At 41.7% G+C, this 70,794-nt stretch overlaps 4 protein-coding genes and 1 long non-coding RNA gene across 6 annotated transcripts; 3 read left to right on the top strand and 2 right to left on the bottom strand.

The window, feature by feature from the left end:
• The first annotated feature begins 15,707 nt into the window (after positions 1-15,707).
• Positions 15,708-16,100, top strand: LOC143418478 (uncharacterized). Its single transcript, XR_013098470.1, has 2 exons — positions 15,708-15,850; positions 15,932-16,100. It is a non-coding gene; the product is annotated as an uncharacterized LOC143418478 (long non-coding RNA).
• A 3,091-nt stretch (positions 16,101-19,191) lies between these two features.
• On the bottom strand, positions 19,192-24,429 carry litafd (LITAF domain containing). 2 transcript variants are annotated; one of them, XM_012916292.2, is made up of 5 exons: positions 24,299-24,429; positions 20,815-20,864; positions 20,625-20,714; positions 20,329-20,530; positions 19,192-20,073 (listed from the first exon to the last, which is right to left on the bottom strand). In XM_012916292.2, the coding sequence occupies exons 2-5, from the start codon at positions 20,858-20,860 to the stop codon at positions 19,956-19,958; spliced, it is 456 nt and encodes a 151-aa protein (XP_012771746.1). In that variant the 5' UTR covers positions 20,861-20,864; positions 24,299-24,429; the 3' UTR covers positions 19,192-19,955. The 2 variants fall into 2 exon arrangements, with proteins under 2 accessions (XP_012771746.1, XP_004576084.1); XM_004576027.3 differs by having other exon boundaries at positions 20,625-20,711; positions 24,299-24,428.
• Positions 24,430-37,700: 13,271 nt separating this feature from the next.
• Positions 37,701-45,460, bottom strand: slc2a6 (solute carrier family 2 member 6). The gene is made up of 8 exons (XM_004576028.2): positions 45,080-45,460; positions 43,409-43,680; positions 41,083-41,179; positions 40,150-40,249; positions 39,761-39,954; positions 39,467-39,642; positions 38,995-39,290; positions 37,701-38,105 (listed from the first exon to the last, which is right to left on the bottom strand). Exons 1-8 carry the CDS (start codon positions 45,122-45,124, stop codon positions 37,795-37,797), a joined length of 1,491 nt encoding a protein of 496 aa, XP_004576085.1. The 5' UTR covers positions 45,125-45,460; the 3' UTR covers positions 37,701-37,794.
• Positions 45,461-46,362: 902 nt separating this feature from the next.
• ptx4 (pentraxin 4, long) lies at positions 46,363-50,637 on the top strand. Its single transcript, XM_012916293.2, has 4 exons — positions 46,363-46,488; positions 47,488-47,666; positions 47,889-48,892; positions 49,185-50,637. The coding sequence occupies exons 1-4, from the start codon at positions 46,363-46,365 to the stop codon at positions 49,865-49,867; spliced, it is 1,992 nt and encodes a 663-aa protein (XP_012771747.2). The 3' UTR covers positions 49,868-50,637.
• Positions 50,638-52,109: 1,472 nt separating this feature from the next.
• On the top strand, positions 52,110-69,646 carry clcn7 (chloride channel 7). Its single transcript, XM_004576031.4, has 25 exons — positions 52,110-52,368; positions 53,519-53,596; positions 57,753-57,818; positions 58,225-58,290; positions 58,432-58,564; positions 58,710-58,819; positions 59,216-59,296; positions 59,383-59,445; positions 59,570-59,653; positions 59,826-59,919; positions 60,791-60,855; positions 61,074-61,190; positions 61,285-61,339; positions 61,837-61,897; positions 63,156-63,297; positions 64,040-64,133; positions 64,214-64,386; positions 64,738-64,789; positions 64,895-65,022; positions 65,673-65,758; positions 65,875-66,007; positions 66,301-66,360; positions 66,446-66,622; positions 67,915-67,995; positions 68,136-69,646. Exons 1-25 carry the CDS (start codon positions 52,255-52,257, stop codon positions 68,220-68,222), a joined length of 2,400 nt encoding a protein of 799 aa, XP_004576088.1. The 5' UTR covers positions 52,110-52,254; the 3' UTR covers positions 68,223-69,646.
• Positions 69,647-70,794: the final 1,148 nt, after the last annotated feature.

Genomic DNA, 70,794 nt, shown 5'->3' with positions numbered 1-70,794 from the left:
GTCTTACTTTCGAACAATTATATTATCTAACTGCCTCACCACACAAACTGTAAAAGAAAATTCAGTAAAAATACAGTACAATCTACTGTATAAACGTGAAGGAATTTTCCATATTAGTCAATTACAGGTATTTTTCTGTATTTCTCAACTACTGCAATGCATTGTGGGGAAAAGAACCTGAAAAGGAGGGAAAAGTAAGCGCAAGAGCAGCCATTAGGCTTCTTTCAGGCTTCATCTGGATTTTGGACTCTGAAGTTGGAGAAACTGCCTTCACATTTCTGTGGTAAGTATTAAAACTCATGTTTCCTTTTATTAAAATGTTTTTCAAAAGACTCCGCGTTTTTATTTAGAAAGAATCGTTAATTCTTTCTAAATTGTTAATTAATGCCACTATCGCAAAAGAATTGCGATCGTGGCTCAAGAGTTGGGTGTTCCTCTTGTAATCGGAAGGTTGCCTGTTCGATGTGAGTGAAGTTGGCCCCCCCACCTTCTTCAAATCAAACAAAATTGATATCAAACGTTTGTGCTACGTTTGTGCTGGTTTGTGCTGCAAAAATTTTCGTTTGTGCTACTATCATTTTAAAGATATTAATAGAAATTTCTAGAGGTCATCAAAGGTCAACCAGCCCCCCCATATTAATGGAATCAAACAAAATTGATGTCAAACGTTTGTGCTGGTTTGTGCTGCAAAAATTTTTGTTTGTGCTGCTAACATTTTAAAATTTTTAGGCAAGGCAAGGCAAATTTATTTGTATAGCAAAATTCAACATTTACAGAGACATTAGAAACAAAAACAAATAAAAAGCATGATTTAAAATTGATTAAAACAAGCAAACAAACAAACTAACTAAACACACACATTCACATTCACACCTGTTCGCGCGATCTGAACCCTTATCGTAAGGGGAGCTACCAGTCCTTCTGTGGACGAGCTATTTTAATAAAATAACGTCTTGATGCGTGCTTAATCATCCAGGTAAGTAAATCCCAAAAGGTTGATTCTGTTCATCTGGACATTTTCAGTTGGAGAAACGTTTCGTCACTCATCCAAGTGACTTCTTCAGTCTCAGCTGACTGCAGGTTTCCCCAACCTTACAAACACACGTGAGTGAAGTTGCCCCCCCTACCTTCTTCAAATCGAACAAAATTGATGTCAAACATTTGTCCAGCAAATTATTTTGTTTGTGCAGGTTATGTTTCCCTAATTTTATAAACAGTACATGTACAGTGAGAGAGAGATGTTACATCTGTCTTCACTTGCATCCCAGTCATAGAAGCGTCGGAGGTCGTTCATAAGAGATTACAGGATCATCCCAAGCTCAGCAACAGGACCACTCTCAGCACTGATCAGTTGTGTTTGCTTTTGGAACTGTGTCTTAATTCCACCTATTTTGCATAAGGGTCAGTACAGGCAGAAATCTAGGTGTGCCATGGGTTCCCACAGGCCCCTGCTCAAAGTCACCAAACCAGTTCGTAAGCAGGTACAGGTGTGGCCAGAAGGGTCCTCAGAGGCACTGCTTTTCCACCACAGGCCGCCACACACGACAACACCACAGACTTTCAGGAATATACAGAAACATCGATGATGTCACAGAGACCAGGACTATCACTGTCCGGGCCAATCAGAAACCATGGCTCACAGGTCAGGTTTAAATGCTCCTAAGGTTGAAAAATGCAGCCTTCGGAGCCGGGAATTAGGTGAGTCTAAGAACAGCAAGGGCAAACCTGTCACGTGGCATCAGCTACAGCAAAGCTTCAGCGACAGCAGAAATACTTGGAGGCAGTGGCAAGGAATACAAACCATCCCCAGACAGTGTGTGGAGATCCCTTGCCAAAATCAGTACACGCAAAGCTCCAGGTCCTGATAACATCCTTGAACAAGCACTGACGGACTATGCTGTGGAACTCACAAATGTCTTCACAGACATCTTTAACACGTCACTAGGGTCAGGCCGTCGTTCCCACATGCCTCAAAGCCTCCACCATCATTACTGTACCCAAGAAGTCATCTATCTCCTGCTTTAAGGACTACCGTCCTGTCAAACTCACCTCCATCATTATTAAGTTAAGTGCTTTGAACGGTTAGTCATGCATCAAATCAAATTATCGCTTTCCCCCAACCTGGATCCATTTCAGTTCGCATACCGGTCGGTCAAAACGCTCAACCGATGATGGAATTTCAACTGCCCCTCACTCAGCCCTCACACATCTGAACACGAGAGACTCATATGTCAGAGTGCTGTTCATAGACTTCAGTTCAGCATTCAACACTGTCGTGGTTTTCGGTAGGGAAAGAGACGACACCTTGTAGAGCAAACAACTTCGACCTTTATTTGTCACTTCCGGTACCCAACACCTTTTCACCATAAAACCGGATATACTTAAACAGATAACACCACATCCTCCTTTCTCAGAAAACAACAACTTATTGAAACATTTACTGCGTAAGGGAAACTGTACTTTCGTTACTTCTTAGAACCTATTGCAGAAACATACAGTTGTGGTCAAAAGTTTACATACACTTGTAAAGAATATAATATAATGTCTCTACCGAGTGTCCCGTTATTTCTAAAACTCTGATTTTTCTCTGATAGAGTGATTGGAACAGATACTTCTTTGTCACAAAAAACATTCATGAAGTTTGGTTCTTTAATGACTTTATTATGGGTTAACAGAAAAAAGTGATCACATCTGCTGGGTCAGAAATATACATACAGCAGTGCTAATATTTGGTTACATGTCCCTTAGCCATTTTCACTTCAATTAGGTGCTTTTGGTAGCCATCCACAAGCTTCTGGTTGAATCTTTGACCACTCCTCTTGACAGAATTGGTGCAGTTCAGTTAAATTTGATGGCTTTCTGACATGGACTTGTTTCTTCAGCATTGTCCACGTTTTCAATGGGGTTTAAGTCAGGACTTTGAGAAGGCCATTCTAAAACCCTTATTCTAGCCTGATTTAGCAATTCCTTTACCACTTTTGATGTGTGTTTGGGGTCATTGTCCTGTTGGAACACCCAACTGCGCCCAAGACCCAACCTTCATGCTGATGATTTTAGGTTATGTTGAAGAATGTGAAGGTAATCCTCCTTCTTCATTGTCCCATTTACTCTCTGTAAATCACCAGTTCCATTGGCAGCAAAACAGCCCCACAGCATAATACTCCCACCACCATGCTTGATTGTAGGCATGGTGTTCTTGGGGTCAAAGGCCTCACCTTTTCTCCTCCAAACATATCGCTGGGCATTATGGCCAAAAAGCTCGATTTTTGTTTAGTCTGACCACAGAACTTTCCTCCAGAAGGTCTTATCTTTGTCCACATGATCAGCAGCAAACTTCAGTCGAGCCTTAAGGTGCCGCTTTTGGAGCAAGGGCTTCCTTCTTGCACGGCAGCCTCTCAGTCCATGGAGATGCAAAACACGTTTAACTGTGGACAATGACACCTGTGTTCCAGCAGCTTCTAATTCTTGGCAGATCTGCCTTTTGGTGATTCTTGGTTGACTCTTCATCCTCCTGACCAATTTTCTCTCAGCAGCAGGTGATAGCTTGCATTCTCTTCCTGATCTTGGCAGTGATGAAACAGTGCCATGCACTTTATACTTACAAACAATTGTTTGCACTGTTGCTCTTGGGACATGCAGCTGCTTTGAAATGGCCCCAAGTGACTTTCCTGACTTGTTCAAGTCAATAATTCGCTTTTTCAGATCCATGCTGAGCTCCTTTGACTTTCCCATTGTAGCATTTGTGGGCGTTTGTATCCAATGAGCCCTATTTAACCTGTCTAAGAGAAGTCACCAGCTGTAGTCACTCATAATCACTCACAAGAAGTTAAGAGGCCATGCTATGAAGCTCAGTTCACTGACAACTTTCTAAGTCACCAAAATTGCTAATTCATGTTGCTGTATGTATAATTTTGACCCAGCAGATGTGATCACTTTTTTCTGTTAACCCATAATAAAGTCATTAAAGAACCAAACTTCATGAATGTTTTTTGTGACAAAGAAGTATCTGTTCCAATCACTCTATCAGAGAAAAATCAGAGTTTTAGAAATAACGGGACACTCAGTAGATCCATTATGTTATATTCTTTACAAGTGTATGTAAACTTTTGACCACAACTGTAGCTACTCTATTTTTAACTCAAGAAGCTTTGCTTTATTTAATCTCACAAGTTCAATCTTTGTGGTTTTACGACAACTCTGCCAGCTCTAGTTCTGACAAGACCTGGGACTTCTGTCTTGGGAGTCAGAGTTGTAGACGTCGATAGGTTGGGAGCTGGCAGGGTATTTTCTCTGGGACTGACGGGGGTAGATGGGGTCTGTAACTTTGGTGTGGACTCTGGCAATGGCTGGAGGTGACGTCTATTTCTCCTGATGGCTCCTGAAGGAGTCTCAACCATATAAGAACGGGGTGTGGAGTGAGAGGAGATGACAGTCCCTTCACGCCTAGTGTCTGTAATCCACACTGGTTGCCCCGGTGCGAGTGGAGGAAGTTCAGTCGCCCGATGTCTCCTGTTGTACGCATCACTGTCCCTCGCCCTTCTCTCTCTCGCTTTTGCCAACACTGTATTCTTATTGGGCAGGCTGGGATTGAGTAGGGAAGGAAGCTGGGGAACTGGCGTGCGCAGTCTCCGTCCCATCAGTAGTTGCGCCGGGCTATATCCGTTAGCCAATGGTGTTGCTCTGTAAGCTAGAAGTGCAAGATATGGGTCTTTTGCCTTCTTTAGCAGGTTTTTCATAGTTTGGACATGACGCTCAGCCTCGCCATTGCTCTGTGCAAATCTAGGACTGCTTGTTACATGTCTGAACCCATAGGTTGCTGCAAAGTCTTTGAACTGTTGTCCTGAAAACTGAGGTCCGTTGTCAGTGTAGAAAAGCTCTGGAATTCCATGTCTGGAAAAGACAGATTTTAGGTGTACTATAACATCTTCCGATCTGGTGGGGGTAAGTTTGGCTATTTCCACGAATTTCGAGTAGTAGTCCACCAAAAGCACATAGTTGCTGTCATTGAGTGTAAAAAGGTCTGCACCAACTTTTTGCCATGGCCTCTCCGGGAGTTGGCTTGGCATTAAAGGTTGTACTGGGTTAGTACGCTCTTTGATGCAAATGGTGCAGTTTTTCACAAGTTCATTTATTTGCCCACTCAGACCAGGCCACCACACTGCCTCTCTGGCTCTCTCTCTGCATCTAGACATTCCCTGGTGCCCCTCATGTAGGGCACTTAGGACAGAGTGGCGCATAGCAGTGGGGATTACTAGTCTGGTGCCTTTCAGTAGCAGATTGTCATGTACAGTTAAGGTCTCTCTGTGTGGCCAATATGCTTTAATTGGGCCTATGAGATGGCTATATTCTGGCCAGCAGCTCTGACAAAAAGTCATGACCTCTGAACATATGCTGTCGGTTTTTAACTGTTCTTTTACCTGTGTGATGTATGTCGAGGTAGCAGGCATGCATTTGACAATTTCATCCACATAAATATTTGTGTCTTCCAGAAATTCGGCTGTAGCTTTTGAATCAGGGTCTTGGTTAATGGGTGCACGTGACAGTGCATCTGCTGTGAGGAGTGCTTTACCAGGAGTGTGTGAGATGGTGTAGCTGTACCTCATAAGCCTTAGGCGGAATCGTTGGATCCTGGGTGGAAGCTCGGTTAGGGCTTGCTGGCCTAACAGGCTGATGAGTGGCTTGTGGTCAGTCTCTAAGGAGAAGTGTCTCCCGATGAGGAAATCTTTGAATCTTTCACACCCCCATGTTAATCCAAGCGCCTCCTTCTCCACCTGTGCATACCTCTGTTCTGTTTCCGTTAAAGAACGAGACGCATATGCAACAGGTCTCCATTGCTCTCCCTCTTTTTGAAATAGGACTGCTCCCAGTCCATAGGAGGAAGCATCTGCAGACAGTTTTAACTCTTTGTTTGGGTCATAGAGTGCAAGAATGGGAGTTGACGTCAGATCGCCTTTCAGCTGCTTGAATGCTTTTTGCTGTGCGCAGCTCCAAACCCACTGATTTGGTTTACCTAATTGGTTTACCATCCCAAGAAAGCTGCGCATTTCACTGACGTTTGATGGCTCTTTCATTTCTGAGATTGCTCTAATTTTGTCTGGGTCAGGCTGCACTCCTTCCGCAGACAAGATGTGTCCAAGAAACTTCACTTCCTGTTTGCTCAGCTCACATTTCTGCATGTTTAGTGTGACGCCGGCCTCTTGAAGTTTACTGAGCACTGTGTGCAGTCTGGCATTGTGCTCCTGCTGATCCTGTCCCCAAATGAGAATATCATCCATGTGACAGACCACGCCTGGCAGCCCATTAAGGATTACTGACATTCTACGCTGAAAATGTTCTGGGGCAGACGCTATTCCAAAAGGAAGTCTGTTGAAGTAGAAGCGCCCAAAGGGTGTAATGAATGTCGTGTAGTGTGCTGACTGTGGTGACAATGGAACCTGCCAGAAGCCTCTGTTTGCGTCCAACTTGCTGAAGACTTTAGCTCCCGCCAGAGAACCTAGAGTCTGCTCAACCGAAGGCAGGATGTACTTTTCTCTGCACACTGCTTCGTTGAGGTGGGTGAGGTCAACACAAATACGTACTGAGTCGTTTTTTGCTGGCACCGGGACCATTCCTGCGCACCACTCCGTTGGTTCTTCTACTCTGCTGATTACTCCCATGGACTCCATTCTTTCCAGTTCCTGTTTCACTTTTCCTAACAGTGGAATGGGGACCCGTCTCGGTGTGGCCAGGGAAAAAGGCACAGCCTCAGGCTTCAACTTAATTGAATAAGGTTGTTGCATTAAGCCTAAACCCTGACACAGTTTCGGGTATTTTTCGTGCAGCACATTCATGTCAATACTGTCGGCTCTACACACTAGGTTCAGCTTGACACTCGCCGGCCTGCTTAACAGTGCTACGTGCAAATCTTTGATAATGTACACATTTTCCTGTATTCCCTGTTCACCTTTGCAAAGTGTTTCTCTGCTCATACCCAACACGTCAAGTGGGGAACCACTCGGACCAAACAACGGTCTATCTGGTTTGCATAACCCTGTCTCGTTCTGGTTTATGCTGTAAAACGTCTGGGCAGGGATAACAGATACGTCAGCTCCTGTGTCTATCTTAAATCTGACCTTGTGGTTTCTGATAGTGAGATCTGCATACCAAGGATCTGAGCCTACGTCTACAGAACCAAGAAACACGGGTGTAACATCGCTTTCTTCGGCTTCTATCACATGCACAGATTTAACAGATTTACACACTTTACTGAAATGACCTCTTTTACCACATGAGTGACAAAATACATCTTTCGCTCGGCATTGATCTTTACCATGTGCAGGGGTTTTCCCACACCTGTAGCATGATCTCCCATTAGATGTTTTGTCCTTTGATGTGTATTTGCGATCTCCACGCGGTTTGAACGTTGAATGCCTTTGTTCCTTGTGCTTAGCTGACACAGCGTCTATTTCCATTTTATTTTCCCCTCTGATGTCCGACTGCTGCTTCTTGATGGCTTCCGACTGCCTGGCTTGGTTAACCGCTTTCTCTAACGTCAAATCTTTGTCCATTTGAAGTCTCTCCGCTAGGCTGATGTCCTTCAGACCCACGACGAGGCGATCTCTTATTAACTCATCGTGCAGCGCACCATAACTGCAGTTTTCCGCTAAAGCGTAAAGTGCAGTGACAAACGAGTCTACAGTTTCATTAGCTTGCTGTGTTCTCTGATTAAAGCGGGCTCTCTCGTAGATAATGTTTTTTCTGGGAACAAAGTACATCTCCAAAGTGTCTCTTACTGCTTGATACTGCTGTCTCTGTATGTCAGATAACGCTTGTCCTCGGAGGATATCATCTGCTTCATCCCCCATGCAGTAGATGAGAGTGTTCACCTGGTTAGCCTCGGAGCTAAGGTGTAGGTTGCTTGCGAGTCGAAATCTTTCAAACATCCTTATCCATTTTTCCCAATGCTGTGGCTTCGAGAAATCGAACAGCTCGGGGGGCTGGATGGTGAAAGTGGCATTCGGGGGTAGGTTGGCGTTAGCATTGTAGCCGCCGTTAGCTCGCTGGTGGGGCAGTGGCGTGCGAGGCCGCGTAACTGTTGCGCTAGCTCCCGCTTCTCCGTCCGACATCTTTCGTCTCGAGAAAACTCTTTATCACTCCCAAAGTCGCTTGCTGTCACTCCCCGATGATAAGGCACTTACATCCATCCCACTTCTGACACCATGTCGTGGTTTTCGGTAGGGAAAGAGACGACACCTTGTAGAGCAAACAACTTCGACCTTTATTTGTCACTTCCGGTACCCAACACCTTTTCACCATAAAACCGGATATACTTAAACAGATAACACCACAAACACCATCATTCCCCAGCAACTCATTCACAAACTGGATCTGCTGGGGATCAGCACCTTGCTGTATAACGGGCTGCTAGATTTCTTGACAGGAAGACAGCAGACAGTACGGGTCGACAGCAACACCTCCAGCCCAAGAACACGGAATACGGGGGCTCCCCAAGGATGTGTGTTGAGCTCTGCTGACCCACGACGAGATCTACTACAGGGGTGAAGTTAACCATCTGGCAGAGTGGTACAGCAACAACAACCTGTCCCTGAATGTGGAGAAGACCAACAGCGACTCTACGTCCTCTGCAAACTGAGAAGCACAAGAGATTCAACCCCCATTATGAGCACCTTTTACAGAGGCACAGTTGAGAGTATCCTCACCAGCTGCATCACTGTGTGGTATGACTCCTGCATTGGGTTCTGCAGGAAAAAATGACGACGGCTAGTGAGAACAGCCGAGAGCATTGTGGGGACCTCTCTTGCCTCCCTCCCCAGGAGATCTACTGCACCTGCCTCATCTGGAAGGTCCTCTCCATTACAGGTGACTCCACTGGGGCTGGTTGACCTCTAGAAATTTTTATTAATATCTTTAAAATGATAGCAGCACAAATGAAAATTTTTGCAGCACAAACCAGCACAAACGTAGCACAAACGTTTGATACCACTTTTGTTTGATTTGGGTAATGTGGGGGGGCTGGTTGACCGCTGATGACCTCTAGAAATTTTTATTAATATCTTTTTTTTTTTTTTTTTTTTTTTTTTTATTAATATCTTTAAAATGATAGCAGCACAAACGAAAATTTTTGCAGCACAAACCAGCACAAACGTAGCACAAACGTTTGGCATCAATTTTGTTTAATTTGGGTAATGTGGGGGGGGGGGGGGTTGACCTTTTGACCTTTACATTTTCATTAATATCTTTAAAATGATATTAGCACAAACGAAAATTTTTGCAGCACAAACCAGCACAAACGTAGCATAAACGTTTGATACCACTTTTGTTGGATTTGAAGAAGGTGGGGGGGCCAACTTCACTCACATGCCGGTTCGAGCTCTGGCTCGGACAGTCTCGGTCGTTGTGTCCTTGGGCAAGACACTCCGCCTACTGGTGATGGCCAGAGGGGCCGATGGCGCAATATGGCTGCCTCGCTTCTGTCTGCCCCAGGGTAGCTGTGGCTACAACTGTAGCTTGCCTTCAGTGTATGAATGTGAGAGTGAATGAATAGTGGCTTTGTAAAGTGCTTTGAGGGGTCCCGAAAAGCGCTATATAAATGCAATCCATTATTATTATTAATTTATTTGTTAACTGGTTTTGGCTGTCTCCAGACAAGTCAAGAATATTTTGCTGACTCATTTTTTAAAATAATTGTTATTTAGGTTTAACATGACTTAAGCTTTCCATTTTAGTTAATGTTAAAATAATCTTTACTGTGATACCACCAGTTTTGCCCTTCAGTGGCTGAACCAGTTTTCATAAATATTATAGTTAGCTGTCTGAGTCTCTCTGGGTATCCGGTTGTTCAGTGATGACGCGACGAATCCTACTTCTAAAGTAGTCTGCGTTTAATATGGCTTTTGTGTTGTTAACATGTTTAATATACTGCAACAACATGGGAATAGAGCAGCTGCCAGAGAATTCAACATTAATGAATCAATGGTACAGAAGTGGAGGAAGCAAGAAGAATGAGTTTAATAAAGTTTGATTTATCTGACTGCTTTGTTTCGCTTAATGTGCCTTATAATCCCGTGCACCTTATGGTCCGAAAAATACGTACTGCACACTGTAGCTTAATGTTGCAAAGCACCTCTTTTTAACTTCAGTGGATATTATACATGGTTATGCTCAGGATATGTCAGCCCATTTCTACTGGAAATGCCTTTTGGTTAAACTTTCAGCAAGGAATTTGCATTTGCACTGTTAAATTTTTATATAGCTTTAATGTACATAAAAACCAGCTTCTTGTTTAAGTGAAAATAAATGCAAGGTTGTCTTTTTGTGCTAGTAATGTTGTGGAGTTGTATTTTGTCTCGCATCAATTATATCGTCAGTTATATCGTTATCGCAAATTTTCAAATATATATCGTGATAAATATTTTTGGCCATATCGCCCTGCTCTACTAGTAACTACACTCAGGTAGTAAACGGTTGTTTTTAAACTATGCTCAGTTGGTGGAAAGCGTGCCAAGAAAATATTCCCTACACCAGACCTTCCCAAAGTGTGGGGCCCGCCCCCTACGGGGGGCACAGAGCCATTGCAGGGGGGGCGCGGCATGAAAAGGGAAAAAAACAAAAAAAACAAAGCTTGGACACTGCTAGCACGGGGCGCCTACACAAACGCAAAGCAGGAGATGAAGCATATGTTTCCAAACCAATTTCATTCTAAGCCAAAGACTAGAAAATATGGTGAAGTATATCTTCCCTTCGGTTTCACCTGCACAAGTGCCGAGGTAGGTCTCTCCTGCAGAATTGGTTTTCCCTTTGTCGGGAGCAGCGCTGGGCTGTTCAAATCACGGACAAACAGTATCCCACATTCTTGATTTTTAGTTCACAAACACTTGTTGTAATGACTAACTACTCCTGACATTTTGGAGATGTTAGCTCTTTATACAGTAAAGTTACAGTGGGATACAAATAATATCAGGCCATACCTGCCACGATTTGTTCCCCGTATCTAAATCACGGACAAACAGTATCCCACAGCTGTTTATATTTTTAAACCCATTTTGCGCAGAGAGGCATTTTTTTGAAAAATTTATTGATAGCAATGTTGAATATTATTACACAGGAAAAAAAACAATTACATGTAAAATAATTACACCGTGACGCCTCTGCCTTTGTAAATGGAGGGACAGTAACTGCGTGTTTATATGTAAGCGTGTAAAACCTGAAGATAGTCAGAGACAAAATACTGTTAATCTATCTGCCATTCTGCAATTCATCTCATGTAAACAATAACATGGCGCACAGCTGATGTGAAAAAAGGCACATACCTTTGACCTTGCGTGACGAACTCTGTATTCCTCGTCCACACGTAAATGAAAAAAATGAGTTATAAAAAATCTCAGTTTTCGGTGATTCGAAACGCCGTTTACATGTGGACAAAACAGCTGCGTTTTCAAAAATACCAGTGTAGGTGTGGACGTAGCGTAAAAGAGTTAGTAGTTTATTTTCTTACTACCTGCAGATTACTTGTATTTGCTTAATTGTTTACTAAATGTTTGAGGTGTGAAATAAACCACAATTGAGCAAAATATGTGTGTGTGTGGTTGGAGGATGTGTTAGTGCGTGCGTGTGGGTGTGTGTGTGTGCGGGGGGGGGGGGGACATTTTTCTTGTAAAACAAAGGGGGACCCAGCAAAAACAATTTGGGAACCACTGACCTAGAGAATCTGATAGCACTTCACCTTTGAACGTCATCGTGTGAAAACATATTCATCAGAGCCTCAAAAAGAAAACCTACAAACTTCAATTTTAAACAAGATTTAACAACAAAACAACTGAAACTACACTGAACATTTTTGGTGAGTACTTATATAGGTAGTTTTAAGGTCATTTGGTTCATACATCTTAATAATACACTAGACTCTTTCAAATCCCACAATTAGTTTTTCTTCAAAAATGTGCCTGAATCTTGTGTTTTACTGGGTCCTTCAACTTGAACACAAAGGAAAAAAAGGTCTGTTTAAGTTATTGAGATGTTGTTTAATGGAGCAGTAAAGTCAGGAATTCACAGGAAAAACCCAAGAATTTAATTAAAATTCAAAACAGATGATGCAGTGGCATTATGAGAAAGATTTACTTTAAAATATGCAGTATTTGAAAAAATCTGTAAGCAGTAACTTCCTTCACACAGCACACAGTTAGAGATGATTTAATCTCTTTCAGTGCATCATACCAACATCAGGTTATCACAGGAATGCAAGTAAAACTTGTACGTGCAGTGTACCTTTTTACTACTGCTGTTAAATAGTTCTCTCTGCATTATAGTTCAGCATAATCAGGTATTAAATCCCACAAGTCAGTATTTTAAATTTGTAACAGTTTGACTTAAATCTGAACTAAAAGGTTAAAAAAATGCTTTGAATCAGATGAAACTGTCATATAACTTGTTAGTGTTGTTAAATATTATATCTCTGATAATTAATGTAGATTCTTGACTATATATATATATATGAACTATTTCAATGTTTCTAATGAACAACTGCAACCCGTTCACTATATTATGTACTTTTTGGTATTTGACTTCTTCATAAAATACATATCATATTTTAATTACTAACTGACTTTAACTGATAAGTCCTGTTTGCACATAATACTTGTCCTTAGTTTAGTTCTGTATGATATAAAATGTCAGTCCCAGTCTAAGAAGTTCAAATTCCTATGAATGTGTGCCACAGGATCCCAGAAAGAGAACAATTCTGTCCCAAAAATGGCACAGCTAGCCAAAGACAGGTGAGACACTCAGACAGTTGTCGTTAGATTTTTATTGATAAAGGTGCTTGAACCTGTTGGATGCTTCAGGCTAATGAAAGAAAAACAGTTTCGTTTGCATTTCTCTGTGCTGTTTATCATTATTAGTCTTTGAAATGCTGGACTAAGTGTCAGTATTATGGATTTTTGTCCTTCTCCATCTCTCCACACAATCTACTGTATCAGTTGCCTGTAAACAACATCCCATCGGCAAAAACAGCAGCTGTTCTTCCAGCTCCTCCACCCCACAGCTGCGCTCCAAAGTAAGTTTCTCTGCTGCGTTTTCTCACTGATCTGCAGGTATCTGTCATTTATCTGCAGATGTGTGTGTGAATTATTAAAATCAGCCTCCTTTAATGATGTCGCCTTACATTCAGTTTCACAGCGTTACTCACGTTTTTAAAGTACTTTCCTCACAGTTGTACACGGTGGTAACACATGCTCTCACTCTGGGTTTTATTCCTGTTGAAGCAGCAAGCATCAAACCAAACAGGGTACAGACCAGGCTTACATTAAGAAGCCCCCAAATGCCTTCATGCTGTACCTTAAAGAGCAGAGGCCAAAGGTCAAAGCAGAGCTAAATATCAGTAACAGTGCAGCTGTGAATGCAGCTGTGGGAGAGAGAGTAAGTGTGTAACTCTGAATATATTTATGCATCTCTTAATGTTCTGTGCTCTTGTTTGTGCATGTGTACCAGCTGTCCTGTAGTTATTTGTAGTAGCAGTGTTTCTGTGTATTTATACAAGCTGACAGTGTGTTCTTGTGATCTTCTATCCACAGTGGAAGTCGCTCTCAAAGAAGGAGCAGAAAAAATATTTTGACGAGGCTGAAACACAAAGATGTCATCACGCCACAGAACATCCGAATTGGTCAACCAAAGAGAACTATGTATGTCCAAAGTGCCAACATACAGTTCATGCATGTGCCTTTCACTGCACTGAATGATGAAACAGTCACTGCAGAGAGTTTGTATCAGCTCAGGAAAATTCTGATGTGTTTGTTTTTAGGGCAAAAAGAGGAAGAGAGTCAGAGATCGCAACTGCAGCAAAGGTGAGAGAATATTTCGGGGGAAAAAGTCAAAAATCTATTAAAAAAGAACCACTGTGTTTTTGTTTGTGTCTTCTGAACCTTAAGAGGACGCTCAGCAGGCCAAAAAACCTTGTATGAGACCAAGTCAAACAGAGCCATCTTCTAATTCAGCGATGAAGGAACCACATCAGCTGGATAGAGTCTGGGTGTGCCAGCCACAGACACAGCCAGGTGTTAACACCCTAATCAATCAGAACACAGTACTGGTGCAAATGCCAAACACACTGAACCCGGTCAGTGTGCCTGTGTGAAAATGTATTAGTCCCTCCTGTAATAAAGTGAATTATTGTTTGCAAGATGATTTGTTCCACAATGGATTGTGTTGCTGCACGGACGTTTTAGAGTGGAACACAAGTAAGTCGGGGTTGGGCCAGATTGTTAGGCTGTATGTTATTGTTGTACATGGCAGAGGGTCAATCTGAGTGGCATGACTTCTTAATAAACCTTACTACCCCGTTGGGTAGGAAATAGATATTCTGGAGTCAGTCGTGAATGAGACCAGAATATAACACCTCCTGCCTCTCACCCGGAGTCCCCTCCATTCACACCACTGATCTCCTCTACCGCACCAAGTTCCTCAAACAGAATCACCCTGAGCCCGTCTCCTTCCCTACACAGTCTCAGCATCACTCCTCTCAGTGGGAAATTCCCTAGACTGGTCCTCAAGAAAATCAAACCAACCCTCATGGATTCATTTCCATCATAGGCCTCCTCTGCTCCAATCATTCCACTCCAGACCGAGGCCTCCTCATTTTGTTAATGCAACACACGTGCATTAACAAAATAAAGGCACCGGGGCAGAGATGAAAGTCACTACTGAGCCTTTTAGGCGTCCTTCTGTTTTTATGTTTCTGTTTTTATGTGTCTTTATTATTTACATGTGTTTTTGCTGCTTTGACATATTAAAATGTAATCTGTAAAACTGTCCACTGAAATGTTACCTTAATGTCATTAAAGATTCTCTGTATTTAACATTAAAAAGTATGTTAGATTATGTACTGATAGAAATTCACAGTCTCCAGATTTGTCCAGAGTGCAGCAGACTGATCTACTCATTACGTTGAAAGCATACCTCTGATTGATCTCCCATTATGAGACTCTACTGTTTGCTGGCTGTTCCTGTAGTAAGGATATAAACTATAAACACAACTTTTAATGGTAGAGCCTCTTATATACAACTACTTCAGCCGTTACAAAAATTGTTGTTAGGAAGACACTGATTTAACTTCACAGTAATTGGAAAGGCTTAAGTTTGCAGTGCTGTTGAACTGCTGAAGTAAGATATTTTCCTCAAGGCACTTACACCAGTCACCCATTAACAATGAAACTATGGATGGGTGACATTTCTAAAATTGATAAACTTGTTCAAATACAATGTTAAAATGCTGGAACATAACAAACGAGCTCATAGCATTGAGACAGGGTCCAAACATTAAAGTTATAAACTGATCCCCATGTCACTGAGTGAAATAAGGATTTGATCCCCTACAACCCAACAAGAATTCTGGCTGCCACAGATGTGTTTTGTGCCTGTGGTTTTATTTATATATAAATATATACGGTGGCCCCTAGAGACAAAGCACGTACAAACTCCAAAGCACATACAAACTGTATCCCAATTGGGTCTGCATGTCACGGACCCGGCTCTGGGGACTCGGGGTCCGTGGGCAGTGGGGACTGTGACTATTATTGTTGTTGTTGTTGTTATTATTATTATTATTATTATTTGGTGTGTTGTCTGCACTGCCCCTATGCACATCTGTATGTAGGCAGGTATGTGTGTGTGTGTGTTTTGCCTTTCTGCTGTGGCCAAATTACAGGCACCTTCAGCCCTGGGGGCGTGGTCTAACTTGAGGGCTGGCCACACCCGAAGTCCTGGCCGCACACCTGCTCCTCATCTGGGCTCGTCGGGGGAGCTATTTAGATGAGCGATGGAGCTTCCACCGACGCTGGATTATTGCGTTTGACTACACGTCAGTCTTCAAACAAGTCAAGTGTGAGTGTATGCCTGCTGGGATAAGTGTTAACGGCTGCCTCTATTGTTTTCCCCTCAGGAGGAGTGTGGGACGAGAAGGAGCAGTGAGCACGGGGAGTGCAGGGACACTGGGGCAGAGAGCACTACACGGGGACTTTTGGGAAGAAGACACTACACGGGAGTCTGGGAAACTGGGGATTTATTGTTGTTTACTTCACCACCTTGTAAATAAACACTGTTGCACTGAAGAGTCCGGCGTTTGGGTCCTATTTCCCCATCTCCCCACGGTCTGCCAGCCAGACCGTGACACTGCAGCCTTAAAAGCTGCATTTTAAGGCCGATTACGATTATTACGTAATCGTTACGATTATTTATTTCGGTGTTCTTTTTTCCCCTGAGATGTCATACACTTTGGATTCTAGCCAATCATTTTACCTTTGCAAGCGTAGTAGGCGGGCCCAGGTACGTACTTTCTTTTAGAGCAGAGCTACAGATTAAAAATGCCCAAGGCGAAGCGGTCAAAAGTCTGGCTGTACTTCACAGCAAAAGATGCAAACTCTGCAACAAGTTCTTTAAGGTGATACTGTGCAAATGAGGTAACACCTCGAATCTGATAAAATGCCTGGCGACACATAGCGGGGGTTTTTTAAGCCGAGAAATGCACCGTATTTGATAGCTTGCTGCAAGACCGAGCACATCTTCTGCGGGTGTGGTGCCTGTTATCGGAACCGGAGTTAGCAACATCCCCCAAGAACCCGAAGAGGAGAGTCAGTGTAGCAGAAATGATGACGGATGATGATGGCAGCAGCAGCCGTTCTTCTCTGGGTGAGTCGCTTAATGTTGTTCGTGTGTAATTTACGTTGAGTAGGCTAACCACGTGATTAAATTAATGCATGTAAGGTGAACTAGCAAACACCATCATAAGCACCGGTTCAAGCACCGGCACCGTTTCAAAAGTACCAGTTTGGTACTGTGGGATTATAATATTATTTTATGCCATGTTAGACCCCTAATTAAAGATTGTGAATTATTATGTAGTTTTAGTTTGCATTATTCTCCTGAATTAGAAGAAGGTGATAACTATTGCATTTGTTAAACTGATTTGCATTACATTAGACTGCTGATTTATTGTGGATGAATGATATTGTTTTATGATGCATTATACTGCTGAGTTATAAGAAATACTGTTCGCAGAAAGTCATCGCCTTATTTGTCTGATTAGAAGAGAACAGAACATACTGGAGTTTTCTGCCCCATCTCAGCAGGAGCAGATAAACAGGGAGCCAAGGTCGTAGCTTAGGCGCCGTGTGAGAGAAAGAATGTGAATGTTTAGGCTTTTATGATTAGGTGGGGGCCACTAAAGGCTATAAGAGTTTGATCAATGCTCCACCATTTTGAGATCTGATGCTGTCTGCGTATGGTGTCCATCTCCCACGCGTGTGATCATTAAAATCATTGTTTGACTCAACCCGGCCGGACCAGTGTTGTTATTGTGGTTTTTCCTCTTGTATCCATCCCCAATATTTGAATCCGTAACAGTACTGGTATCGGATAAAACTTAAACGATACCCATCCCAAGTCATGAGCAGTGTTGGTCAAGTTACTTGAAAAAAGTAATCAGTAACTAATTACTGATTACTCCCCCAAAAAGTAATCCCATTACTTTACTGATTACTTATTTTCAAAAGTAATTAATTACTTAGTTACTTAGTTACTTAGTTACTTTTTAAAAACACGATTTACAACCTGAAGAGGTGATAAAGTGATAGATCTTTCAGCCCAATTCTACTTTTTCTACATAATCCATCATACAAAATGTAATCAAATGGAAAAGTCTCTTTTTTTAACTTGTTTTATCAGTTTTAATCTTTTAACTTTATGCATCAAGCAAAACATTTAATTATATGCAACATTCTCTGACTTGAATAAATTAGTTTAACATTTAAACCTATTTTCTACACATTCCAGCACATAAAATAAAATATTTTTTGTGTTTTCACTCACTCTTTCAAACAGATGCAAGTAAAACACAGCAGAAAATAAATAAAGTCAAAGACTCAGCGGTCCTTTTGCTCTATTTTCACCTGTAAAGCAGGAGCAGGGTAGGCGGAGGGTTACCCTGGTGTAGGTGTGCTGCGGTCAGTTGAAGAATCCGCGCGAGTGTCTCTGTGAGTTTCCCATCACGTCGTAGCTACTCGGTGCTTGCTCGGAAGTTTAGGGTTTTTTTTCGCTGTAAAAAGAAGTTTTCTTCCCACGCACGATGGACGCTAATGTTTTTGTCACTTTTTATGGAATCAAACTCAAAGTAAGGTCAGTACTTCCACACTTTAAACGCTCCACGCTCATACTCTCTCCCGCACTCGATATATTATCCATTGTTGATCTGCACACAGCTGCTGTCACCAACGTCGCACTTGCTTACGTCACTGTCATGAGACATTCTCGCAAAAAAATCACGGTTTTAGTAACGCAGTAACGCAGCGTTCCTACGGGAAAGTAACGGTAATCTAATTACCGATTTTGCAATAGTAATCCCTTACTTTACTCGTTACTTGAAAAAAGTAATCAGATTACAGTAACGCGTTACTTGTAACGCGTTACTGCCCATCTCTGGTCATGAGTGATATCAAGTCATTTTTGAAACAGAAAGAAGATTCCTGTTACAAGGTTGAAGCTGCAATCCGTTTTTCTGACTTTATACATTGTTTATTGATTCAGGTAAAGCGTGTCCTTTTTTAGAGAGATCTGACCAAGAGAGCAGGAGACATGGTAGAAAATAAATCATAATAGAATTTTTTAAAAGGATTGACTATAATGTAGAACACAAGAGTAGGTAAAATCACGCAGTTATAAGTTGCAAAACAGTTAATTTCTTTATGTTATCTGTACTTACTTATTGGTAACTACAGTTCTGCTCCACCCCAGCAACCACATCCTAGTTTTAACAGGTAACAAAGCCGTTTCTACTGCGTTTATACAGTAGAATGACTGTGTCGATTGCTTTGAAGTGTCTTTGGTCTGGTTTTCAGCTGCTCTGTGTCAACACTAAAAAGAAAAGATTGTATGTCTGTCCTAAACAGGAAAGGGATTCATGTAAGTGTGTGGGACTAATGTTTTCATTGTTAACTGTTAACTGCGTGACAGTGCATTTCAGGGCATGTTACGAAGTAATGCAAAAGTAATAAAACAAGCACAGTAACAAATGACTTTCTCTGGCAGTATCATACTGCATTATGTTCAAGATGGGCAATGAGTAAATGCATTACTTTTTTTGAGTACTCCATCAATGTAGATGTGACATTTCTAGAGAGAAGAAGAACCAACACAAACACAGCAGAGTTCTGTAATATCTGTTTTTATTAGAGAAATAATGTTATCATAGAGCTAATAGTAGTAAATAATAGAGCAATAGAGCATGCTCATCCTCCAGGGGTGGGGGGGTTTACTTTTGCATTGTAATTTGCAATATAATGAATGAATACATTCAAATAGTCTGAACAAAAGGCTTAACTATATTTACAGCACTCCAATATAACAAACTGTAAGCTTGTTTTTGCCTTGCCTGAGTGACACATATGCAAATATGACATTAACCCAGTATGCTTTGTGTATCAGTTTACTGAGCAATGACTCATGAAACTGGAGATGAGCAAATATATTTATTTCTGCACCCTTTTATCGTTCAATGTGTAATTTACTGCCGCTGTGATTTATTCAGAAATTGTGCAATCCCGTTATGCATAAAACATGCAATATATTCTATGTACAAACCTTCATTTTAACATTACGCATCCAAAATTTTCTGAGTATAATGATAACAGTTTCAAAGTGCATGGGGTGTTCTGTAACTTGCCAGAGCAAAAAACAAAAACAAACAAAAGCTCGGACAACACAATCACTCCCAGTCTGTTTCCTAATAATCTGATAGAAGTCATTCATGTTTGGCTTTGTCATCCATAGAAACAAGCTGCATTTACCCCTGTCACCTTTCTCTGCCAGTTTGAGAAAATGCCATTTTTTTTACCGGTTGACCATAAGACACAGACAAAGGTAACAGGAGGCTATTTCTTATTTCTACGGTGCCATATCAGCCCTGGTGCTCATCATTTACAGCATTTCCTCTTCTCAACGTGCAGCACTCTGTTGCAGCGTGGGCAGGTGTGGTAAGCATCCTTGAATCTCTTCATGAAGAACGGAATCAGGCAGCAGCAAAGGACTAACCTGCAACACACACACACAGAAGGTTAGAGTCGTGCTGTCATACAGCAGATGAGATCATTCTTTATTACATTTTTACATGCATATACAGACATGAAAAGAAAGAATGTTTCCACTTCATCCTTTGAAGTGTGCTGTATGCAGTGTATTTACAAGAGATAAAATTGATAAAAATCAAGTAACAGAGTTGAACAAAGAAGATCTGTGTTCAAAAGCCTTGGGGTGCTAAAAAGAAGCTAACTGATTAAAACCACTCACCCACAGCAAATGAAGAGTAAACACATGAGCCAGGCGTACGTTCCTGCCTTGTAGGTGACATTGGTCATAACCTGTTGCTGGCAGGAAGCGCAGGTCGTCATGCCGGACTCAGTCCCCAGTCCCATGTCGTAGCTTACAAACTTTTTTTTGCCTTCTCCAGAGTCCAAACCTTGACCTGCGCCTCCCCCTCCGCCGGTGTACACTGAGAGAAGACAGGAAACATGCAAAACAATGAACAACAGTATGTTTACCTTAAATCTTCTAAAAAGTGTGAGACTCAGGTGTGAGAAGAATACCTGGCGTGACAGATTGCTGTGTCTGCGTGGAGGGTGGGGTGAAAGGAGTGTGGGGGTGGTAAACTCTCACGCCATCACCTTGACTTTCTACTGGACCATATGAAGAGGAAAAGGGAAAGAATCAAGCTGGTGAGGAGATGACGATAATGATCATGAATATTGACTGAGCATGTGTGAGCTGTGGGCTTACCCGGTATGATGTAGGGAGGGGGTTCCTTTTTTCCGTCTGCACTCATTTTGCTGCAAAGAAACAAAAAGGACTGTAATGAAGGGTGCGGTCAGGGCCAAATACCTGAGATCTCTCCTGTGATTCTGCTTTCCCTTTTTCTTTCCAATGCTCAAGACAAATGCAATGCTGCTTTGTGCCACCAGAGGGAACCAAAGCCTTGGCGATTGAACTGAAACATTGCCGGTTCGATCACCATGAAAATGTCTCTCATTCCTGTCTGACACATATCTAGCCCTTCATTGTAGGGACCTTTCATGTGAGCAGCTTTTGGGAAACGCCTAGGAGCGTCTGAGTGCCAGTTGGACTGTTTCAGGTGTGGCTGCTCACAGAAACTTCTTTCTGACCTCCTTCTAAAAGAAAATCCTTGGAATTGCATTAGTGCTTTGTTTTCCCATTTCATGTATAATATCAGGCTACCAGAGAAATTACATTACTGACTGATGCAACATAAACCCAAAGATATTTGTTGAATTAATTAATGTTTCATTCGTTTGTACGGCTGAAATGTTACTCGTAAGGCATTTCGTGTGCACAGCTTTCTATATGTACTTGATAAAAGTATATGTATCATATGTGACAATCTTATATATGTAGTAGCAGTAGGAAATAAATAACAGTGGAATCTACTGCTTGGATAATTTGATTGTATACTCTGAGATGATACTGAAATTCAGACTTTAATACTTTAAAAACAGATGTTGAGACTAACAAACTTTGAGTGAAGTCTTTCTAATTATATTATAACAAAACGCTTCCACGTGTGAAGCAGGTGCCATCCCCCAAGGTACATGCCAAAAGGTAAAGAAATCCAACGCTGGCTCTGATATTTAAAGTATTAGATTGTATGAGTTACATGGATGCTGTGTGCCAGGTGTAACACAACCTTATTGTGATTATTTATATATTTCATGAGCGTGTAGAGCACGTGCGACATAATCATCTCCAATACACACTGCTGGTATCCAAAAAGTGCTCCTGGTGTCTCCGACCAGTGACCAGTGTCGGCTGCGATGATAAGACGAGCCAGAGGAAGTGGAGATAAATGATAAGATAAGCTAAGAGAATGTGAACATAGATTGAGTAAAAGTCAAAATCAGAGCTGAAATATCTGCCAAAAAGCATCACTGTCCAATCAGTCGTTATATCAATATCAATCTAAAGCTCAGAGATAGGATGTGAAAAATCATTTGATGTTACATCATTTAAACATAATCTGTATTCTTATGATAGAAGGCACAAATGTGATGCCGCATGGCTCACAGTATAAAAAATGTCTGTTTGTTTCCGGTGTTATCTGGACACCTCTCCCTCTGGAAGAGCATGCTGTAATTTAAATGTGTCCATATACAGCTGCCAGACGTATTTTATAGATTTGGATGTTTGCCTGTAAAATTTAATCCACTCTACAGAGTCATTCCCAAACTGAACACATTCATTTATTCACTCTATTACATCCTCACTGTGCTTCTGAAGCTCCAGCAGTGTGAGAAAGGCCCTTTGACAGTCAGAAGTCATGTGACTGGTTTGATGGAGGATCACAGAGCTTAAAGTATACTCGCGCGTTCCTCTCTGCGTTCAGCTTGTTTCCTTTTGTCTCACTTTTCTCGTTTCTCTCTTTCCACACAGACATGCACAATAACTGGGCGCTACCTTGATCAACCATTCATTCTCTGAATGGTTTTCTGTTTCTCTTACACAAACAGCCTTGTTTCCCTCACTACATTTGCAGCACACTAGCCTAACCTTAACCAAGATACGTCACCCTAAAATGTATTATTTACATTATTGGGTCTTGCTTAATGTCTCCACCTGCTACACCAGCCTAGGTAAGTCCGATTCAGAACAGAAGCTGATCGACCGCTTTATCGTTGTGTCACACATAGACATTGAGAACTTGTATACACCCATATGATGGCGCAGGAATGCGACTGAGCTGCATGCTTCCCTCTGGGTGTGCAAGCCAAAACTGTTACAACACCCTCTGAATTTGGTCGTGAGAGAGCAGGATTTTTATTGTGGTTTTTTTTTATGCAGAAATACAATATGTTTGATGACTGTTAACAAGGAGCAGTAACGTTATCTAATGTGCTGCTTTTTCTCTTGCTGGATCTCTGTGCTCGGAATAGCCGGTGGCACATTAATTGGATAAAGTTCTTCCCAGAAGCTTCCCAGAGTTCTTTCCCTTCACATAAGGACCATTTAGCATGGGATGTACGTATGCTTTTGGGGGGGAAAGGAAATTCATGGAAATTAAGCAGGTAGGTTTTAGGTAAATATGCAGTGCAGTCTTGGGCTTATGATGAGTTCAGTGAAACTGAATGAGATGCAGAGTAGAACTTTTTGTTACATATGAGTTAACACCCTGCTGTAGGCGTGGCTTCACCGAGACTCTGGTGCTGGTCAAACCTGTGTCTCCATGTGAGAGAGGGAGGGAACTTTGTTTTTCATTTTTTTCCATGATGAATTTCAGTATTCAGCTGATGAATCAGTGGGCAGTTTAAATCTGGAAATTCCCTGATTAAACAATCATCACATTATCTGACCTTGATTTTCAGTTCACCTTTGATAATCAGCCAAAACAATCACAGAAATCCCCTAAAAGCAATTTGAAAATGAAATACTTGGATACAGAACAAATGTATATATTTATTTACAACAACATGAAGGAACTTTTTCACTATGTGCACATGCATGTCCTTTCACTGCATTCAAAATGCAATCTTTTACATTGTTTACATGTCAGCCATAGCAACTGCTGCAAAGACCGTCCTCACTCTCACTCTGGATCAGTTACTTATGATGGTTTTTCAAGACCCAGCTGAAGTACGTCAAGAAATCTAAAACGTAACACCTGAAATTTTACCCATGAAGATGATTTGAATCCTACACCAGGCCCCGTCTCTGTCAAATGCGCTAAGTTATAGTCTAATTCAATGTCCCTGCAGGTCCAGAATGTAAGTCAGTCAGACAGTAATGTTCATGGTAAATCCTGAATTAAAGCGTTTAGAGTGAACCCTTTTTTTGTAAAGGTGCAGTGTAACACACCTTTATAGCTGCATTATGCTGCACAACCTCAGTCTTTGAAGTAACAACATAAAAGTCAAGAAAACGTTGGCAGATTAGCAGAAACATGCGCATAAATAAAAATCAATATTGGCTCCTGTGTATTTCTGTTCCCTTGTGTGATTTATGCAATGTTTGAATTTTAATCATGTGATATTTGATTTCCAATTGGTCTCTTTTGTGCGATATAACTCACTTTAAATTCACTTGTCAGAAAATCCCAAACCTGGCTTTCTTATTCTTGTCGTGTCCTTTTATGTCTTCAGTTTTAAATTCTTTGAATCCTTCCCATTAAAATAACCAAACCCGATTCTCCACTCCGTCAGCCTGAACACAGTTCGTTGTTCTCTTCCTATAACACACAAACGTCTGGCAGACTTACCTTGGCTGGGTTGTTGTCAAAATGCAGAGATGAGCTTGTTGCTGATGCAGAGTCCAGACAGATTCTGGTTAAGATCTCCACCTGTCCCTCTACCTGTAGGTGAACCTCTCCCAACACACCCAAAGCTCCACCTCCACCATTTTAACCACGAACATGCTGTGGTGATGAGTCACTCCATGGTTTTGATTGTAGCTTTCAAAGGCTGAACCGGTCGTCATCTTTGAAATGTTCTTTGTTTCTGTGAGATTATTGAGGGTGTGTGTGTGTGTGTGTTACTTTAGTCAGAATAACCTGTTTCCCTGTAAGGCAGACTGAGCTGTAGAATTGTTTTTGTCCTGGAATTTGATCTGTTGGCCATCAACAAACTCTAAGTGACACATATTACAAGAATTTAGAGAATGCTAAAAAACACAGAAAAGATGAAGATGAGGATCAAAAGAAACCTTAAGAGGTTTAACAGACTTCATTTCATCAATCAATAACACTGAATCGGTTATTATCTGACAGCCAAAAAGACTCATAGGGTTGGCTGGAGCCCCTTCGCTCTCATGGAGCAAGAGGCAGGGTTCTTATGCTGGACTAACGTTTTAATTCAGCTTTTTATCTCATGTGCCTTTTATCATTCATTCACACTGATGGGTGTATAGAAGGCAATTCCAGGCTCTTGTCCAAGGATATTTTAACATACAGACTCAAACAGTCTTACACCAGTGACCTCCCCTTGGTACTCACTCTGCATCCAGGAGGATTGTGACCATAAAGAAATCTAACCAGGCCTGAGGCTGTAGTAAGGAGCATTTCTAGGAGTCTTTTGAAAGGACCAGTCAGTAGGCCTAACAGGAAATAAAAAAAATAAAATGCCTGTAAAAGCAGAAGATTTGGTTGATTTGGTTGGTTGAGCCGCGCATGACCGGCCGCGTCCTCAAGTCATGCGCGGCTCAGCTGGCTGGAGTGTTCACACACATCTTCAACCTTTCCCTCTCTCTGTCTGTAGTCCCAGCCTGCTTCAAAATGGCCACCGTCATCCCTGTACCCAAATCCTCCACCATCTCCTCATTGAACGACTGGCGACCTGTAGCCCTGACCCCCATCGTAAGCAAATGCTTCGAGAAGCTGGTCAGGGACTTCATCTGCTCTGCACTACCCGACTCACTGGACCCTCTACAGTTCGCATACCGCCACAACAGGTCCACTGATGATGCCATAGCCCTGACACTACACACTGCCCTGTCACACCTGGAGAAGAGAGACACGTATGTGAGAATGCTGTTTGTAGATTACAGCTCAGCATTCAATACCATCGTTCCCTCGAAGCTGGACAGGAAACTGCAGGATCTAGGACTGAGCAGCTCCCTCTGCAGCTGGATCCTTAGCTTCCTGTCTGACAGACGCCAGGTGGTCAGCATCACCTCATCCCCCATCACACTGAACACTGGTGCTCCACAGGGGTGTGTACTGAGCCCTCTCCTGTACTCACTCTACACCTACGACTGCACAGCCACTAACAGCTCCAACATCATTGTGAAGTTTGCGGACGACACTACAGTGGTGGGTCTTATCACCAACAGTGATGAGACGGCTTACAGGGAGGAGGTCAGTGCCCTGACCCACTGGTGTCAAGACAACCATCTCACCCTCAACATCGCAAAGACAAAGGAGTTGATAGTGGACTTCCGGAGGTGCAGAGAAGTACACACCCCCATCACCATCAACGGCGCTGCTGTGGAGAGAGTGAGCAGCTTCCGGTTCCTTGGTGTACACCTGGCTGAGGATCTTACGTGGTCAGTACACACAAACAAAACAGTGAAGAAGGCGCAGCAGCGCCTCTTCTTTCTCAGGAGACTGAAAAGATTCGGCATGAGCCCCCGCATCCTCAGGACCTTCTATCACTGTGCCATTGAGAGCATCCTCACTGGATGCATCACCACCTGGTATGGCAACAGCACCGCCTACAACTGCAAAGCTCTCCAGCGAGTAGTGCGGTGCTCTGAACGGATAATTGGAGGTGAGCTTCCCTCCCTCCAAGACATCTACAGGAAGCGGTGCCTGAGGAAAGCAGGGAGGATCATCAAGGACTCCAGTCACCCCAGCCATAAACTGTTCAGACTACTTCCATCAGGAAGGAGGTTCCGCAGCATCTGGTCCCGTACCAGCAGACTGAGAGACAGCTTTTTCCATCAGGCCATCAGACTGCTGAACACGTCATAGACACCTCAGCTTCACTACTGGAACTTTAACATTATGCACTCCATACTGTACAGTAATGCCACTGTTTTGCACATGTCTCACTCTGTATATTTTATTTTATTTATTTTATATATTCTATTCATTGTTTACTCTATTTAATTTGTAAAATATGTGTACACACACACACACACACACACACACGTAGAAAAATATTTAGTATACACATCCAGAAATGCATATACTATTATATATTGTACATATATTTATTAGTTTCAGATGTAGCCATTCTTGTATTTTGCTTGTTTACATTATTGTATTTTGCACAACTCTGTTGCTTGTGAAGCTCGCACACAAGAATTTCACTCACATGTGCTGTACCAATGTACCTGCACATGTGATGTGACAATAAAAGTGATTTGATTTGATTTGATTTGATTTGAAGGATTCAGGTGTATGGGAACATGATATCACAATCTTCACAGGAGAAAGCAACCCAGCAAGTTCCCCAAAATTTCAGACTGTGCATTGCTCAGAGAAAAAGCCCTAGAGCTACTTATCAGACATGTTAAAAATGTTCCTGACAGTACATTTAGAAAGACTGAAAAAACTGAACAAGTATGACTTGTTTGGAAGAGTTCCCAGAAGAAAGCATCTGCTTTCTAAAAAGAACATGACAAACTATGAGGCACGGTGGTGGAGGTTAAAGATTACAGGACCTGGGCACCTTGCACTCATTGAGTCGACCATAAACTCCTCCGTATGCCAACTTACTCTAGAGTCAAATATGGGACCTTCTGTCCAACAGCTACAGGTTGGCTGAAACTGGTTCATGCCACAGGTCAGTGATCCCAAGCACAGCAGCAAATCTACAACAGAATGGCTGAAAAACAAAAAAGTGTCAAGAAGTTGCAATTACCTGGTCAGCCCAGACCTCAACCCGACTGAAAAGCTGTGGGATAAACTGATAGTGACGTCACAGTAGATCATATGGTGTATAAATGAAGCTTGAGACTGGGAGACACTGGAACAAAGAGGATACAGTCTAGTTACTGTTGCAAATATGTTTAATGGTATTGAGTGGTAGAAGTTAAGTCACCTCAGACCCTGCTTTTATCCATGCACTTGGGCTGGAGGCCTCGGAGCTCGGTGAAAGTTTTGTAGTGATGTCAGTGTGATTGTGGTCTTGTTGGCTTACTAGTTTGAGTAGATTCAGGTATTTCAAACAACAAAAAATATTCTTTAAATTAAAAGTTAAAAACAAATACACCAGTCTCAAATAAATACATTAAATACAAGGCTACAACTGTATGTAAATATGATCTGCTTTGATATTATCTTCCAACTCTTCGCACACGTGTAGTGTTACAAGTGTTACTCTTTAGATAAAAATGGAATTTTGTTGTTTTTTTAATATAAAAACCTGAAAAGATTAAAGAAAAACTCAAACCCTCCAGCTCAGCTGCTTGTTGTTTTTAGCAGGCAACATAAGGGGATGAATGATGGGGTGTTGGGTTTGCCAATAAAAATAAATAAAAAAGTGCCCTCACTTCAGTGACTCACAGCAAATGTAGTACTTTTTTCTCCCCCTGCGGGCCTTTTGTGTAATGCGGGTGAAAACCTGAGAACTTACGGAGCCCCCCCAGGGGACATGGGAGAAAAAAAAATTAGGGAGGAAAAAAAAAAAATTAGGGAGGAAAAAAAAAATTAGGGAGGAAAAAACAAATTAAGACGGACTTTTGCGAGATCTCGCAAAAGTATTGCGAGATCTCGCAATAAGTATTGCGAGCGCTCGCAAAAGTCCGTCTTAATTTTTTTTTTCTCCCTAATTTTTTTTTTCCTCCCTAATTTTTTTTTTCCTCCGTAATTTTTTTTCTCCCATGTCCCCTGGGGGGCTCGGTAAGAACTGCCTCTTTTTCTTTTTCTTGTTTTTTTTTCATGTTGGCGTCATTTCAGCTTACAAGATGTTCTTAAAGATTTGATTTTTTTTTTTCCAAAGCACCTTAGAGCAGTTTAACCACATTTTTATGTTCGTCACTGGGTTGCAGAGTACACCTGGGGGTTCAGTGACATGCCTGAGTGCACCTTACATGTCTGTGGTGTGAGATTTACAGCTTGTTTCCCAACACAGAAACCCATTTCGACAGGGTCGACCCCGCTGACCTTTCATCGCTGTAGACTAATGAAGCACATATTCTAAATGCTACAAGTAGGTCAAGGAAATTTTAATGAAACAGGCTGAAAATATAGAAAATGTAAAGGTAGAACATGGTGAAATGTTTCAGTTTTGAAGCATGGGAAAATGAATTATAAGGGGAACACTGATAACACCTGGGATTGAGAGGAATCTGAGGAAAATCTGCACTATAAAGGAAATCCTGGGTTGCAATGCAATATCAGAGTTTTCATTAAAACTATTACATATATTTATTTGGGTTTGTTTATCCCATCCTCATCCCAAAACAGTCATTTGGAACGTCAGTCGTACAGGTATGGGTGAGAGTGCTGGGTGTGTCTGAATTATGACAAGTGGGTGAGGTAATTGTACGTGAATGAGAGTGTGTATGTTTCGATGGGCCAGATGAGCAACATTCCAGCGATTGACCAATCCCCAAAGAGTGTGACATTCCTTAGAAAGAATGGGTTTCCAATATAATTTGTGTTTGTGTTTATTGCCCTGTTTTATATAAACTGAGAGCAGGAAATGCCCGGGCAGGGGTTCATCCAATTTGATCCTTTCTTTTAGCCAGGCACAATGTTAAAGATGATAATAATGACAATGATAATGGTAACAGCCCATTTTGCAATTCCAGTTTTATAACTGAAGACTGCAGGGAACAAAGGAAAGTAAACTCTGTCAGTTAGAGCTGATTAAAATTTGTATGACCTAGTATTATAGTATTACTCACAAAACTGGTCATTTAAAGTGAGAATAATCTAAAGTGGGTTTGAGATGTAAATCTGCTAGTACCAGAAAGTTTAGATCTGCTGATAAAGAAAACAAGGCTATCAAGGTTTTAGCCTTTAGTCTTTTGTTTTCAGTCTTAAGTAGACGGCCTAATAATCAGGGATCTAACTAATGGGAAATTCAGAACAGGTTATGAATCACAGTGTAGGAAATAACTATTTGAACCCCTGCTGAATTTGTAAGTTTGCTCACTTATAGAAAAATAATTACAGTATCTTATATTTATTGTTTATTTGTTGTTTAATTTTAATGGAGGGAGACACAATTTTAGCCAAAAATTAAGAAAAAAAAAACATTACACAAAAGTTAAACTGATTTTCATATGAATGAGTGAAATAAGTATTTGATCTCTTATAACCCAGACAGAATTTTGCCTCCCACAGAGGGGCTGTCTGCCCATGAGGCACAACGATTACAATCTCCATCCATCCATCCATCCATCCATCCATCCATCCAACACCAAGGTGTTTCCAGGCCAGCCAAGAGATATAATCTCTCCAGCGAGGAGATCCAAGACAAAGATGTGCCTTCCTCCCAGTGGCATATGCCTGGAACACCTCACCCAGGAAGAATCAATCAATCAATCAATCAATCAATCAATCAATCATAAAGTACATCTGTCCACAGAATCGGTTTCTTCCATTCCACCTCTCCTCCACCACCAGCAAGACCAAAAAGTTTCAAAGGACATCAGGGATAAAACTGTACAACTACTCAAGGCTAGAATACAAGACCATCAGCAAGAAGATTGGTGTGATTATTTGGAAATGGAATGAATCTAAAATGACCACCAATTGCACTCTCAATCGAACTTCATCCAAGATCTTTTTCATGAGATAAGAATGACCATGAGAAAGGTGGTGGATGATCCCAAACCTTTCAAAACTGCACAGGAGGAGCCTGTTAATGATCTGAAGGCAGTTGGGACCATAGTCACCGAGAGCACCACTGGTAACATACTGGGCCATAGTGGACAGAAATCTTGCAAGCTCCCAAGGATCCCCTGCTCAAGACAGCACGTGTACAGGCCTGACTTATGTTTGCCAATAAACATATATATGAATGAAAGAAGGTTGGGAGAAAGTACTGTGGTGAGATGAAAGCAAAATCAAACTCTCTGACAGCAACTTGACCTGGCATGTTTGGAAGAACAAAAGGGCTGCGTATTACTCCAAGTAAAGTCCCTCAACACTGAAGATGGATACCATGACAAAACCCAAAAGATACTGCCAAGGCAACAAGAGTGTCTAAAGAAAAATTACATTAAGGTTTTGGTCTTCAGACCTCAATCTGAAACAGCATCTGCAACTGTGGAGCGAGATGAAAGTTCAAGTTGTCAAGTGGCAGCCAAGTAAAAAAAATGTGTGCGAACTTGACCAACTATAAGAAACGTCTTACCACCCCCAACCAAAAAGGTTATTTGAGGATCAAGTCTTAATTTCACTCAGTGACATGCAAATGAATTCTTAATGTTTATACAATGAGTGTTTTCTTTATTTTATTTTTGGTTGATATTCTTTCTCTCCCCAGAAATATGAAACTATCAGAAAATGTAGAGACTGTTGATTTCTTTGTAAGTGAGCAAACTTAAAAATTCAGCTGGGGATCAAATAAATATTTTACCAAATGTACAATCATAGAATTGTAGTTTGTCTAAATCATAGTTTGTTAAAGCAACAGATACCATTACATATATATATTTTCATATGATAGCAAAAACCTAAAATAATATTACTGCCGCCAGTGTACAGCAAGTCTTAAAAGAAAGTGAGACACATTTAAACTTCCCTGCGATTGCTGTGGTTGCTAGCAGATTGTCATAGTTTGCATGAAAGACGCAAAGTTGTCTACTAACGACTTGCAGAGTGGTAATGAAAGGTGAAAAAGTGTGACGCAAACTAGAAACAGGAAAAAAGTTGTGCCACAGCGCTGCTGGCAACATGTTTGAGAAGGTGCAGCTTTTACTTTAAAGGTTAATGATCCCTGTTTCCAGTTTGCGTTGCATGTTTTACAGCTGGTGAATATTTGCAGTAAAGTCACTACAACCAAATACAACCGTGGCAATCTGCTAGCAACCAAAGCAATCCCAACGAAGCCTTCTCCAATTGATTGGGGAATACATGTTCTTCCCTAGTGACTGGTGGTTGCCAGGAAAGTCTCTGACTGGTTTCTAGACCTGTGTAACCGAGGCTTGTCCATCAACCTCTAATAACCACTCGCCAACCAGACAGGGAATATAAATTGCTCCGTTGTTACTGGTGGTTCACAGTGCCTAAGGTGACTGGAGCAAATAAATGTAACCCTACACCGTCACCATTATTCTTACACATGTTTCAGACCTACAGTACACACTGGTGCAAAAAGAAAGCATGAGATACTTTTGCAGGGCTACAAAAATGTTTATTTTGTTGTTCATTTTGTGTATATTTGTCCAAAAAACAGTTCATAAAATGCAAAATATGGATAATAAAGAAATCTATTATAGAATTGCTTTACGTTAAACAATGTGATAGAAACGCCTCAGCTGCAGGCAAGAAAAGGCCGTCGAAGAGGACATTCATCTTGAGGAACTTGTACCTTTTTGTGGTTTGTGTGTGTTAAGACTTTAGTGTTGCTGTAACTATTTCTTCCAGGAATGCTCATCTAACAAGCTCATGTGTTGGTTCTGGTGTTGAATCAGGGTCAACGGGTTGGTCCTTGGAAATCCTTCTGTGTGCCATCTCTTATAAATCTGTCTATAAGTGATTTAATTCCAATCTATACGTAAAAAATGAGATCAATAGATTCGCACCATTCAACACAGCAGCTTCCACAAAGCTTTTCTTTGATTTTATAAGGAGCAAACCGCATGTGTCACCTAATTGGACTCATTCGCATTGGAAAAAACAATACCTCAGTTATTAAACACACCTGTAACCTTCCTCGCAAATGTGGGTGTTTAACGTCTCTAAACATCCCTACACAATCGCACACTGTGTCACACACGTGTGTCGAGGTGTCCCTACCGCTCCCAAGCATTCTTTGATCGCTTGTCACTCAAGTTAGGCAGTTAAGATGCTTTGACAACCTTCATGGAAGCATCCGGTTGCTCCCATTTCACCCTGCAGCATGACAAGAAGAACAAGAAGCCCTGTGACCTACGGTGTCCCACTCTTAGAGTTTGGGTCCTAACACAGTGAGGTCAATGTGAGATTTCATGAGGAGACACTGAGACAGCTTCCACAGAAGAGGTTCACACTTAACTCAGAGCGCCTTAAACTTTTGCAAAGCATCGTGTGTGTTCGTTTCTGTGATGTTACTAAACAACTGGGAGGATGTGGTGACACTGGACGGTGAGTCAGACCCAAACCTTGAACACTGACTGCGCCCTGCGGCATGTGACTCGGCCTGCTGAGTCACATCCAGCCTGATGCCAACGTTTTCTGCCCTTAGCTGACAGCCCACTTTTTCAATGCATTGATTAATAAGTTTTCATGCACATGCTCCCACTTATTATTATTACTTTAAGCCTTTGCCGGAGCTCTATAAGTGCCAACAGACCGTGTGTGTGATTTCAAGAATGATTCTTCCACGAACAAAATAATTTTTTAAGGTGGAGTCCCTGCCCTATGTTTCCCTATGTCTCTGCACCACACCTGCCACTGCTGCACTAAACCAGGTGGCAGTGTGCTCTTCTTCTTTGCCAGACATTCTGCCGGTCAACACTTTTTTAGCCAAAGTGTGTTCTTTTTTTTTTTTTCTTTTCTTTCTGCCTGTCCCGTTTGGTTCTTTTGCCATCAGAATTATTGTCTAAAGGCAAAGAAAGATGCCCAACAGATTTACTTTACCAAATTGACTATCCCAGCCTTGCCGTAATGGTCCATTTGATTCATCTTTTATTGTTTATTTTATTTATTTCTTTATTTCTTTATTTTATTTTCACTTGCTAGATACGGGACAGACTTGAATGAGGAAAAGAAAAGGGAGAAAGGAAGAGGGGGGGAAACAGTGGAGAAGAGGGACGGGGATAAAGGGCAAAAAAACCTCAAAAACCAACTAAATAAGCAGACAAAAAAAACCAAAAAACCAAAAAAGAATACATATATCAATCACCTGGATCACCTGTTGAGAAAGAAAAAAGAAAACAAGCAGAAGAAAACGAGAGCAATACAATAAACAACATCACAATGATATATGGGAATATAACAGTAAATACTAAATGTTAAACATTATTGTGCGGCACATAAGATCGACAGCACACAGTGTGCTTTGAGGTAGGAGCCAAAAAGGGTGTCGTGTGCACCCGTGTGTACACCTGTGAGCATGGACGCGTTTGTTTTTAAAAGGTTCCTTCATGTAATGATCTGCTAGAGGGTGTGTGTGTGTGTGGGGGGGGGGGGGGGGGGGGGCACAGCTCCGTCCTCCAGGGCATGAAGCAGGTATGGAGGAGATCAAGACTCCAGACATCCAGAGGCCCCCAGAACGCAAGAGACCAAGGAAGACCAACAGAGGGGCAGCCGCGCCACTGTCCCAGAAAGAGCTGAGGAGAGTCCCAGATGAGGGGTCACTCAGCAGCCGCGGAGCAGAAGCCAGGGGGAGTTGCAGTGACGTGCCCGTGAGCTCCGCCGGCAGCCAGCTGTGCCTGAGTGACTGAGCCCCAGGCCGAGAGGCCGGGGGCACCCCACCTCCGAAGTGGCCCGAGCGATCCCCAAGATCCAGGCCCCGATAAGCGGCCGCCAAGGAGTGAGCCGGTGTGTACCTGGACGCCCATCCCCAGACACTAAGAACCACCAATGCACCGATGTCTGAGGGAGTCCATCATTGGCAGGGGAAGTGGTGGTGGGTGGAGATAGGCCTCCAAACCTTGGAGGGCCTGAGATGTCCCCAGAGAGGTGGTGTCTGATACCCAACCTGACATATAGACACAGACAAACAGGCACACACAGATACAAACATCCATTCCCACCCTCATGCTCTCATATGCACTTACTCCACACTCAACCAACGTGGAGACAGACATAAAGAGACGCTGTATACACAATCACACTCCCCAAGCGTACTCTAAGAACTGGGTCTAGGTACCCTTGCCCCTGGAGGGGGAAAATGCACCCAGACCCAGGTGGTGTTACCCTTTTTCCCTGCGGTGGGGGGAGGCAGACCACCCCGACTCCGCAGCAGCAGGGAGGCCCCACATTCCGGACCCCAGTCGGATGGCCAACTCCTCCTCCTGCCCCCCCGCTCCAGCAGGTCGCAGAGAATGGGGGTGAGAGAAGACTCCAAAACCTCCCTCTGCCCGCTCATATGTAGTGTTGATGCATGTGTGTTCTAAGGTGCATTTAAAACCCAGGAGGGCATGGAGCTACCTGCCAGAGAGCAGCAGGTAAGCGCATAGTCCCTCCTGATAGCCCTAAATTCTCTACGTGTATTTAAAATTGAGAGGTGGGCAACGACGCCAGGGGTGAGGTGCACACCCTGATGGTCTTTTGGAGTCCGTCTAGCGTGCCCACCCCCAAGATCCTATATGTATGTGTTATGAGAGTGTGAGTAATGTGAATGTCTAAGTTGTTAGATAAAATTGTGGCACAAGAAGCCAGAAGGGGACAGAGGGGGGGATGCCTCCCCTGCACCAAGGTGATACACCTTTACCCCAAGGCCCTGCATGTGTGGGTGATTGTGGTGGAGCAGGAAGAGGGAGGCAGCCGGAGATGGGGAGGGAAGGAAGGTGTTAAGGAATATATTCTAAAACACTTCTTCAGTAAAGACTCAGAGAAAAGAAACACACAGAACGTCTCTGAGACTCGCACCTGAGAAACTGCCCCGGTCTTCATTGGGTGTGCGTGTGTGTGTGTGTGTGTGTGTGTGTGTGTGTGTGTGTGTGTGTGTGTGTGTGTGTGGGGTCAGAGTGTGGCCCCATAAAATCTTCCCTAAACCTGCTGGTCTCAAAGTCCAGCCAAAAGGCACTTGGACTAAAACAAACATAGCTACGTTAATCCTACCGTAAAACAATAAGACAAGGTACGAACTCTCCCATGCTCCCAGGATGTGGGGGTGAACCAAGCCTGCTAAAAATCACACATCCTGTCACTACACAATTGATTATATGCCTCTAAGTATACATGGTTGAATATTTTCTAATACAAATAACTACATGCAGTATTCTACCATATGCAAACTTATATCACTAAAAGATTATACTGACTACTAAATACAATTTTCCCTTGACAGAAGGGAGGGGCAAAATGTGTTCAAATAAATAAAATGCATGGTTTACATCAGGAATGTCAAATTCATTTTACATCGCAGGCCAGCTTTGATCTCAAGTGGGCTGCACCTCTTAAACTCGCTGTTCATGCCAATGTAAAGAAGTTTAAATGCACATTTAATCCCTCAGATATTTTTAATAAGAAAACAGAAGGGCATCTTCAACAGTATGTCTAAATTATTCCAGTGATAAGACAAACATTGCCGTCAACATTACTCTTTGGGCTGAAATTGTAAGAAATACATTTGTAAAATGACAGAAAAAGCACATCAGACTGTCCCGCAATTAAAAACAGAAGGGTTTTTTTTTTTCATTTGTAGAAAATTGTCTTTTTTTCTACTAAATGTTTCTGTGGACCTACTGCTGTGCTCTCCCTCTGGCCACTTCCTCTGGGAAGTTTAGTTTAGAGCTTTGTTTGTTAGTAGTTTCGTCTCTGTGTATCATACAGTAGTGCTTCCAAGCTGTGCTGGAAGTCTGACATATATAAATCTACAAAATAACAATCAGAGGTATATTATTTGTAATTTGTAATTATTCTAGACTAGTGTATAAAAATTATTACCACAATTAGATGAAAAATAGATGATTAGATGATAAAGTAATCATATGATAAAATGTAGCTGTTAAAATTGTCAGTTATGTGTATTTGCTCTGACCTTTAATGAAGGTGCTAAATGGGAACCTACTTGAGCTGGTGATAACTATTTTTAGCTAGTTGAAATCAGTCTTTAATGATGGTTAAGTTTGATTGATTGGAATCTCTCAAGCTCTCAGATCATTTTTCTAAGACCCCCCATGCCTGCTTTATAAGTATGGGGCGCCGTTTGTAAAGTGAAACATGCTGAAATTAACGGCAACATTTTTCCACATTTAGCTCAAAACAAGTCATTTTTTACAACATTTAGTAAAATATTAGTAACTTTTCATATTTAAAACAGAATTTTAAATGTTAAATCTAAATGTTAAATGTTAAATGTAAATATTATATTAACATCTAAATGTTAAATGGTAAATCTAAATATTATATTTAAATCTATATCTAAATGTTAAATCTAAATGCTAAATGTTAAATGTTAAATGTAAATGTTTAGGCTAACATGCAAATTTATTGCACTGATCAGCGGAAATACCAAAATAAAAGCTTTCCGAAAACCTCCGGTGCAAAAGTGTGCCGGTAGTGGTCAGACACGTTCTCACTCCCAAAGCGTAATAATTTTCGCTAGGTGACAAATTGTCAACATTTTATGCTTTCGGGTACCCAACACGTTCCTAAATTACAGCATCAGAAAAAGGAGAGCACATGAGAACCGTTTGGACTCAATCTACACATGTTCGTTCATTTTCTAAAAATCGCTTTGGAAAACACTATTTTACGTCATTTAACTGCTAGTAAAGTTATAGTTAGGGATAAGTTTGGTTTAGGGCTGGAACACATGACTGGAACGTCTATTATGGCGGGACCGTCATTCCACTGGAATTCAGCCATAACCAGACCATGAGAAAGCACGTCCGGCGATTTAGCTGAAAACATCGGAAGATCCGTTTTGTCGGCCATCCAAAGGTTCAGCAGTAGTGCACTCTTAGCAGCTGCAGTCTCCACTTCACAATCGCTGCAGCGCATGTCCAGCAAAATCGCTGGACATGTTCGTAGGCAAGAAGTGAAGCAGCTCATGGCGGGGAGAAGTGAGGGGGGGAGCAGACACAATTTTGCACCGGAGGTTTTCGGGAAGCTTTTATTTCGGTATTTCCGTTGATCCGTACAATAAATTTGCATATTAGCCTAAACATTTAGGTTTAACATTTAACATTTAGCATTTAGATTTAACATTTAGATTTAGATTTAGATTTAACATTTAACATTTAGATTTAAATATAATATTTAGATTTAACATTTAACATTTAGATTGAATATTTAACATTTAGATTTAACATTTCAAATTCTGTTTTAAATATGAAAAGTTACTAATATTTTACTAAATGTTGTAAAAAATGACTTGTTTTGAGCTAAATGTGGAAAAATGTTGCCGTTAATTTCAGCATGTTTCACTTTACAAACGGCACCCCATATATAAGTACATCATGTGAATGAGACTGATGCAGGCCTCAACTGGACTGGTTGATGGTGAACGTGCGTCCCGTCCTGAAGTAGTTCTCTATTTCCTCCAGCGAGCGCTTGCGAGTCTCTGGGATGCACACAGCATTGAAGAGCAGAGAGACGACGCACACCACCGTGAAAAGCAGGTAGGGCGCATACAGGCCATACGTGTCCACTAAGTGTGTGAAGCCGTGCGTGAGCCCGAAGGCCGTCAGCCAGCTGATGGTGACACACACACCAGAAGCTTTACCCCTGGCAGCCAGTGGAAGCACCTCTGACATTAGCAGCCATGTGATTGGGCCCCATCCCATGGCGTATCCTAGGAGACAACCAACAATGTGATAATAAAGCTAACAGCCCACATTAAAGAAGATGACATCATGAGACAATGAAAGCAGCAGGCGCCCTTTGTCAGGCACAGTCACAGCACAGAGACAGCATATTTTAGGATGTTCAGACTGGGACATTTCTTTAAGGTGTGATTAACGACGTCTGAAAACAAAACCCCTGAAGGGAAGAAGCACGCTAATGTTGCAGCATGCTAATGCTACAACATGTAAATCATTGGGGGTTTTCTCAGCTGAGCAGGTGTGACAACATATTTGTCCATCATATTTTTATGAGGATATAATGTTGACACGTCATAGTCTGTTAATGAGGCTCCAACAGCGAAATATAACAGAGCTGATGATTTAACACCTCTGATGTAATTTACACAAAGCACATGCCTGACAGGTTACTAAGTTTCTCCTCTACAACCCATAAAAGTATACATGTATTTGTTTAAATGCTAACTTAATTGTTTATGGCGTTTGTTACCAAACAGTAATCTCTGCTGCTGAAAAATAAAGCTGATGCTTAAGTGTCAAAACCTGCAGTTCCTCAAATGACCACTTGAGGCTGACACTAGAAAAACAACGACCTAAAAACCCCAAACTGCTCAAGTCCATCTTTGATATACAGTCATTGGCGCCGCCATAGCAAATTCAACCATATTGGCAGAACAGATTTTCAGGTACTTTCACTGTATAATCTTACAGATAATATGACTTTCTGCATGGTCGAGTTTTTAACACTGATAAGCAGTCTACGTCTGTGTGACGCACTCAAATACTTTATGGATGCAGCTTCCCCCTTGGCACCTCTCACTACCACGTCACTGACTGCCAGAAACAAATAATTAAATATCTGTTGCTTTCAGAACTCACCAAATATAAACACCACGGTACAAATGATCGGCAAGACGCTCCCTGCAGTTTGGGCATTGCTCATAAAAGTGCTTCCAAAGTCATTGTGGGAGGTGTAGTCCGGAGCGGTGTGGTTTGGAGGAGCAGGGCCAGGAGGGCAAGGTGTGGTGTGAGAAACCATGGTGAGAGTCAGAGAGGACAAAAACATCAGCATGCTCGATGTGTACAGCAGAGCCTTGCGTCCTGCTTTGTCCATCAGAAAAGCTGCCACGGCAATAGAGCCGAGGCGCACCAAACCCACGATGGCAGCATCATACCTGGCAGATACAGAAACACAGATATGGAGTTTAAAGACGAACTCGACGTGTTTCGTGATTATTCTTGAGTTTCAAAGTCAATTTAAATGATTAATTAGATGTATCATTTGTGTTATTATCATTAAAGCACAAAAGGCTAAAAACAATAAAATCCACATGGGAAATAAACCACCAACCTGGGTGGCAGGGGGACATTGCTCTTTTTAAAGATGGGCTCCAGGTAAACCAGGATTGGTGTGATGCCTGTCATCTGCTGCAGGAAACGCATCCCCACTGAGATCAGGATTGGCTTGTAGTAGGTTGGTGTTCCCAGCTGAGACCATGTGATTTTGGGCTGTGTGTCGATGCTGTGCTGCATTAATGGAGTTACAACAAATGTGTTAATGTCTATGAACCCTGTAGGATGTATACTGAGGTGTCTCATATTCATCTCCAATGAAACCCAGTAAATCAACTGCTTGCCTATTTACCTGTATGGCAAGGAGCTCAGTCTGGACGTCATACTGATTTCCCCTGAGCCAGCGGAGCACCCTCTCAGCATGCTGCTGCCGGCCCATTGAGAGGAGCCTTCTGGGGGAGGAGGGCATGAACGCCAGCAGCACAACCATCAACACAGCTGGCACCTCGCCTGCCACAGCCAGCCACCTCCATGGCACCACCAGACCTGTCCATTGTATACAAAAAAAAGAGAGGCAGTTTCTTTTTTAAGATACACCACTTAAAACATCACAACACGGTTTTATATGAGAATACCATTAAAAGCAAGAAAAGTAAGATGCACAACCAATTTTAGCAAAGACAGCTAACTATGTATAAAGCTGGCATAACTAGGTATGCACCAGCACTGGTTTGTTCCTACCAAGAGCGTAGAGCGCCAGGGCCCCAATTACAGCTGTGATCTGAGGGCAGGAGCCAAGAGCTCCTCTCACTTTTTGGTGGGAGATCTCTGAGATGTAAACCTGCAAACACACATAATATCACAGTTGCATAAAGTCAACTAGTACAAATTCAGAGAGTAAGTCAAAAGATGCCAGTAGTGTCTCCAAAAAGCAACTCAACTACACTGAGATGACTCACAAAGACGGTACAAGCACACCTGCTAAATAAGTTATTCAGCATAAAAGGAATTCTGGAATTCATGTAAAGTTCACATGTAATTTGTGTTACGTAAAATGTAAAATATTCAGTGAAATTTACTTGACTGATATACATTCAGTTTATATCAAGTGCATAAAGTTTAAGTGTTTAATTAAATATGTAAGAGAAGAGAAGAGGCGCTTACCATTATAATAGTTACATCTAGTTTCTTTAGCATGTGGAAATTCTCAAAGTTGTTTTAGCTCATGCATCCATGCTCTGTGGGTCTAGGTGAGATTCAGTACTCCATTTTTTTTAACTTAACAATATTTCCAGCTTTACAGGACACTAGATTTTTCCTTCCTGACAAACCTGTTTGCTCTGATGATGCAAATTTACTTTAAGCTCACTTGTCTTTTCAGTTCTGCACTTGTCATAAAAGTAACCAATGGTGTAGCTTATCCCATTAATGAGGGACATGTTAGACAAACTATGTTCATGCTTTCTCACACATGATTTATTCATTTTAGTGACTGTCTATCTAGTTTTAATGCAGTGTTTTTAAAACTGGATGAATTAACTGCAATCTCTTAATACTTTTCTGGGAACACTGAACACTTTTGTCAACATTTTTATAGGATGCTGTAGTCAGGTATCCATATACGTATTAGGGACTCAGAGAATACAAAAAATTATAATAACCATGGTTACCTACAGGAATGGATGCTGCAGTCATCCCTGCGGCAACGCCAGTTAGGAAACGGCCGACCTGGAGCATGGACAAGTTTATAGCTCCTCCCATCAGCATGTACCTGAGACACACATACACAGTTTATTCATTCAAAATAAATAATCTAGGGATATAGAGTATGTTTGGGGAGTGCGACTGTCTGTGCAGTGTCTATTTGTGTCTGTCTACACGTTGGGTGAGTGCCGAGTATTTGGTTGTGCATATGGGGTGGGAATGCACGTCTGTGTCCGCGTGTGCCTGTTCGTCTGTGTCTATATGTCAGGTTGGGTCTTAGACTCAACCTCTCTGGGTACATCTCAGGCCCTCTAAAGTACGGAGGCCTATCTCCCCTCACCACACTCCCTGCCGGTGGCTGATGCCCTCAGACGTTGGTGTGTTGGTGGTCCTTGTCGTCTGGGGCTGGGCGCTCATGTATGTACCGGCTCACTCCTGGTGGCCGATTGGCGGGGCCGGGCGCCTGTGGCCCGGCTGGGCTCCTTCCGGGGGTGGGATGCCCTCAGGCCTCTGGCCTCTGGGCCTGAAGCTCGGTCCTCTCTGGCACAGCTGGCTGCCGGCAGAGCCCGCGGGCACGCCACTGCAACCCCCTCTGGCCTCTGCTCCGTAGCTGCGGGGTGACCTCTCCTTTGGGGCTCTACTCAGCTCTTCCCAGGAGGGTGGCGCGGTTCCCCCCCCCTTTGGTGGTCCTCCTCGGGTCCTTGTACTCTGGGGCCTCTGGATATCTGGGGCCTGAATCTCCTCCATACCTGCTTCATACTCTGGTGGACGGGGCTGTGGCTCCCCACACTCCCTAGCAGACCGTTACATGGAGAAACCTTTGGAATACAAGCATGCTGATCCACACAGGTGTGCACACAGGTGTACACACGGGTGTTCACAGACTCGGACTACACCTTTCTGGGCTGCTGCTTCAAAGGACATTGTGCGCTGTCTATCTTGCGTGCTGCACAATATCATTTATTATTTAGTATCTACTGTTATCTACTGCTAGCTAGTTTATTGTGATGGTGCTGTTTTTTTTATGTTGCTCTTTGTTGTTTGCTTTCTCTTCTGTTTTTTTTCTCCATACAGGTGATCCAGGTGTTTTGTTTTGTTTTGTTTTGTTTTGTTTTTTTTTTCTTTCTTCCCCCCTTTCTCACCGTCTCTTCTCCCCTTTGGTTTTCTTTCTCTCCCTCTCTTTCTTTCATTCTTTCTCCCTGTCCTATCCCCCAGTCATGTCTGTCCCGTTTGTAGCAACTGAAAAAATAAATAAATTCATACTTATAATAAAAGTCAATCAAATGGACCAATATGGCAAGGCCATGATGATCCACTTGGTAAAATAAATCCGCTTGGCATCTTTCTTGGCCTTAAGACAACAATTCTGATGGCTAAAGATCCAAACAGGACACAAATAAATAAATAAATAAATAAATAAATAAATAAATAAATAGTCTACAGTGTAATATTCATGAAACACATCACCAGGTGCAACTTTGCAGACCTAAGCAGTGCTGCCAAGACAAGAAGATTACTCCTGGCAATCCTTCCAAATAAGCCATCATTTTTCAGCCCTGCTCATTTAACATGCTGACTGAGGCCTGTCTGAGGTTTAGCTCTTGGGTTTTTTGCAGTTTCTCTGAGCAGTGGAGTTAATCTGCTGAGACATTCACTCCTGGGATGGTTGTGGCATTGTGTTCTTCTTCTTCTGCTTTCATAGAGGTGTTCCAATCTTTCATCTCCGTAATATTAACCATCTTCGTCCCTCACTCACACCACACAGTACCACCGTACTTGTCAATGCTCTTGTCACATCTCGTCTGGGTTACTGTAATTCTCTTCTCTATGGTCTACCTCATAAATCCCTCCATAAATTGCAGTTAGTTCAAAATACAGCTGCTCGTATTATTTTCAGAACTAGATCCACTGAACATATAACACCTGTTCTTAAACAGCTCCATTGGCTCCCAGTTCATCCCAGTTTAGTGCATTATGTGCTTTCAGTGGTATTTTAGGTTTTTAAATGTTTATTAAAGTTTGGATGTCATAGCATCAAAGTACAGAATTTAGAAATAAATGATCTACGTACACAATATTACCAATGTTATAATATATGCTATAATCTTCCTCTTGTTCTGCTGTCATACTATTTATATTTTATTCCTGCACAGTTTGTGTGGAGCACTCACAATTTTGTTGTATGTGTACTATGATAACAGAGCATTTCTATTTTTTCTATTCTGTTCTATGCAAATCTGTCTGTTAAAAGTGTTAAAGAGGGCTTCATGTTGTGTATGCTGTGACTGAGACCAACCCGAGAGTTGTGGGCAACGCCGACATCATAATACTCAGCTTTCGTCCAATCATGTCATTGAGCAGTATGGCCCCTAGCCCCCCGGCTGCAGCACCTAGGGAGTAGATAGATCCGAACCAGGCGGCCTGCTCGGTGTTCATCCTGAGCCGAGGGTCGGCGTCGGGACTCTGGAAATATGGCAGCACGGGAGATGGGTAGACAAGGGAGTAACCAGAGTTGAAGTTCCCCAGGACCGCTGCAAATGCGGCCAGGTACAGTCCAGAGTTTTTAATCTAAGACAAAGAGGTGTGGACACGTTCAAACACAAGATCAACTGCACATATATAGTTGAAACTGATCTGGATGTTCAGTGAATCAATGATAGGTGTGGAAGTGTCTGAGAGGTTTGTCATCCCAAATAAATTAAAAATCAGCATGTTGTCCAGAGAGTAGATATAAAGGGGGGGGATTATATATAATAATAAAAATAATATAATATTAATATTAATATGTGGTGACATCCGGTTTTAAACAGACAGACTGGCGCTCCCCCTCTCTTTCTGTCCTTTTATGGAAAATCTCTGCATTTCTATACATACTACCTCCTTTGTCAACAGGCAAGCTAACGGTCTCTTTCTCCTTTTATGGAAATGTTTTTGCCAATCCTACTTCCTTGAAAACTTGCTTAAGTATAAATAAAGAATGTTTTGGATGCCCTGGGCGGTCTTTTTCCTCTGGCTCATATCTGTCCTGCACACGTTGCTGCAGGATGGATCGGGCGATGAGGGGGAGTCGTCCATGTGTGCACATGTATAAGATATCTTGAGTCTGAGTTCTTTTGCCTTCAACAATTCTCTCTTCACAGACCATGACAGAAAAGGGAGGTGGGAAGTGATGAGTTAACTTACAGAAGAGAAGTCACGCACAGATTTGTGTATTTTCTGTATTTAAATGTGCAAAAATAGCAAAAAGTAATCAAACCAGTTGAACTTAGTTAACGAAAGTTCTGTGGTGTTTTCCAGAAGTGGAGGAAAAAAATTCAAAACAAGAAACTCTGGATTCACCTTGAAATATTCTCGAGTAATCAGTTAAGAAAGTGACATAAAGCAAGTTGTCTGGAGTTCACAAGCTTCTTGACTTCTGTTTCATTTTCCTGTTGAGGTCATCCTAAAATGCAACACTGCAGTCAGACAAACAAAGCTATGAGCGGTTTGCTTGGAATGGAGAAATCAACATTTCGGCAATGAGCAAATCAAAGTCAGAGGATGGGATGTTTGTGTTGCATTGAAAGTTAAATCAGTATAGTAACAGGTGGGATTTCTTTCACTCAGGCCAAGTTTTCATTTATCATCAGAGTTTTGAATCACACTGTAAAATAAATCATGCTTTTTATTTTTCACACATGTCAACTTTACCGTCAAACAAAGAAAGATTTGGACTGTTAACCGTCAGGCTGCAGATAGACATCTCCATTCAGCTGCTGCACTGAACGGTTAGTTTATTCACATAATTTGCATAAACTCAGAGTTTAAAACAGCTCGACACCCACACTATAAACACAGCTTAAAAATACTGTCTGTCTGAAATGAGAAATGAGTTAGACCATAAACAAAGTGATGTAGACATGATCTTATTTCTGCATTAAATCTTTTAAGCTTATAGGATTTCAAATGACAATCAGTGAGCTCAGACCTGGGATGTTGATTGTCTTGGCAGCAGTGGAGTCACTTCATCCATCTTTGCTTTATGGGAGGTTTTTATAACTGGACTCAAGATTCTGACCGTTGATGATCCTCCACACGAAAGAAACTGAAGTTGTTGTTTAAAAGAAAAAAAAAACAGATACAAAAATCCGCAAAAGCACCGTGTGATAAAACGTTATCACAGTGTGCCTAAATACACTGCCCAGCTTTCAACAAAGGACTTAAAAAAACAACAAAACAAACCTAAAAGGAGACGAAAAGGGCTGAATAAAAGTACAGCCAAGTCTGTTTAAAAAAGAGTACGGCACAGCATCTAGTCTGATCAAAGCATTATCTCGATCTTCTGGTGGCCAATGAGCCCGTGTAGGGCTTTCCAGGGTGAGACAATGAAATGACAAAGGCACTGACGCTGCATGTGGGACTTGTGGGAGGTCAGAATGAAAGCGAAAGTAAAACCTCTGTTTGCACTAGACTTTCACATGTGGAAAACAGTGTAACTTTTGATGGAACACTTCACTTTAACATGAGCGTGTATTTAAAGTAGCATATTGGCATCAATGCAATGAGATTCTCCATGTTTAGCACTGCGGATTAAAGCTGCAGTGTTGCAACTGAGTCATAAGAATTAAAGCAGAAGGGAGGGCTCTGCAAAGGGATTCCTGGATTGGGTCATTTGCACAAAAAGCAGAAGATGAAGAGAGCCAGATCCCCCCAGGCAGAATCAAGGGGAAGAAGAAAGTACAAGCTGCTTCTCCCTCAGCCCACACATCATGAGTTTTACAGCCACATACACAGACAAGTTCACACATAAAAGCCTGTGAACTTACTTCAGTTAACCAAAATATGTTTTTATGAGAATATATTTTGAGATTGCTGTGTTTTGAGGAAGTTCATGAAAGCTTTTAATAAATCTAAACTTCATATCCAAAGCTGAATGACCATTTCCAGCACTTTAAATAAAAATAAATGTGCTTTTATAATAACACACTTAATAAATATTGTGTATCCGATTATTGCGGGCACTTCATTTCTCTTTTGTGTTTATTAATTTGTATTTGACAGTGAAAGAGGGAGAAAGACAGAAGCAGAGCACCCGCTGAAGCCATCTGCATTTCCTCCCAGCTCCCCAGTGATTTTGTGGAAAGTGTTGTTTTCACATAGTGTGTTTCAAGACCAACCCTTTTCAGCTATGTCGTTCTCTTCTCCTTCAACTACACATTCCCAGACAAAGACCGACAGCTTGCATCTATCCTTGCTCCACTGCCCAGCACCATGCGCAGCTTCGTGGTGGGCATCTGGATGCAGGTCCTGGTTTACACGCTTCTGCTGCAGCTTCAGACTGTAAAGGTGCAGGGATTTGATCCAGTTTCCCAGAAACTCCAACGACTTAATGAGCAGGTCAGTCCCTTATTACCTATATTGCAAATAATATACAGTAGTACTTATTGTAGTATCATAAACTCACATTTTTACTTGCCTTTGCATGCATGCGGCTTATTTTAAATGACTTTTTATGTGCTAGTTATATCCTATGCTAACTCAAATCCATCCCTGTTCACTAGTCACAAAAGCTGTGGTACTACCATTTCAATATGGCCACAAATGTTCTTGTTTTCAAAGAATCAGGGCTGTTCTGAAGGTAAAGGAGCTGGGCCCATAGGGAGGTCTCCACACAATCTGAAAATCATCATAATTTTCAGCTGATCCAAAAAAGTTTGGTTTGAAATATAGGACTATAGCCATATGACCAAAAATAAATCAAAATCAAAATAACACCTCACTTGTGAAATGTTCTTCCATGTTAGTTTTGGCATTTCTTTCATTGCAGCATCAAAAAGCATCATCGCGGAATTTGACATTTTTGTACAGGAATGACTCAGCATCACAGCAACAGTCACCTCAAGGTGCTTTACTGTATAGTGCAAGGTAAAGACCCTAAAATAACTCAGATGACCACTTATGTGCAAGAACTTGGCAACAGCGGGAAGGAAAAACTCACCTTTAAGAAAGAAACAGAACCAGGCTCAGGACCGAGCAGCAATCTGCTGCGAGTAGTTGGGGGTGAATGTTGTTGAATAAATGCACGAGAGGGTTAAAAAAGAAAAACAAACATTTGCTTTTTATTAGTTTGTTTACTTTTTATGTGACACTATCAGATTAAAGTTGAATATCTGTTTCGCAATACTGTTTCTCTTCTGCTGTCATACATGTTATTAGTCATGCTGTAAAAGCACTGAAATCATGGAAAATCTCTTGCAGCACCCGATGATCAGTTGTCACGACCATGTGACACGTGTTTTTCAGTATTTACTGGAGATTTTCAGTATTTTCCTGACCTTGAGGTCAGAGAGCAAACATCTGCAGGAAGACTCATGAAAACGTTTTTTTCCCTGATAGTTCCAACAGTTCCAGGCTTTGACTCGAGCCCGTTTGAACATGCTGGCCCTGAACCAGAACAGGAGTTCCTTGCAGGCGCTAAAGCGGCGTGTTCAAGGCCTGAACGACCATTACCACCATGTATCACAGGACCTGGAACACCTAAAGCAAAGCACAACACAGGAGATAGAGGATCTCAGGTCAGAGCAACCAGGGGTAAATGTTCTGTTCTCGGAGACTGGAAGGGCTGCACTGAGAAGTAATATTAGTTTTGAACTGTAATTTCTCAGGTCATTCAGCTATTTACATGCCATACATGATAAAATGTAGCAGTTCATCCTTAGTCTGATGCTAAAAGCTGGATTTGAGAAGCAAGAACACAAGAATACCTAATCAAATATTTTCTCACACTGTCACCACAGGGAGACAAACAGGAAGCTTGAGAAGAAGAATAAGCGGCTGATGGGTCGCCTGACTTCAATGGAAAGAAAGTTAAGGGAGAACTGCCACCAGACTGAAAAAATGACAGCCGATCCTGATCAGGACTTCTTCGACCTCACTCTAGAGCTCCGAAGTCAAGAGGAGAGACTGGCTGCTCTTCAAATCCAGCGTGATGAGTTGCTGCTTGGACTAAAAGGGTTGCTGGAATCCCTGAAAAACCAGGCAACACGTTTGGTCCAACTCGAGGGCCGGCTCAGTGAAGTCCTAGACGGGAATGGAAGGCAGAAGATGGGAGAGCCTGTTAGCTCCAACATCACACCTCAGGAATACAATGAACCATGCAGAAGAGGTCAGACAAATAGAGGAGGAAAGCGTAGAAGGATTCTGGAAGGACATATCCAACCCAGAGTGCAAGAAAGCAGCCAAATCCAGACGGACACTGATCATGAAACTAAGCCAGACCAACTCCATGCAGCAAGGCAGTCTAAACATTCAAAAGCTCAGATGCCAGAGTCTTATCTACAAATACAAGTCCAAAAGGAAAATCCTAAAACACATCCAGACCCTTCGCAGCCCCAGGTCCAGATCCAAACTTGGGCACAGACACAGCCCTATCCTTCCCAGCATCAGCATCAGCTAACTCTCCCCAGCATCAACACCACCCACCAGGCTCTGTCTCAATTGCAGGGCCAGACTGATCCCCAAGTACAGCAACCATCCCATTCCCATTCACATCCTGAGGAAACCCCACATTTACAAGACCCCGAACAGCATTCTAGGATGCTGCCCCGTGTTCCAAACCATTATACACCAGAAGACATACAGAACAGGACCAGTCCGGAGGCTCTTCGGCCTTATAAGCCAAGTGTTAGTGGATGGGATGAAGGAGAGGAGGACAAAAGGCACACGATGATTCATAACTTTCTGCAAATTCCTCTCAAGCACAAGATCCCAGCACAGCCAATTCCTAAGAGGGATGCAACCAGTAAGTAAAGTATCTACTCAGATACTGAAAAAGTCAACGAAAGAAACATTTCAAAATTGTATCATGTTATCATCGAGTGAAAAGCATCACATTTACTGTTTATAGATTTGCGTAAACCCTCTTTTATCTTTCATGTACTGCCTCTCATGCAACTGTTTTTGCTGTTTAGCTCAGTTTGATGTTGCATTCATACAACATTTTAGCTTTTCCATGCACTGTTCAGTTTGTTCATGTGTATGTGTTGGCACCATGTTTAGATGAATTCGAATGCGTCTTCTTTCTCTGTCTGCAGTTTGTAACGTGGACTCCATGGTGCTGTTCCCCTCGGCCTCAGCAGAAAACTATGTCACCTTCTCCCTGAGTCTACCAGCTCTTCTTGAACTCTCTCTGTGCCTGTGGCTTCGTGTGGAGACACCACATATTGGCACGCTGCTCTCCTATGCCACCGATGACAGTGACAATCAGTTAGTTCTTTACGGACATAGGTCCTCGTCTTCGTCTACATCCTTTTCTGTTTCTTCTCCATCCTCACCTTCTTCCTCACCCTCTCTGGACTTTGTCATTAGAGACCCCGTGTATCGTCGTCTCCAGGTGTCACCGCTTCTGGACACTCACTGGCATCATGTCTGTGTCCTTTGGTCCTCTATCCACGGTCGATTCTGGCACTACAATGACCACCTCCTCGCCTCCTCAGGCTCTGACTTCAGGAAGGGCTGGGAGGTTCCCGGAGGTGGATCTGTGGTGCTGGGACAGGAGCAGGACTCTGTTGGTGGAGGGTTTGATCCTGCAGAGGGTTTTGCTGGGCAAATGGCTGGGTTCAGGTTATGGAACCGGGTGCTTAGCCCATCAGAGGTAGAAGGAGTAGTGGCAGGAAGAGGTGTGCCCAGAGGAGTGGTGCTTGGCATGGAGGATATAAAGGAGGTGCATGGGGCGGTGCATCATGTGGCCTGTGATTGTTTAGAGTACTGTGGCTGATAATCTAATCAAGGAAAAAAGCAGTGATCATTTAAGCAATTCCTTTTCTTTTTTTGTGCAAAGGTTATGTTTGTGAATGTAAACACTACCGTGCTATCAGTTTCTACTTTAACTACAGCACTTATAAAAGTATTATTATTCGTGGACTCTGTAGCAGGGTCAAGCCTGAGACCAGGACAGCTGGAGAACGCCAGAATCCACTCTAATAATCATAGCTACACAAATATAAAGGATGCTTTGATAAAGATTTCAAAGTATTCTTACTGAAACAAACTATAATATAATTATAATGTTAAAACTACTTTCAAAACTAGCGTTGTAATAGCGAGTGTCGCAAACTAACTAAGAGACTGTAACTAAGTTTATATGCCTACTCACGCCTCCTGCCTTTGCTGTGTTACTCTAAAATTAAAATCTATACACAGTATGATACATGCTACACATACAATTATTACTTATTACTATTTACCTTGTTTCTTGCCTGTTTTTCTAATAGCCAATGTATCAAGCAAACTGAACTTTAGCAGCTTATGTGAATATCAATAATGTTCTTATGAAGAAAAACTCTCCACTCTCCATGACTCTCCATGAATCCAATGCTTTCCCTCTGCAAGTGCAAGTCACATTTTTATAGCTAAATCAAATGAAACAATGAAGCTTATGGTATTTCACAAACTGATACCCGTTTCATTAGCAATTCTTTTATGCCCCTATTCCTTATTAATTACTTTTTAGCTTTATGTATTTTTAAAATCTTCTTATTTATTTTCCTTTGTTTTCCATGTGGAAAAATTTGAGTGACAGTTTTTCAGGTTCATCAAAACTATTTACATTACATGTAAGTTTGAAATAATTGTAGTGCAGAAAAAATTGATAAAAAGGAACTGATATGCTTGGAGGTATGCAGGATTTAAAAATCTCAAACTGGTTCTTGATTCAGAACAATTTTTTACATCTTACCCCTTTACCACTGCACAGGTGTTAATAACAGGCATAACCTCTACGTTCTTTGTAGACATGTTAACTAACAAGTATTATTATTATATATATTTAAAATGAAGGGAACAAACTTTGGAGCTGCAACAAGTTAAAGGCACTCCCATTTCCTCTGAAATGGTAAAGTCTGGCTGCGTTAGAGTTCAGATGAAAATAATACAGTTTACTTGCATATATCAAATCAAATCAAATCAAATCACTTTTTATTGTCACATCACATGTGCAGGCACACTGGCACAGCACATGCGAGTGAAATTCTTGTGTGCGAGCCCCACAAGCAACAGAGATGTGCAAACACAACAACACAAACGAGCAAAATACAAGAATGGCCAACCTGAAACTAATAAATATATGTACAATATATAATAGTGTATGCATTTCTGGATGTGTATACTAAATATTTTCCTACGTGTGTGTGTGTGTGTGTGTGTGTGTGTGTGTGTGTGTGTATGTATACACATTTTTACAAATTAAATAGTAAAAAAAAATAAAATAAAATAATAATAATAATAATAAAATATATAAAATATACAGAGTTGAATATGTGCAAAACAAGTGGCATTTATATACAGTGTGGAGTGCATAATGTTGAAGTTCCAGTAGTGAAGCTGAGGTGTCTATGACGTGTTCAGCAGTCTGATGGCCTGATGGAAAAAGCTGTCTCTCAGTCTGCTGGTACGGGACCGGATGCTGCAGAACCTCCTTCCTGATGGAAGCAGTCTGAACAGTTTATGGCTGGGGTGACTGGAGTCCTTGATGATCCTCCCCGCTTTCCTCAGGCACCGCTTCCTGTAGATGTCTTGGAGGGAGGGAAGCTCACCTCCAATTATCCGTTCAGAGCACCGCACTACTCGCTGGAGAGCTTTGCAGTTGTAGGCGGTGCTGTTGCCATACCAGGTGGTGATGCATCCAGTGAGGATGCTCTCAATGGCACAGTGATAGAAGGTCCTGAGGATGCGGGGGCTCATGCCGAATCTTTTCAGTCTCCTGAGAAAGAAGAGGCGCTGCTGCGCCTTCTTCACTGTTTTGTTTGTGTGTACTGACCACGTAAGATCCTCAGCCAGATCCTCAGCCAGGTATACAGTCTTTAGTCACCTAATTATTGTTTATAATATAATATAATATAATATAATATAATATAATATAATATAATATGATATAATATAATTTTTTGCCATAACTTTCTGGAGTCTGAAATACTGAAAAACGTCAAATCCCAGCAGCCAACGCGCCCCAGGATTGTTTTTGACCCTGCACGCGAACCTTACAAAGCGTCACGAGTTGCAGAAATAATCATGGGGAGTTGAGAGAGAATAATAGTTGTTAGGCAACGACGGCTGAAGTTAATGAAGCGAACTATTGACAGCTCGGCGTATTAGCGGGGAGCCACCATGGCTAACATCACCAAGAAAGTGTCGTGGTCCAGCCGGGGCGACGACTCCGGTTTGACCGGGGAGGGGACACCGTTACTCAACGGCTCTGAGATACCGAAACCTTCCAGACAGGTTAGCATGGTGGCTAATTTACCTTAACAGCTATTACCTCCGCTGCTTCCCAAAGAAGATGCTGTGTCATGTTTTATTAGCTATCCTAGGCTTATGTTGACTCATGTTTATAAATACTGCATGGGCTATGAATGCTTTTAATCATTTTAATGCACGGCCGCGCACACAGTTTTTACTGAGGTGTTGTTGATGTCTGGTGACTGTTACTCATATAGCAGCAACATGACTTGACCCAGAGTGCATTTGAGCATAAAGTCAAATGAATTGAGGATGGAAGTGTGCAAGAATTCACGAAGACGGCGAGTACACATCAAAACAAGAGAAAACCACCAAACATGCAGAGTGTGTTTTGGTTTGCAATTCTGGATGGTAAATGCAACCACAAGTTTTGTTTGTGACTGAGTTTAGAGGGCGAAAGTAATAGAATTAGGCCTATTCAAATTAAGTACATGATGCTCATAATTTGTTTCAGTCCTCCTGGAAAATAATCAGATTATTGCTAGTCATTCGCTGTTACTTCCATTATTTCCTAACCTGTTTGACGCTGGAAAACATCCTGGGACAAATTGGATTACCTGGGCTACAGGTAAACTGTAATGTGACTGCTTTGGGAAGTGTGATTATCCCAGCACTATCCAGTTACAAGACCTGCAGACGTCTGCCTGTCAGAGTAATACTGAAATATTCTGGAAAATCCAACTTCCTTTTTTACTGTTACCGTTTCTGCCTGTGTGGCATTAGCCAACATGAAAGTAGAGTCTCATGTTAATCCCCTTCCAAATATGCGCATCCAAAAATGGATGTTTTCTCATTTGCATCAGAAAATGTACAGGTATGGAAAAGAACATGCTTTTTGTGTGCATTTTCTGTTGTAGATTTTTTGTTTGTTTTGAAGTCGAATATTTCTTCAATAAAGGGAGCAATAGAGAGCTTCTTACTCTTAAAAATCTTACCCGACATGTATAATTTCATATGAGTCCAACATCAAAAGATGTCCAAAAATAGACTTTAGTCTCCAAGGAGAGGGGAGAAGACTCTTGTGTTAGTTTCTTAAATGGATACCAGCAGTTAACAATGTAACATATCATCCTGAAAAGTCCTACACATGGCCATACTCATATATTTATGTTGTTGTCTGTGATGTCTTTAGCTGTCCGGATCAGGCAGTGTATTTCGGATAGGCAGATTCAGCACGGTGGATTTGGAAGATGATATAACATCAGAAGAGGTAAAGTTTGAGCTCCCAACATCTCCGCTCTCTCTTTGTCTTTTTCTCTTCTATTTCCCTTTATTAGCAGTTCTTGTTTTAGCCTCTTAGACCACGATAATCTTTCCCAGCATTCCCCAGCAAATCACTGCAGTTGTGACTAATGCAATTCAGCCACATGCTCATATTTGTTTACTGTGCCAATGCCTTGACTGAGATAAAGTTGAAGGTTGAGACTGAGCTGCTTCCCTCTGAATGATTTGGGAAAACCTACACAGAAATTAGTCGCTCACCAGCCAGAATAGTCCAGTGATGCTTGACTCACTAGGGGCACGTGATTGGAAACTGTCTGCTGGTTTCCACTGTGAGGCACTGCAAATAGCAAATTGATCAAGTCCATGCATTTGAATATATGTTCATTACATTCATTCATTACATTTTACTTAACTACTTCTTTGCAGGCTTAGGATACTTAAACCAGGACAAGAAATCCTCATACATACACTCTGACACACAGGACCACATACTGATACTTGAGCCTCTGTTAGCACGACAGGATGTCCCATCTGTTCTGCTTCTTCACACAAACCATCTGATTCAGTTATGTTTTCATTGGCTGACTGGCTGGAATATGATTTCAGGCTTGTGATTTGCTTGAGTATGATAAACAAAATGTTATTTCCAGCTTGTTTGTGGCTCTGTGAAAGTAATTTCTTTACTTAGTTGCATGCTGCACAGATGGATGGCAAGCTAAAGCGTAATTTATGGTGCTGCAAATGTGTCCGTCTGCCTACGTGTTTATATTTGGACAGGGAGAGGGGTTTTCACACATCGCAGATGTGCTCTTGTGTAGCCTCACAAGATCCTGTCGTCTCGCTGCGGGAAGCGGATGATGTATGCATTTGCTGAGTTTGATTAGCTAACAAGTGGGCTGGAATAGGGAAGGGAGTGACAGTGGAGGTCACTGAATATCCAAAAAAACCCCATCTGTGTAGGTTCTCAATCATCCAGGTTAGAGCATGGCGATATGACCAAAAATATTTATCTCGATATAGATTTGAAAATTTGCGATAACGATATAACTGACGATATAATTGACACTAGACAAGATACTTTACAACTCCACAACTTTATTTGTGCAAAAAAAAAAAAAAATCAAGGTATTTTCAATTAAACGAGCAGCTGTTTTTTATGTGCATTAAAGTTATATAAAAATTTAACAGTGCAAATGCAAATTCCTTGCTGAAAGTTTAACCAAAAGAATCAGAATCAGAATCAGAAAGGGTTTTATTGCCAAATGTTGAGCAGGTTTACAACATTAGGAAATTGCTGCGGTGCTTCAGTGCAAACATACTGTCATAAATTGCGCTTAAATAGACATGAAAAAATAAAAGTAAGAATAAGAATTAAAAGTGCTACGTAGAAAGATATATGCATGAGATATACATGAGATATATACATGAGAATAAGAATTAAAAGTGCTACGTAGAAAGATATATACATGAGTGCAGGTGGTGATCAGTGCCAAACATGGAATGATGCAGTGAACACAGCGTAGGGTCATGTGTTAGTGGTGGGAACAGTCGTACGTTTATTGTTCATGTGTCCAACAGCAGAGGGGAAGAAACTGTTCTTATGGCGAGAGGTTCTGGTGCGAATGGACCGGAGCCTCCTGCCTGAGGGGAGCAGGTCAAACAGACTGTGTCCAGCGTGAGAAGGGTCAGCTGAGATCCGAGCTGCACGCCCCAGTGTCCTGGAGGTGTACAGGTCCTGCAGAGATGGGAGTCTGCAGCCAATCACCTTCTCAGCAGAGCGCACAACACACTGCAGTCTCTGTTTGTCCCTGATAGTGGCTCCAGCGTACCACACGGTGATGGAGGAGGTGAGGATGGACTCGATGATTGCAGTGTAGAATTGCATCATCGTCCGTGTTGGCAGGTTGAATTTCTTCAGCTGCCTCAGGAAGTACATCCTCTGCTGGGCTTTCTTGATGACGGAGGTGATGGTGGGCTCCCACTTCAGGTCCTGGGTGATGGTGGTACCCAGGAAGCGGAATGAGTCCACAGAGGTGATGGGGGTGTCAGTCAGGATGATGGGGGGGAGTGGGGCTGTGTGCTTCCTGAAGTCCACAATAATCTCCACTGTCTTCTGGGCATTCAGCACCAGGTTGTTGTGGCTGCACCAGGACACCAGACGTTCAACCTCCCTCCTGTCAGACTCATCCCCGTCCGAGATGAGCCCAATAACGGTGGTGTCATCTGCAAACTTGATTAGCTTGACAGACTGGTGGGTGGAGGTGCAGCAGTTGGTGTACAGGGAGAAGAGCAGAGGAGAAAGAACACAGCCCTGAGGGGAGCCGGTGCTGATGGTCCGAGAGTCCGAGACATTCTTTCCCAGCCTCACATGCTGCTTCCTGTCCGTCAGGAAGTCAGTGATCCACCGGCAGATGGGATCAGGCACATTCATCTGGGAAAGCTTGCCTCGGAGATGGTCTGGAAGGATGGTGTTGAAGGCAGAGCTGAAGTCCACAAACAGGATCCTGGCGTAGGTTCCTGGGGAGTCCAGATGCTGCAGGATGAAGTGTAGGGCCATGTTGATGGCGTCATCTACAGACCTGTTGGCTCTGTATGCAAACTGCAGGGGGTCCAGGAGGGGGGCCGTGAGGGTCTTGAGATGGGAGAGAACTAGGCGCTCAAATGACTTCATGACCACAGATGTCAGAGCCACGGGTCTGTAGTCATTTAGTCCAGTGATCCTAGGTTTCTTGGGGACAGGGATTATGGTAGAGGACTTGAAGCAGGCAGGCACATGACATGCCTGCAGTGAGGAGTTGAAAATGCCAGAAAACACTGGGGCCAGCTCGTTTGCACAGTGTCTGAGGGTGGCAGGAGACACACCGTCTGGGCCGGGAGCTTTTCGAGCATTCAGACTCTTAAACTGCTTCCTCACATCTGCTTCATGAATATGAAGAGTTGTGGTGGGAGGAGGTGGTGTGAAATCCTCTTTTGTGTGGGGTGAGGAGGGGGGTGTTGTAGGTGAACAGTTTGAAGGTGGTGATGGCTCTATGGAGGGGGGAGAGGTGGGGGAATTAGTGTCCAAAGTGCCTCTATTGTTGGGGCCGTTGGAGGTGTGAAGGCTGCCTGATGGCATTTCCAAAGGCATTTCCAGTGGAAATTGGCCGACATATCCTCAGCATAACCGTGTATAATATCCACAAAACTTAAAAAGAGGTTATACACACACAATACTGTAATACTATGCTGAAGCACAGTACGTATCACTCCGCGAGGCTCCTGCCTACGATAGCCGTAATGCCCCGACAATCCATCAAGCGGTGCGGGTTTGTAGCTTAGCAAAGTCGTACTAAAACATTTGACAGATTTTTGAGCGCCGTGTACATAAAATCATTTCGAGGTCAGTAAACACAACCAGAATTCATACATAAGGCACACGGGATTATAAGGGGCACTGTCGATTTTCAGAAAAATCGAAGAATTGATTTTAAGTGTGCCGTATTTTCCAAAAAACGCGGTAATAACGAAGGTCCGCTAGCATGGTCTACCAAAATTAGTGCTTTGTTGTGTATCTGATGGACGAAAGCTAAACCAGTTCATCACCACTGAAATTGCAGCATTTTTATAAAGCAATTCTGGTTCATCCGTTTCATTCAACAATCCGCTTTCGCCCTTCTCACTCTCTGTCGCCGGCACGCTTTTTCCGCCATGTGCATATGAAAACAAAGGCACTGCCATTGCGCGTTTTACAATTCATCAGCAATTCATCCACCAGGAATTTACTGTCATCTGTGATTCCTTGTATTGATGCTAAGATTATGATTGATGCTACAATTATTATTGTAGCTTCATTTCTAGAGAAGTACATGTGTGGTTATGGCGTAGGTTACACTGTAGTGTTTCAGAGGGGTTTGTGGTTACAGCTATGATGTAGACTTTCTGGAGAAACTGGCTGGGATTGAGTTGTTAAGAAAACTTTTGATTGTCAAACCTGTCCCCTAATTTTCTTCTGAGTAAGAAAAAATGCATCTGATGCTTGTGATTCATTGTTCCACTCCCTGCTGCTGTATGTAAAATGTTTTAATGGCAGTAAAATAGTTTCCAGCCACATAACTGAGGTCAGAGGTGATGCGTTAATGCTTTTTTTTCCTCGCCCCCTGCAGGACCCTATTAGGGGCCGACCGAAAGAGATCCCACACAACGAGAAGCTGCTGTCACTTAAATATGAGGTAAAACTGCTGTTAACCAATCAGAATCCTGTGTTTCTGATAAGTCTTGAATAAGCTGGATTACACTTGGTTACTTTGATGTTTTCACAAGAAGTGAAAATGTCCTTTTTTGCCATCTTAAGGAAGAAACTAAAGACTGAGCCAGCTATAAAGATGCAACTGTTTGTAATGTTCTTAAGCAAAGTGGAACTGTCAGTACTTCAGGAGATATGCTTTGTATTGTCTTTGAAATTTTGTATATACATCTAAAAAATGCACACAAAAATTGGTCAGATTTTTGGATGTCAGTTTCTTTAAATAGATTATACAATTGAACCTAGCAGGAAGAGCTTTTGTGTGGGTGTTGTTTTTTTTTACAGATGTATTTGATTAAATGAAATGTATTCATCTGTCTGTTTCATTGTAGAGTCTGGATTATGACAACATTGAAAACCAGCTCTTTCTTGAAGAGGAGAGAAGAATGAGTCCCATGGTGAGTGGTGCAGGAATCTTTTGCAGAAATGGTAGTTTGCCTGGGCTCTGTATGAACTCCATTATTTTCTTTCTGTCTCGAGTCTTGTGTCTGGCTGCTTTATCCTGCATCACTTCTTGTCTTCTCATCTTGTGTTTTTAGGGTTTCCGCTGTCTGGAGATCAGTCGTTGGGTAATCTGCGGTCTGATTGGCATTCTAACGGGTCTCATCGCCTGTTTTATAGACATTATGGTGGAGAAACTGGCTGGGTACAAATATCAAGTTATTAAAGAGAGTATCCTTTAGACGTGTACAGCTTTTTAGTCCTATTTTTTAGTACCACGTAAATATGCAAGGCTTAAGGAACTTTAATTTTTCTCCAAATCACTCAAGTGATTTCAGGAAAAAAAGGACACTTCCTTGACTCTGAGCCTTCACAGACATTGAAAAGTTTACAGAGGTGGGTGGGCTGTCTATTTCTCTCATCCTCTGGGCCGTTCTCAACTGTGCCTTCGTCCTGGTGGGGGGCATCATGGTTGCGTTTTTTGAGGTAAGACAGAAAGCAAAAATATTCTTGACCTTTTCTGATTAGCCTAAATTTTGAATTGGAACCACTTCTTCCCCATTTGTGTGGTTTAATAATAACATTCCTCAAGTGCAAGAATGGGTTTTGGAGAAGTGTGACATAAAAGCTTTTGCTTTTTTTCCCCTTTTTTGTTGCTCTATTACATATTCCTTAGCTACAAACTATTCAAATCGTTGTGGAAGTGAAGATTTTTGGTTAGTAATAGCACGTCTGTCAATGTCTGAGTCCTTCTTTGAAATACTGATAATTTAAGCTAAATGTGTTTCTGTTTTTGTGACAGTGCGGTTTACTAGCATGTGATGAGGCACTGTGTGTACCACGAGTCTTCACATGTATCTTTTCCTGTTCTTTCTCTTGTAGCCAATAGCAGCTGGAAGTGGTATTCCTCAGATAAAATGTTACCTAAATGGAGTCAAGATTCCCAGGGTGGTACGGCTCAAGGTACGGCCACGTAAAATACCAGTAACTTAGAATAATGGCTACACTAGATCCACCTTTACATCTTTATGTCCCGTTGTTCTTTGTAGACGCTGGTGGTGAAAGTGATTGGCGTTATATGTTCAGTAGCTGGCGGTCTTGCTGTTGGAAAGGTAAACTATATTAAAATCCTTCATCTTTTTGTAAACATACACTCAAACTGTGTTCTAAACACATTTGAAACACATTTTTAAAAAAGCTTTTAAAGCTGTCCTCTTGTTTGCCCACGATCGTCAGGAAGGTCCCATGATTCACTCTGGTGGTGTTGTAGCTGCGGGAGTCTCACAGGGCAGAAGCACCTCCTTAAAACGGGACTTCAAGGTAAGCGTGTGTTGAGATCCTGAACACTAACATGCTTGTGGGTCACAGTATATATTTAGTGTGTCACATCGATTGACATTGTGACAAACTCCATATATCATAATATACTAAGTTTGTGTGTGTTTGACAATAGGAGTGGTTAATAATATGAAATATATGTGTGTTTGTGTAGATGTTTGAATACTTCCGGAGAGACACAGAAAAGAGGGACTTTGTTTCTGCTGGAGCTGCTGCTGGAGTTTCTGCTGCTTTTGGGGCACCAGTTGGTAAAAACACATAATCTGCTTTTGCTGTGTGTGAAGTTTAGCTGCTTTAAGCTCTACAACAGTATGATTATATATGCCCACACTAAAAGCAAACAAAAAATAATAGTTTGCATAATAAGATCTTTAGAAGTCTTAAATTTGATGCACTGGGATCTACAGAAACCCTCTGACATACTCTTATTAGTCTGTTGATAACTGCCTGCTGTGATTATAAAGCTGCCTTGTGCATGTTGATCAGGTTATCGTGTGAAGAGTGCTGCTGTGATCACGCTTGCTAACTCTGGATTAGTTTAAGGGTGTTATCACACCTGTAGTTTGTTTACTCTGGTCCGAATCAGCTGAGTAAAAATTTGTAGATTAACCCTGTGGTTTGGTTTGTTTTCACACAGAAAAATCCAAGTGAACTGAAATGTGTCACTGGAAACCACATGAGAATGTTCAGTCCACTCATTTGCCAGATGTGTTAATAAAATAATAATAGGGTTAATAAAAATTAAATACAAGAAGAAGGTGCTGTGTGAGAAAACCAGTAATTTATGTTTACTTAACAGCTAGCTGTTAACCCGTACAGACGTTTGCACATCTATAGCACCTTCTTGTGTTGAGAATACAAAGCACACAGGGCAACGGGACATTTTTAAGCTCAAACTTTAACATACACCTGGTAGTTGGCTTGGATCATGTTCACACCATAAACAAACTGACACTACCTCCTCCGAAGGGTCTCTATGTGGTTGTTTTGGTCTGCACACAAGTGTGTTTTGTTACTTCTCCAAGTCACTTTTTCAGTCTGAAGGAAAAAACAAACAAAATGAATATATAAAAATGTAATGCTATTCTGGTTTCTAAACTCTCTTTCTGTGGTCGACAGGCGGAGTTTTGTTCTCTCTAGAGGAGGGAGCTTCTTTCTGGAACCAGATGCTCACATGGAGGATAGTAAGTCATGAAATGAGCATTAACCCCTATTAGTGAGCACAATATGTTGAATCAACAGCATTTCATCCAGAAGTCTAATAAATTGAACTGAATATCTTTACTGTCATTGTCGCTTAAACAACAAAATTAAAAAGTTGGCTAAAAGATTGATTAAAACACAAGTGGATAAGTTTTAGTATTTCCTACATCTCCTAAATGCTTGCCCTCCTCCTCTGCAGTTCTTTGCCTCCATGATCTCCACCTTCACACTGAACTTCTTCCTCAGTATCTATCATGGCAAACCAGGAGACCTTTCCAATCCAGGTCTCATTAACTTTGGACGCTTTGAAAGTGATGTAAGAGACTTACATTAAACATAAACAGTGTGCTTTTTGAGGTTAATTAATTTTTGTGGTCAATGTAAAAGCACCGACTTTTGTCTCTTTTCAGAGTGTGGCCTATTACTACTACGAGATTCCTTTGTTCATGTGTATGGGAGCTTTAGGTAAAGTTTTTTTGTTTTGTTTTTAATTTCTACAAATATGCACAATTCTTCATGTGGTCCATTTTGGTATACACTATCAGCTACAACCTAAAACCAATGATGCCTAGAGGTGGCATTTCCTGCCACTAATCTTCCCTAGAAGCACAGTGCCCCCCAACACATAACATGAGCTGCTCGGGAATAGTTCACTGCATAATCAGAGACCCCAAACACTGAATAGGAATGAGAATCATCGTCTAATTCTTTGCCAGTTCCGCATCAACTCGTCAGTCACACTCATTTGCATCCAACCTTTCCAGTTTCTTTGATCAATATTTTTCTTTTCTTCTTATTTTCCTGAGAGTTGCATATTGCAAATCGATCATCAGTCCTGCACCCAGTGGGTGTCACTTCTAAATGTTTCTCAGACTGATGACAATACCACTGTTCTATTTCACTTACACTATCGCTCCTGTTTATTCATTTCATTAATTTGTTTCCGTTCCTGTCCTGTGCAGGTGGGTTGTTGGGGGCGCTCTTTAATTCACTCAACTACTGGCTGACTATCTTCAGGATCAGGTAAAGTTTAGATAGGACTCAAGCAAATGCAAACCAAACTGTCATTAACTCAGAAAGGAAATATTTCAGCAAAGGTTGTGAATAAAGAAGAGCATGTGTGTGCATTGTGCCAACAAAAACATCACATGGAGAGCTTGAAAATGTTGGTTGACACAGACTGGGTGGGGTGCGAGATGAGGTTTTTTAAGAGAAGACTTAAAATGGATTCTCGGAAGTTTGTGATTGACATGTGTAAAAATAGCCTCAGTATAAGAACAGGTACGATCACCGGGAGGCTGACTAATGTGGGAGACGACTCGTACTGAGAAGTGTTCCTGGCTTCCTGCTCTGGAGCTGGCTGATATAAATGTACTCAGATCTTAATATAATACACACTGTGTGTAGTTTGCTAATGCTTATTCATTCTCAATCATAATCAAAACATTAAATCCAACTGTCATGACACCAGATTTTTAATAAATGAGTGTCAGTTTATTTACAATATTAATTGACAGGAAATGGGGAAACAGGTGGTCTGAGGATTTGATTTCATATCTGCAATTTTTATACTCTTTCCACGGTGGAAAGTCTGTATTAAGAGAAAGGGAGAGAGGAGGCATGCCCGATTTGGTCACGTCAGTCACACGGCTCTGTCTGTAAGCGCAGAAACCCGACTTACCTGCTGTTCCTTCTGTGTGCGAGAGTAACCAGTAAGACGAGAGATGACTTGTGGTGAGGAGCTAAAACTGCTTAATGGCTTGTTTCGAGGCTGTGAGTGCACTGAGGTGCTGCACAGGCCCAGTATAAGATAAATGAGGAAAATTTTGATATGCAACTCTTAACCCTCCAAATAAGCCTAATGGATCCTTTTAAAAAAACAACCAAAAAAAGAAAGACTTAATTGAAGCAGTCTGAAAACAAAACAAAGTTTATCTTTAATATTTCTTTAAAGATAAACTTGAAAATAAAATATTTGCCTGGCTGGACGGTCTTGTTTCTAAAAATAACTCCTCTGGTCTGAGTCTAAGGAAGTCTGTATTTCTGTCACATTTCTGAGCAGTAATTACACTCGACATTTCCAGTCACATGGCCTGAAGAGACACAAAGTCAAAGAAGCTTTGTTTCCCTCTCACCTGTTTTTATTGGACTAAGAGCTGCTTTTTTTATTTGGGAAAGTCCAAACTGAGAGATCAGCAATGTGTCAGCATTTTAGCGCAGAGCAGATTAGGGCGTGGCGTTGTACATGAAAATGTCTAAATTTAATGTGTCTGTGTGTTAGGTATGTGCATCGCCCATGTTTGCAAGTGATGGAGGCCTTGTTGGTGGCTGCTGTGACCGCAGCAGTGTCATTCACCATGATTTATTTTTCCAACGACTGTCAGCCTCTGGGGCCCGAGCGCAATGAGGAGTACTCACTGCAGGTACACCCACATTCGTTTCCACTTGACTGAAAACACTCTCTCGCTGCTTTTTTCGATTTAGATGATGATGCATAATAACGCTAAATATGGGTCACAGTGTTACAGCAGAGCCGGGCAGGATTAGTTTTAAGATGGACGGGGAGATGGTGAAATGTGTGACAAAGCAAATTAAGACCAGCACGTGCAGATTTGTAGAGGACCCTGCTCATAATGATCCTTGGCACTTCCTACTTTTTAACCTCAGTAAAGTTTCATTTCAATAAAGTTTACCAGCATGGCGTAAAAACGGTACTTTAAAGGGATCTAAGGGGATGCAGGATGTTTCTCTCATAGAGTGCAACATTTTAAGAATTTATGTATTACCATGAAAATTGGTTGAGACATTCAGATGTCTCTTTTATATTCAATCATTCCCATGTTTGCTGCTAATTAGAAAACAGAATGTCCGGGAACAGTTTTGGTTCAGTGCACTGTGACTGAGACTAGCTGTAGATTAGAAGCTCAGATGATGGAAGCAATACCAGATTTAAATGTTATAATAGTTTATGCTTTTATAGATTTTTTTTTTCACTTCTGATTGGGTAGCAAAATTGTGACATCATGTTTGTATTTAGGCACTGTGGGCATCCGATTCCTAATAAAATCAGACGTGATAAGCAGTTTTTCTGTTTCTGTCTTAAGCCCTTCATTTTGTGGCTCTTGAGTATTTTGTGCCATGCATCATTTTTCTGTCTCTGTTTAGTTGTTTTGTGCAGATGGCGAGTATAATTCCATGGCTACAGCATTTTTTAACACTCCTGAGAGAAGCGTTCGTAGTCTCTTCCACTATCAGCCGGGTAAGATGGTGCACTATTGTAGTGACTTTGTTTAAACCATTATACTCTCACTAATTACTTTCTTTGTTTGTGTTTTAAAGGAAGTTACAACCCTATGACACTGGGTTTGTTTACTCTGACCTATTTCTTCCTGGCGTGTTGGACATACGGCCTGGCAGTGTCTGCTGGTGTCTTCATCCCGTCTCTTCTAATAGGAGCAGCTTGGGGGAGGCTGTGTGGGATACTGCTTGCCTCTTTCACTCCCACTAGCCCGGTTGGTGCTCCTCACAGTGACATTTGTTTTAGTTCCCATTTTGAAAACTAGCTAAATTTAATGGAGCTGACCCAACAAGTTAACATGACCGGTATCATGGACAGTATTAGCAAAGCAGTGGAAGAAAATAGTCTTTATTTAAAAAAAAAAAAGAGAACTTTTAATTACTTCACAAACCTTCCTACTAAACTTGCTAGCATTATTGTGTTATTAAAAATATGGGATAGGGAAATAGGTGTTATCTGAAACATGTTAAATGCATATTTTTATTAATTTGTCTAGATTATTGTTACATTAAGCTAATATGCCAATTAACATGTGTTAAAGACTTTGCTCCATGTATTTTCATAGATTTGGGCTGATCCTGGTAAATATGCTTTGATTGGAGCTGCAGCACAGTTAGGTGAGTAACTGTCACTTTAAAAAAAAATTTTTGTAATTTTATGTATATTGTTGTAAATATTTAAATTTGTTCTACAATGTGCTGCATACTTCCTCCTCTCTGCAGGTGGCATTGTAAGAATGACTCTCAGTTTGACTGTCATCATGGTGGAGGCAACTGGAAACGTCACATACGGCCTTCCCATAATGCTCGTTCTCATGATTGCCAAAATAGTGGGAGACTACTTTCAGGAGGTGAGTGAAGTCACAGACACAACCTACTCCTCACTCCACACTGCTGAAGTTAGTCCAGTGTAGGGTGATCAGATCCCAGCATAATAAATGCTACTGTATTTTATCTGAATGCAAGTGCTTAGTAAATGCATTTAGCGTAAATTTCAATTTCATTTAATACATTAGTCTTTTGTAAACCTATATTTTCCTTTTCTGTTGAGAGGAGATAAAAAAATAAAGTTTTTGTTTGTCTGACAGCAGACACTTTGTCCTAACCTGCTGGAATAATTGGAGATTTATCTGAACGTCACGACCACGCCTCAGACACTTACCTTCTGGTTCCATACCTATACATTGGCTTCCTGCACTGTAGGCTTTTTGTTCTCATTTTCGTGCCCAACCCTCCCCCCGCTTTTCTCAGTTCTTACACGACTCATTTGTACCCGGGGGTTTGGTCGGCCTGGAAGTCCTCACTGAGGCCTTCCACAAAACCTCAGTCTCAGGCTTAGAGAGTAGAATCCAACCACTGTAACCTTTCAAGAAACCTTGCGGATTGAATTGAGGATGTTGTCCTTGCTGGTGAAATTGCAGTTGGATCTACTGTGTACAGTTTATGATAGGAAAGTAAGGCACAGACAGCATCTCTAACCACTCTTATTTTCCTGCTTTAGGGTTTATACGACATTCACATCAAGTTGCAGAGTGTTCCCTTCCTGCACTGGGAGGCTCCTGCCACCTCCCACTGGCTGACTGCCAGGTAGGATGGATGGATGAACTTGTGTTTGTTTTTCTCACTGTTTCTTTTATTTTATAATCAGTACTTGCACTCTTGTTGTTTACCTTCTTATCACCATTGTCCTCCTCGCTGTCCAGAGAGGTGATGAGTTCTCCAGTCACCTGCTTCAACAGGATAGAGAAGGTGGGAACAATCGTGGACGTCCTTAGCAACACATCAACAAATCACAATGGCTTCCCTGTTGTCGTGCAGGTTTTGGATAGTGATGAGGTAACTGTTTGAATGTTTGTTTGTTTTTCTGTTGAAAGTTTGTGTTTGAGGTGTTAAAGGGTTGCTCGCTGCTAAGTAGTTGGTTTTGTTTCTTAACAAAAGGTCGTGTTAAGGTGTTTGTAGTCAAATCCGTGGAAAGCGTTGTTTTTGTGTCTCTTTGTGTCAATTTTTGGCACCACTTTAGCAAAGTACATAAGCTACTTTAAGAGCAGATTGGAGTTGACGCAGGAGAAAAATGTGAGACATGTTGCCCTGCAGTGTAAGAGATTATTAACACCTTCCTCTTCACTCAGCCAGCAAAACTCTGCGGTCTCATCCTGCGCTCTCAGCTGATTGTTCTTCTCAAACACAAGGTAACAGCTGATCTGAGATCTGATACGAGAGCTTGTAAAACCTGATTGCAGTTAGGCCAGTTTGCACCATCTTCTTTCCTGCCAGGTGTTTGTGGAGTTGGCCCGGTCCCGGCTGTCTCAGAGGAAGCTCCAGCTGAAAGACTTCAGGGACGCCTACCCCCGCTTTCCCCCAATCCAAAGCATCCATGTCTCCCAGGACGAGAGAGAATGCATGATGGACCTCACTGAGTTTATGAATCCAACACCTTACACTGTACCACAGGTAACAGATGCAGTAACTGCAGTTGTGCAAGCACCAACAAATTTGATTAGACTTGTAAGTTGAGACTGCTGCTGCAAAATGTTAAATTTGTGGGTTTACAGTTTTCTTTTCATTCTTTCATTAAAATGCTTTTCAGGATGGTTTTTGATGTTTTGTTTGAATGAAGTCAAACTAGGGCTGCTCGATTATGGCAAAAATGATCATCACGATTATTTTCACTGAAATTGAGATCTCGATTATTTGACGATATTTATTTAACAATAACAATGTATTGAATAATGACTTTAAAGATTGTCAAAACAAATAATATAAAATAGTGTGCAAATACTGATAACGGTGCAAATGTTTGCAATATAAAAAATAAATGAAAAATGTAAACATCTATGTTTAGTGAACTTCAAAATACTGCATAATATTTATGCATACAAATAACCAAACATCAAGGCAAGCTGTGTAGCCACACAATGCACAATTGTATCAAACTGACACTGAGGTATGTCAACTAAAGTTGCTGCTTGAACACAAATAAAATAAAACATTGAAAGTACAATACAACTTTATTTGTATAGCACATTTAAAAGACCAGTGGTACACCAAAGTGCTTTACAATAAAAACAGGAAAATTAAGACAATAAATAAAAGACTATTAACAAAGTACCACATATGTCATTAGGTTAAGGGCACTAATTATACAACAATAAAAGGGAATATAAGAACAAAGTTACTAAGAACAGATATAGCTAAAAGATAAAGTACATAAATAAGAAATTGAACCAAATTTAAAATAGGGACACTAACTTACTAAAAGTAGTAACTTTTATAAGAAATAAATAAAAACTAGTAGGCCCAAGTCCCATACAATCTCAAAACGGCTCAACAAAACATGGTTCCTGCAACCTCTCAAAGGTTTTTAGCCAAAAACGGCAGCTTATTGACATGATCAGGCTTCAGGGATGCACGCAGGCACTTGACAACATTTCCACCAGTGCTGAAGACTATTTCTGATGAGGCACTTGTGGCTGGGATGCAAAAATATCCTCTCCTCTCCAAATAACTTCTGCTTAGCTTTCCGAGCTTCCCTCGGGTCCTCTTAATTGTTGCGACGCGTGTTCGAAACGAGAGGTGCGCTCGATTTGCCACACGGAGCAGCGCGAGAGTAAAGCACGAGGGAGGTGCTAATAATCGGCTCAGTCATTTTTAATGATCGTTGAAAGCCCAGATCGTAATTTCGATTAAAATTCGATTAATTGAGCAGCCCTGAGTCAAACTTTAACAAATCGTTCTGTCTGCAGGATACATCACTCCCCCGTGTGTTTAAGCTGTTCAGAGCCCTGGGACTGAGACACCTGGTGGTGGCAGATGATGTGAACAGGGTAAGACGGTGTGTTTATGTTTCAGTGTAAAGGATTTTTGTTTGGTTGTATTTCCCCACATACTTCACATTTATTTTGCTATGATGATTGTCCTGATTAGTTTTTTTTTTTTTTTTTCTTTGGTTTGTCACCTCCTGCAGGTGATTGGACTGGTGACAAGGAAGGACTTGGCCAGATATCATCTGGGCAAACATGGGCTGGAGGAGCTGCAGCTTGCCCAGACATAGTGTGCCCACATACACACGCCCATAGACTGACCACATGTTGCCTCAGAAGCTGTTGACCATCCGTTTGGCAGCCCAGAAGGACGCCTTCAAGGGCCAAAGATCTCTTTTTTGAATCATTCTAAAAAACATCCACCCCTCTGTTAACGCTGAGTGACGGCATTTTCTTCTAAAGGATTCAAATTAATAGTTTTTCCAGGATAATTCCAGGAACTGTATTTTATTTAATAATTCACCAGATTTTTGCGCTGAGGCAACAAATGATGCTTGACTTTCTTGTCTTTTATTCTTAATCGTTTTGGTTGTTTAGTTGTTTTTCACACACTTTTACAGAGTTTTACACACACACACACACACACACACACACACACACACACACACACACACACGCACGTCAATGGCCCCAAATAAAGTTGGACTGGATCAGTTAGAATGAAAATCAATTTGCTTATATTCTAAACAAATCTGTTTAATTTTTGTTAACTTGGAAAATATTTTGCGTTGTTAGCCACAGCATTTAAACCAGTGACGGATGAAGTGAATCACTCATCTCAGCAGCGTTGTGCTGGGAAACACTGTTGCAGACTGAGCATGCTCCCTCATTGTAACAGACTACATGGAAAAAATACTCATGAGCAGCATGATAAATAACCCGAGGTGTTGACCCAGCCTCCAAACTTCCAAGTTTTTAATCCAGTCAAGGATCCGTGGAACCCATCGGATCACCCCTGAGAACCCACTCCCCAACCATCAGCTCCCAAAGGATTTTCTTAGTGCATTTCTACTGTTGTTAGTCCCATTCTGCCTCCCTACTTTCATAAACTGTTAAATGTTAGTTCCTTCATGAGGTTGTGTAGCTGGATGCTGTGGAAATGCAGGTGTACAGGATGGTAACTTGCTTCAGATTGTGTGCTTCAGATTTTATATTCCTGCTGCTGCGCTACAGGATACTTTGAAGTGTTTTGCTTAGAAAATCTGATTGTGAGTTGTCGTGTTCAAGAGCTGGTTTAAAGCACAGCTACCGACCACTGAAGGTTTGCAATGATATCTGTGTTTGTGTAGTTTTGCACTGAAAGACTGCTGTTATTTATTGTACTACTTAGATTGGTACTCAAAGGTACTTTTTCCACCTCTGAAAGTTTGCACTTTGACCTGCTACTGAAGACTTCCCACGAGTGTCCCTATTGGAGCTCTGTATGAATGTAAACAATAGTGTGCCACATATCTTCTTTGCTACCCTGACAACACATTTTTCTTATTGATTGTAATCGTGTCTGTTTGTATTTCTAACACTTCAGTCAGCAGTGTTGTCGATTTCTTTGGGCTTTTATTGTTTTTACCCTTCCAGATGTAAACATGCAAATGTTGCTCTATTTTATGGATAAACCTTTTTGTGAATGAATAAAGTTTTAACTATTATCATACAACTCTTTTGTACATTTAAGAATGAGTCCAGGCACTTTTCTTTTCAAGCTCCATAGACCGGTGGTTTTAAACTACTGTGCCATAGTAGTATACCAGTGTGCCATCGCAAATTATTTCACTTCAATTAATTGGCCCAAAAGATACAATTTAATAATTACTGCCAATAATCATTGTTGGGCATCTGTGCTTTCACTGCAGTGACTTGTAGTAATTACCACCCACCTGACATGAACGAGTAATTACTAGTCAACTGTTTGCACAAAATACTAGTCCTTAGTTTAGTTCTGTATTATATAAGATGTCCGTCCCAGTCTAAGAGGATCAAATTTCTACGAATGTTTGTCACAGGATCCCAGACACAGAACAGCAGCACATAAACCCTCTGTCCCAAAAATGGACATCAGGGAAGAGCTGGGTCGTATTTGGGAAAGAATGAAGTCAGAAAGGGTGCCTTGCACTCTTGAAGATGTGTTTGTTAATATTTTGGGGGAAACATCCAACCCTCCCACTCCCTTTTCCCCACCTCCTCCTCCTGCTTTCCCTGCTGGACCAGCTGCCCTGCCTCACCCAGCAGCAGGCAGAGTAGAGGATCTGTTACCTACACCCTCCTGAGATCCGCTCCTTTTCTGTCTGAGCACCAACGTTCATGTATAGTTGCTCCAATCACCATGCAGCCATCTCACATGTACAGTCAGCCAGGCACAGCTAGCCAAGGACAGGTGAGACACTCAGACAGTTGTCGTTAGATTTTTATTGATAAAGGTGCTTGAACCTGTTGGATGCTTCAGGCTAATGAAAGAAAAACTGTTTAGTTTGCATGTTTCTGTGCTGTTTATCATTATTAGTCTTTGAAATGCTGGACTAAGTGTCAGTATTATGGATTTTTGTCCTTCTCCATCTCTCCACACAATCTACTGTATCAGTTGCCTGTAAACAACATCCCATCGGCAACAACAGCAGCTGTTCTTCCAGCTCCTCCACCCCACAGCTGCGCTCCAAAGTCAGTTTCTCTGCTGCGTTTTCTCACTGATCTGCAGGTATCTGTCATTTATCTGCAGATGTGTGTGTGAATTATTAAAATCAGCCTCCTTTAATGGTGTCGCCTTACATTCAGTTTCACAGCGTTACTCGTGTTTTTAAAGTACTTTCC

This window comes from Maylandia zebra, linkage group LG4 (genome assembly GCF_041146795.1).
Source record: "Maylandia zebra isolate NMK-2024a linkage group LG4, Mzebra_GT3a, whole genome shotgun sequence".
Lineage (NCBI taxonomy): Eukaryota > Metazoa > Chordata > Actinopteri > Cichliformes > Cichlidae > Maylandia > Maylandia zebra.
The sequence above is the reverse complement of the archived record's forward strand: the minus strand, read 5'-3'. Positions and strand labels throughout refer to the sequence as shown.

Coding starts and splice junctions, on each gene's coding strand:
- litafd (XM_012916292.2), bottom strand. CDS start 20,860: ATGAGTGCAGACGGAAAAAAGGAACCCCCTCCCTACATCATACCGG. Junction 20,715..20,814: donor CCCTCCCTACATCATACCGG/GTAAGCCCACAG, acceptor CATATGGTCCAG/TAGAAAGTCAAGGTGATGGC. Junction 20,531..20,624: donor ACAGCAATCTGTCACGCCAG/GTATTCTTCTCA, acceptor GTCTTCTCTCAG/TGTACACCGGCGGAGGGGGA.
- slc2a6 (XM_004576028.2), bottom strand. CDS start 45,124: ATGGATGAAGTGACTCCACTGCTGCCAAGACAATCAACATCCCAG. Junction 40,250..41,082: donor TGACTGCAGCATCCATTCCT/GTAGGTAACCAT, acceptor GTGTGTTTGCAG/GTTTACATCTCAGAGATCTC. Junction 39,643..39,760: donor CTGAGCTCCTTGCCATACAG/GTAAATAGGCAA, acceptor CCATTAATGCAG/CACAGCATCGACACACAGCC.
- ptx4 (XM_012916293.2), top strand. CDS start 46,363: ATGCGCAGCTTCGTGGTGGGCATCTGGATGCAGGTCCTGGTTTACACG. Junction 46,489..47,487: donor TCCAACGACTTAATGAGCAG/GTCAGTCCCTTA, acceptor TTTCCCTGATAG/TTCCAACAGTTCCAGGCTTT. Junction 47,667..47,888: donor CAGGAGATAGAGGATCTCAG/GTCAGAGCAACC, acceptor CTGTCACCACAG/GGAGACAAACAGGAAGCTTG.
- clcn7 (XM_004576031.4), top strand. CDS start 52,255: ATGGCTAACATCACCAAGAAAGTGTCGTGGTCCAGCCGGGGCGACGAC. Junction 61,340..61,836: donor CATGTGTATGGGAGCTTTAG/GTAAAGTTTTTT, acceptor TGTCCTGTGCAG/GTGGGTTGTTGGGGGCGCTC. Junction 65,759..65,874: donor TCCCACTGGCTGACTGCCAG/GTAGGATGGATG, acceptor CTCGCTGTCCAG/AGAGGTGATGAGTTCTCCAG.